At 39.1% G+C, this 72,089-nt stretch overlaps 1 protein-coding gene and 1 pseudogene across 2 annotated transcripts; one reads left to right on the top strand and one right to left on the bottom strand.

Moving 5' to 3' along the window:
- The first annotated feature begins 11,641 nt into the window (after positions 1-11,641).
- LOC147325680 (uncharacterized) lies at positions 11,642-15,101 on the top strand. The gene is made up of 10 exons (XM_086302497.1): positions 11,642-11,914; positions 12,133-12,296; positions 12,390-12,801; positions 12,910-12,975; positions 13,868-13,928; positions 14,026-14,076; positions 14,165-14,209; positions 14,294-14,358; positions 14,435-14,543; positions 14,663-15,101. The coding sequence occupies exons 6-10, from the start codon at positions 14,068-14,070 to the stop codon at positions 14,918-14,920; spliced, it is 486 nt and encodes a 161-aa protein (XP_086158623.1). The 5' UTR covers positions 11,642-11,914; positions 12,133-12,296; positions 12,390-12,801; positions 12,910-12,975; positions 13,868-13,928; positions 14,026-14,067; the 3' UTR covers positions 14,921-15,101.
- A 15,577-nt stretch (positions 15,102-30,678) lies between these two features.
- Positions 30,679-33,300, bottom strand: LOC147325681 (uncharacterized; annotated as a pseudogene). Its single transcript, XR_015130089.1, has 9 exons — positions 33,286-33,300; positions 33,036-33,108; positions 32,666-32,943; positions 32,293-32,372; positions 31,919-32,020; positions 31,612-31,815; positions 31,435-31,503; positions 31,067-31,095; positions 30,679-30,991 (listed from the first exon to the last, which is right to left on the bottom strand). The product of XR_015130089.1 is annotated as an uncharacterized LOC147325681 (transcript).
- Positions 33,301-72,089: the final 38,789 nt, after the last annotated feature.

Genomic DNA, 72,089 nt, shown 5'->3' on the forward strand with positions numbered 1-72,089 from the left:
TTGAGAAAAAAAGAAAGCACTGTTTAACTCAGCAACACAAAAGACCTTGAAAGTCTACGGAAGACAACAGTGGTGGATGATTTCAGAATCATTCCCATGGTGAAGAGAAACCCCTTCACAACAGCCAAAGGAGTGAACAACACTCTGCAGGAGGTAGGCATATTGATATGCAAGTCTACCATAAAGAGAAGACTTCATGAAAATTAATAAAGAGGGTTCACTGCAAGGTGTATGCCATTCATAACTCTCAAGAATACAACTTTTCTAAAAAACCAAAAACCAAACCAAGATCAACCTCTACCAGAATGGTTGCAAGAAAAAGAGAAGGCACGTAATAGCTCATAATCCAAAGCTTACCATATCATCAGTCAAACACAGTGGAAGCAGTGTCATGGCTTGGACGTGCATGGCTGCCAGTGGCACTGGGACACTAGTGTTTATTGATAATGTGACACAGGACAGAAGCAGTCGAATGAATTCTGAGGAGTTCAGAGAAATAATGTCTGCTAAAGTCCAGCTAAATGCAGTCAAATTAATTGGGAGGTGTTTCATAATGCAAATGGACAATGACTCAAAGCCATCAAGGAGTTTATTAAAGCAAAGAAGTGGAATATTCTTGAATGGCCAAATCAGTCCCCTGATCTTAATCCAATTGAGCGTGCATTTCACTTGTTGAAGACTAAACTTTAGACAGAAAGCATCTGGTGAAGTGTATGAGTTTAAGACATCAGACTGTCATGAAAGTTGAAAGTCTGCATTTCAACTGCATCTGAATTGTTTCATTTAAAATTCATTGTGGTATTGGAAAAAGGTTGTCTCTGTCCAAATATTTCTGATGTGTAACTCTCTTAACATTCAGGCTTGTGGCAACAGCAACAGCAATAGTAATAGCAAATAGCTAAAATCAACTAAAACAAAATAAAATAACACAAAAATGTGCTTCTAAAAGTCTCTTTAACATATGGCATATGCTCCCAGTTTCTTGTGGCATGATAGCCAAAGGCTGCTTCCAAGGCTTTTGTCCTGTACTTTGTACTTGTCTGTATAAGCAGACTGTTGCTGGAGGACCTGAGAGGCTGAAATAGTCCATACACTCCAAGCAAGTAAGGCATATTAGAGCAAAACCATGGCCTATCTAAAGTGATTTTAAAATTAATATATAGCATAACCTGAGAGAAAATGATTTTGGGGGCTTGAAAACTGGTGTGCATAGTATTGGGATTTATACTTTGGAATTGGTTGTAGTTCATTTGTAACATTTTTGAATAAACAAGACAGAAAAGAATGACCACAGTCAAGACAGCATTAGGCAACGAGGCAATGTGAAGTTGATCAAGATGCACAGATTTTCAAATTGTAACACAAACAATTTAATTCATGACACAGTTCTTCTGTGACCATTACCTACCATCTGTGTGGTAAGCAGGTGGGACACTAGATACCATTTGCAAACAACTATTTCCTTTTCAAGCAACCACACCACAGCCCAGTGCGCATACTACTGAGAGCTTAATTAGTTGCATAGTAAATACTTGTTAAATGTATACAAGATTAAAGAAAATGAAAACAATTCATAATAATTCCCAAAGGTAGTTCAGCAAGTACTATAAAACATCATTACTGTCCAGGTTAGATTATCCAATCAAACAGAGATATGCAGGACATAGATTTAAAATTTTGTAATAGTCCAGTGTGCCACATGTTTTTAGACTTTAAATATTTGAATTTAGATTTGATAACTGTTGAGGTCATTTGAGTACTGAAAGCTCATTGTCATGTTTCTTGAAACTGTTTTCAGGCAATTTCAGTTTTGCACCATAATTGTGCTGAAAGCAGCCATTAGAAGATGGGAACACTGTAGTCATAAAGGGATTCACGTGGTCAGCAACAATACTCTAGGTTGCTGCATTTAAATGACAGTTGATATTGTAGCACAAAGTGTATCAATGAAATAGCCCCAACACCATTACACCACCAGCAGACTGAATCGTTGATACACGGAAGGATGGATCAGTGCTTCTATCATGTTTGTTTGTGAAGCTATCATTCATGTCACAGCATAAAGTGAAAGTCACCAAACCAAACAACATTTTTCCAGTCTTTTGCTGTTGGTTTGCTCTTCTGCTGCTGCAGCCCATATGCTTTGAGGTTCAATATGTTGTGCTTCCATAGATGCTCTTCTGCATACAGTCTTGCAACTTTCTGGTTACAGGGAATGGTTGAGTTACTCTCTTCCAACCAAGAAATCTGGCCATTCTCCTCTGACCTCTAGCATCAAAAAGGCATTTTCAACCACAGAACTGCTGCTCACTGGATATTTTCTCTTTTTTGGACCATTGTCTGCAAACACTAGAGGTGACTGTCTGGGAAAATCTGAGGAGTTTCTGAAATACAGGCCCATCTGGGACCACCAACCATGCCACATTCAGTCATTTAAATCACATTTCCTCCCCATTCTGATCCTCTGTTTAGCTGTCAATGGATAATGAACACTTGAACAGGTAAATGTAATAAAGTGACCAATCTATTCACAAAACTGTGTGACATCTGTTTTTTTATTTTAATTTTTAGTATCAATTTTTCAGTCTCAGTAGTGAAGCTTTTTGGTTCTTTTACATCCTAAACTGTCAAAAATTCATTGTCAGATTTATGTTGCATAACCATGTTTGATCGCTGTGAGAGAAAAATTAATTAATGAATAAACAAGATATATATCATGCAATGTTCAACAGTCAACTTATTTACTCAGTTGTTGAGCAGCAGAAACTGGAGGAAATTCACTGAATTTCCCCAAGACACTTGGGCTTGCATCAAGGCATTACATTTTACCAATGGCATCTCTAATTACTTTTGCACTCTTCTCCTAAAGTGCTTTTGCCATATCTCATCTCTCATAAACTCCCAGATGCACAATAAAAAATAAAAACTGTCAAAAATAATTCTCCAAAGCAATGTCATGTTGGAAGAGGCATCCCAAGAGAAAGTCTGCCAAACTGACAAATGTTTAGCACACAGTGACAGCAAGAATTGTTATGGGCACACTCTGATGTAGACAATCTCTTACAAACAAACCAGTTCAGTCTTCATTTCCATTAAGTGGCACCAGATCATCAACCTTCTGTCATTTTCTCCTCTCACAGCCCACATGCAGATTTCAGTTTCACCAAGAGCATTCACGTTTCATGATTTTTATAGACAAAATAAATCACCTTCGTTTTAGGTTGTTTCTGTGATTCAGTATATAAACCAAAGTTATCTGATTTTTACGTTCTGGAGGGCGATAAATTCTTTCATGTGGAAAATAATGTAATGTGACAGGCTGAGTTTCTGCATACAGCCAAGTGGCTCCAAACTAGGTTGATAGAAACTCCCTATTTCCTCTCAATGATTTGTTGATAACTGAACAACGAATAATTACATACTGTGAGAAAGCTACGGCTGTCTAAAATCAAAATTGTGGTTGCCAAACAGACAAATGTTCACATTCTTTTTTTTGACATAGCCAGAGATGTCAGAAGCAGAAGATAACTATGGAGATTTATTAAAGATTTGTAGCAAACCAACTGTGCTCTCATTTGCATCAAGTGGCACAGCGACTAATCTGCCAGCTCATCATCTTGCAGCCAAATTTCAGTTTGTCAGTCATAGAATTTAGCCACAGTAGCAACATTTGTATGATAGTTTAGTAAATGTTTATTAAATTAAAAAAAATCCTTTAAATTCAATTCAAAGTAAAATATTTAAAAAAACAACTGCGCAATAGTTTGGTTGCTTCGTAAAAAAAAAAAAATACAACCAGAATATAATGATTGGCAAATGTCAAACTCATATTTTATTCACAATGGAACAAAGAAAGCATGTGCACACATCATGCAATTAATTTGCACAAATATCTATAATATGCAGCTCACCCATGGTGGTGACTCTCAAAGCAGAGCCAATGAGAACTGATAAGAGAAATGATAAGAAATCAAATCGATAAATTGTATTGATAATGCAGTCAGAATCACTGAATTCTTTTCATTTCCCATCCCTGCTGATAAAATGAGGATGCATCACTACCTTTGGAGGCAACTAGAAATCTGTAAAGGCACAATCAATGCTGAAAGGCAAACAAGTTGTCAGGGAAGTTCCTGCATATTTCAGCAAAACAAAGCTAAAACTTACATACTGCATCTACTAAAACAGATTAGCTTTAGTTGATAGTGATGTGCAATACCACTGATTTGCTTTCTGATCTGATACCAAGTAAAATTCAGGGTGGTATCAACGATACTGATCCGATACTCTGTACAAAAAATTAATGTTTCATTGTATTTCATAATACAATATATAATTGCATTATGTAATTGTAATAATAATATAGCTTCATAATGATTACAGGACATCAGACTACTTGTTCTTACTGCTTAACGATGCAGAATTATCATATAGAAATAAAAAACCTGAAGTTGTGCGTTATTTGAGCATGTTGCTGCCTGCAGCACTAAAGGACTCTGACAAACGTCTGTCTCGCCCTAGCAGCACCTGTCCCTCTCCTCCTCTTCAGTTCGCCTCAACATAAGCTCGTCATATTCTGTGATATGATTTACTCTGAGGTGTTTGACGAGGCTAGTGGTGTTGCCACAACACTGTCTTGCCACATGTATCACAAACCATGTCTTGGCTGTTTGTGAAGGTAAAATACGTCCACACATTACTCCGTTTACGCTCAGCCATTGTTGTGAGTGCGCACGCCAGGGGCTGCGACACATTTATACAGCCGTGTTTCGCATATGACTATGAAAGGCGTAAGAGGAAGTAGTTCCTTCCAATTTAGACAATCCGAATGATGTAGTTTCTTTCCACTGTGTTCCTGTTAATGAAAAACTACAAATTTACCCCAAAGTACTAAAATATCGATATTTTAATATGAGAGTCGATTCTAGAACATAAATTACTGGTATCGGAAGAATTGATATTTCAATATCGATCCGCACATCCCTATCAGTTGAAGACTCAATGTGCTGAATGTCATGTGCAGGCTGTGTGCAGGCAGGAGTGGTGGTATGAAAGACCCAAAGTGCAGACACTCGGAGACAAAAGGTGAACTTAAATACAGCTTTAATGCTGAACTCAAACAAGTTACAAAAGTGCGAATCCAAAATAAACAGACAGACAGACAGACAGACAGACCACACAGCAAGATGAGGGTAGATCGCAACACAGACACAGAGAAACACAGGGCTTAAATACACAGAGGGAGCATCAGGGAATGAGTAACAGGAGGGAAACACAGCTGGGGCAACTCAGGCCTAACGAGACAAAGGAAGCAAAACCAGACACATTAACATGAGACACGGACTTCCAAAGTAAAACAGGAAACATAACACAGAGACACAGACTTGAATGGGGATACAGGAGACAGGGGAGACAGCAACTATGGATCACAGACAGAAAACCACAACACTAAAACTCTACCAAACCCACACCAAAAACCTAAACTAAGAATAAACCTATAACCCATAAGGCAAAGCTAGAATATAATGAAATAAACAAAATCAAAGAACCAAAAACACAAAACACTGGGTCGACGACCCAGGCACCCTAACAGTGAATTGGCCTGCCTTTTGTCCATACTTTTCAATAATTAAAAGCATTTAGTACATTGTCAAATGAAAAACACAATGAAGAAGAGTCAGGACTGTGGAGCAGCTAGAATCCTACATCAGGCCAAAATGGGACAACATTCCTCTCCCAAAGGTTGAACAACAGGTTTCCTCAGTTCCTGCTTATTGATGGACTGTTGTAAAAAGGAAAAACAGTTGTTTAACTGTTTATTCATCATTATACTCACAATTTCTGGTTTAGGTTACAACGACAGCATAGTAACTTAACTGATCTTGACATGAGCCAAAGTGATGAACATCTGTGATTCACCAGTACCATATAATACATAACATATAACATAATGAGTTCCAGGTCAGCAAACATGCTTCTTCTGTTGGAATGGATCATGTGTAAAAGACTGCAAGGCAAAAATTACCATTTTTGCAGGATGTAAAAATTTATTTTCCTTCTTATTTGTCCCCACCATTTTATGAGAAGCTCATCTGGGGCCAGAGCTAACAATAAGACCATCCAGCAAAAGAACATTCCCTTGGTATGCTTCTACTTTCAAATTATTATTAAAAAACATTTGGCTTTTACTGTCCACAGCCAGAGAAAAATAGAGCAATTCATTTAACTGTCAGTCTGCCTTTATCATTATTATTTGTCTCCTACCATCCCTGGCTCCATTCATCCTTCCCTAAACCCCAACATTCACTACACCCATTCACTCATCCATCAATCAACAGACTTATCAGCCATTACATCTTTTTTTTTAATCACTAGGACTTTTTTTCCTACCAATTCTTCTCAGTCATGTAAGCCCACATTTGCATGTTTGCTCATCCCTTTTTTCATTCCCCAAACCTTGAATCTGTTAAATTTGTCTCCATATTCTCTATCTATTCATCGATTCTTTGTCCGATCTATTCATGTCCTTCTACTCTAAGGACCCTCCAGGCCGTCAGGATCCATTGCTATTTTCAAAAAAGAGAGCTGATTTCTTCTTTCCCGCTGCTTTGAGATTGACTGTGCAGTGAGTGAATGCTGCACAATCAAAGTGCATCATCTGGGCCACTTGTTCAGCAATCGAAAAGCTACACTTTCCATCATCAGCCTGATTCATAGGCAGGAAATGTCTTGTGGTTGCTTGCTCAGTGACTGTTTTTTTTTCTTCAAATGTGCATGTAAATGTGCATCTTTGCACATCTGTGTACATAGGAAAGTCTTGTTTTAGTCTCCTTTTACACATACTCTTTCCCTACTGTGACTAGTTATCACACGGCTTCATATGTGTTCACATACACACACTCAGACACAGACAGACACACTTAAAGGATATTACCCACAGGTGCAGAATCCCTTGCAGAGAGAAGCCATCATAAATCAGACATGATTGAGATGTAAAACCGATGTTCTCCTTCTTTTACAACCCCTAGTCATTCCAGCGCAATGTGGCCAAGTTTGTATGTTTTTCTAGGAGACTCGGGAGCTGTTAAAAAAGCCCTATGTGGAAAAAATCAGTAAAACTTTTTTTTTTTATGTACTCAAAGATTTGCATGATTGTCAGTGTACTATGGAAGTTTTATGTCAGTTAAATGATTCACAGCTCATAAGAGGCATTGTAGCAGTTATTTAATTTTACACAGAAACCTAATGTAAAAATATGCTGGCTGTGAAATCATCATCTTGCAAAAGCTAGTCATGCTGTAGGCTTTTATGTATTATCTCAGGTGTCGAGAATTTAGCTTTTTATATGTTTTTTTTTTTTAACTATTTTAATGGAAAATGTAGCTTAATATTAGCAGAATTTCATACTGGTCAAGTCATTCAGTGATCCGGTGTGGCTGGGGGCATTGTGGTCACTTAAACCAGGACAGAAAAGTTTCATCATGGAATGAAACTTGTACTAAGAACATGTTTGTATTGATTTGCTGTTATTCTCCTTTCTATGTTTAGTTATACCTATGAAATGCGAAAAGGGGCATAAATCAAGGTTAAAATCTTAAAGAAATAATGGTTTGTTTCTACTTTAACATGACATTACTGAAGCAAATGAAGTTCCAAAGATATGTCTAACTCATTTTACAATTGCACAAAATCATTTGTGAATTATTTTGCAACAATTATTTTGAAAAACCAAAACCACCAGTATATACTGAAAGATACTGACACTCTCAAATGTACTTATCTGTGAAGAAAGTCAGTATCTCAGAAAAGCAATCTGTGGAAGTAAAACTGTTACTATAGGAAAAATTTAAAAAATAAAAAAAAAGACAGTGCATAGACTACTGTTCTATCAAATCACATAGTCATTTTACCTTACTTGGATAATTTTACATACCTTCACTTAAAAAGTGTTTATTGGAAATAAAAAAGTAAAGAAAAGTAGAAAGTAGGGCCAGTAAGCATCTTAACAGAACAAAATGGTAGTAAGGATTATTAATGTCTAGTATAGTGTGCCCAGAGGAAGCACAGGTCACTGGGTGTGAGGGGGAGAGGAAAAAAGATGGAAAAGAAGACTAAGAAAGAAGTGAAAGAGTCATAGTTTAGTGTTGTCAAGGGAGAGACAAGTCTTTGTAGGTTTTTCTGTAGGACAGGAAAACTATTAATCTGTCAGGGCAGATGAAGGGTGTGGGGGAGTGCCCGGAAAGATGGAAGGAGCAGAAAGAATGTAGGGACAAAAAGAAAAAGAGATGGTCCCCACATAGAGAAGAGAGAAGGTAGGACAAGCTGCTGGATTGCAGGGCTGTGGGGAAGGGAAGGGGGTGGAGGAAAATTGATAAAATAGGTTCAGAGTGGGAATTATAGTAAGGAGAGAGAAAGAGAGGGAGAAATTAGAAAATATGTGTGATGAAGCAAGACCTCACTGACCAGAGTCAGGCTTGAACACCATCAATCTGCCCCAAAACGTCACCCCGAGGAGCAACAGATCACACAGAAGGACAAAAGATAGAGGAAATGGAAACAGATGGAAAGAAGGGGGAGCTGAGATACAAGAGGGATATAGAGTGCAAAGGAGTGGGTGAAGGTGAGACAACAAGAGGGAAGTTAAGTTTAAAGATTTGTTTTTTTCATCAAGACTTTGCAAACTGATAAATTTGTAGTCACATAAGGTTGACTGAGAGTAGACCAAATAATGTGCCCTCCACACAGATAACAAGAGGAAATGATTACCCATGCACAACAAAATGTGAAAATGTGTAGTGCATGGGGGCAGATATATTAGGAAATTTCTTAGCAGTGCTACTAGAGAAGCCCTCCTATGTTTACACTTTCTTTTGTTGTAAGGCACACTTGTATCAAGATGCAGTGCTTTCCAATGGACAGATAGTGTACAAGATGAACTCAGTGCGAAGAAAAAAAACTGTGAAAAGTAGAAGTGGAGTTGTTAAGCACACTAATTAGATTAGAGGATGCATGGATCCTCTGCACAAAATCATCAGCGCTGTCACTTGGTGTTCATTCTCTCTGTGGTAGAGTATCACTTCCTGTCCCTGTTACAACACAGTGTTTTTGTGTAGCTTATCTGCATAGGAATTTAATTAAAAACTTTTAGATAACTTGTAATTTCACTGGGGGTAATCTTCACATGCTTCATCCGAAGCACAATCTCTGTGTATTCACTCGCTAATTTATAGTCTCAGTACTCACTCACTGGTTTCGCTAGCTTATATTAGCTAGCCGACTCGCTAGCAGCATGACCTCTTTATCTGTCCCTGCTGCACATTTTTTCTCTTTGTGTCAGATTGTCACGGTCTGCAGAGACAGGCCGTGCGGTGGTGTGTGTAATGGACCCAGGTGCGTACACAAGTGAGTAGACGGCAGTGAACTTAACAGAAAGCGAGCCTTTATTATGGCTGGAGACAAGGTGTACAAACAAAGTAGGGATAGCGTGACTAGACTATAGCTAAACTGGGAAAACTAATACTGTGACAAACTAAGAAAACTCAGAGACTAAGATGATCACTGAAAAGACTGACCGTGAAAACATGGAGGTGAGAACACAGACGACGCGACACCGCCTACATGAAACACAGAGACTAAATACACATGAGGGATGATCAGGGGAAGTGGCCACACATGGGAGCACAGCTGACACACATGAACCTAACGACAGGACAGGAGAGGTGAAACTAAATACACTGACATTGAATACAGACTTTCAAAGTAAAACAGGAAACATGGAGATTAGACATGACATGAACTAAACATAACCATGCAGACATGACTCATGACAGGTAGACGCACGAACCAGGGAGACGGAGTACAGGGGAAGCGACAGCATGAACTTGACAACACAAGACACACAGACATAAACACATGAAGGGCAAGGGAGGCTTAATACAAGGGTGATATAATTACAAATGAGCTGGAATAACTTAATGAACCTAAACAAACAATAACATCAAAATAGACTAAACACAAAGCACTGGGTCGCACGACCCAGGACCATGACACAGATGTTTAGTTACCTCTCAGCCTCCTTTAGCAGTAATGATACTTGTAGTAAATGTAGCCTATTTGCGGCTCTGGAGGCCAGATCACTGAATTGGAGACTCAGCTTTGCACCCTTGAAAAACCGGAGGTCACGTCAACCGGAGGTCACTAAAATCAATATTGAATAGGTGTGTAATAGTGTGTTGCCAAAACAATGTTGGTGTCACGGTTGTTATAGAGTGGACGCAGCCGCCCGTGTTGCAATATAAAGCCCAGGAAAGACACAGTCGGAACATGGAACTCACATTTTTCAGCCTTCACAAACAGGCGATTCTCCAATAGGCGCTGCAGTACGAGCCTCACATGCTCCACATATTCCGCCGGGCTCCGGGAAAACACAAGGATGTCGTCTAGGTAGACAAAGACACAGTGGTTAATGAGATCACCCAGCACATCATTAATCATAGCCTGGAAAACAGCAGGGGCATTGGTGAGCCCAAAAGGCATCACCAGTTATTCGAAATGCCCAAGGTCAGTATTGAACGCTGTCTTCCATACATCCCCTTCACGAATTCGCACCAGGTGGTAAGCATTGCCGAGGTCCAATTTGGAAAAAATTGTGGCGCCCTGGAGGAGCTCAAAGGTGGACGCCAGCAAGGGCAAGGGGTATTTGTTCTTAATCGTGATTTTATTCAAACCCCGGAAATCAATAAACGGCTGGAGCGTCTTGTCTTTCTTTGCCACAAAGAAAAACCCGCGCCCAAAGGTGAAGTGGAGGGTCGAATGATGCTGGCTGGCAAGGAGTCATTAATGTTCCATCGACTCCCGCTCGGGCTTGGAGATGTTATAAAGCCGACTGGTGGGCAAGGGAGCGCCGGGAATCAAATCAAAGCCACAGTCATACGGGCGATGGGTCGGAAGCGAGGAGGCTTTGTCTTTGCTAAAAACCTGGGCCAGGTCATGATACTCAGGCGGAACACCAGACAAATGAGGAGGTGCAACAGGCCTGAGACCGTCGCACCCAGAGTAGCGGAGCGTAAGCACAAAGCGTGACACTGACTGCTCCACCCTGAAATACGGCCCTTGGCCCAGTCGATCTGCGGATTACGTTGTGGCAGCCAGGGATAGCCCAACACAAGGGGAGCATCAGGAGATTTAAAAAGAAATAAACTGAGCTGCTCCGAGTGATTGCCAGAGAGGGTGAGTGTGATGGTTCGAGTGCAGTGAGTCACCGTAATCAGTGGGCTGCCGTCAAGAGCCGAAACCTGGAGAGGTTCGGGGAGAGGAACAACGGGTACGGCTAATTTGAGAAGGGTCTGGCTGCAGCCACTGTGGAGCTCCACAGTAACCGGATACACGTGACCTCCACACTAACCGGAAACACGTGACCTCCACAGTAACCGGAAACACGTGACCTCCACAGTAACCGGAAACACGTGACCTCCACAGTAGCCGTAAACACACATGGATACCGTGGAAGTCTTGCAAGTTGATCGCAAAGGTTGGGACAGAGTCTTTCTTAAATAAATTTGCCGTTAGTGATTTCATAATTCTAGGAATCGTCTAGTTTTCTTACAATGATCATGTTGCCACTTTTTTTGCGTTACAACAACATTCCTTCTTATTTTAATGTTTTTTCATCGTGCTCCATGGCAGAGAAACACACAGATCAATATCTCATTGTCGGCACTGGGTCAAGCTGTTGTAGGTAAGTACATGCATTGTCTCATGACCAGAACGCTACCATTGTTTACATGTTAGATTTGTTCCTATCTGTGTGTGTATATTCTTTTCTTTGTGTACCTAGCCCCACAGGTGTGCAATAAACCCAGAGAAATCACAGAAACGATGTTGAACCCAGCACCTTCAATGTCTGGTGACACTGGTAAAATTTCTTAATTTGAATAGTGATTGTCATATATAGGTGAAATAATAATCTTGCATTCATTATCTTGTTGTAGTTGATGGCTCATAAACGAATTTGTTACATGCTGTTTCAAATGAATTTCCTTCTATAAATAGTGCTTATTTTTCTTGCATTTGTATGCATTTAATATGCATTCTATGTAGTGTTTTGTCTGAAACCTGTTAAAATCCCTATAGAACCTCAGGAAAGAGTTGACAACAAGAAAGCCAATAGAAGGTCAACAGATGCAACTTTTCCTGACCTGTGTGGACCACCGTGCGAAGCTCTGACAAAGCCTGAGAACATTTTGGCCAGCCGTTCATCATGGTGTTTTGTACCGCACCCTGGCCAACAACAGCTTGTATGTTAAAGTTTTCAGATGTCGCAAAGTGCAACTTTTAGTGCTTATCTGATTTTGTCATCCACAGTCTATGACACCATCTGTTTTTTTTAGCTCAACTATGTTCTGGACATCAGCAGACCCAAAGATGAGCTGATTGTTGAAACGTCTTCTGGATGCCTCACACGGGCAGATTTTTGGACACTGGGTTTAAACAAACAAATGGAATTGACTGTAAGTATTTTTTTCTCCTATGAATATGAAATAATAAAGTGTACATTCATTTTTTTTCATGATTTTTTCTGTTTTAGATTGGAAATGGCTGTTTTGAGCTTATCACCAAAATTGTTCAGTCAAAGGTACTGTATGTTGTATATGATGATTGTCAAGCTTTAATTTAAAGAGTTGTTGTTTTAAATGTTTTTTTTTTTTTACATTCTAGGGGATAAGCATTTACATAGAAAATCTGTATGTCACCCGGACTTGGCTTGCACCCTATGGCTGTGATCCATTGCAGTCCTTTCCTGTAAGTGTACCGTCCTTTAAAGAAACAAGCAAGTAATCAAAATGATTTTTTTTATAACTTTGGTGAGAGTTCATATACAGGATACTTAAAAATACAATTCTGTTTCAGACTGATGCTCAGAGGATGCACATCATAGTTCTCCCTCTCTGGACACCTAGTCATTTCCAGTTGTGTGTAAGTCTTGTTTTTTGACACATACAAACTATTAGAATTTTGCTATGTGTCTGAGATGTATTCAAGCTTTTATGACGCAGTTTCAAAAGTCTTTGATTGTGATCGCTTGCAATGACATTGTTTGCAGGTTTGAAGTCATGGCTAACTGTCTTTTAGGTACTGAAGCCACCTAAAAGAGAAATCCTCTTTCTTGACCCATTATACACCAAGGCAGGATTTGGTGGCCAACAATATGTTTCACTTTTGAGGTCACATTTTTATAAGCATTTTTGGTTTGTTCCGGAGTTTTCAGGAACCTGTTCAGTGTTCCAGGTTAAGTGCATCCCAGATCATGTTCTGCTGATCTTGAGTGTTCACACATACAGTACACTCACATGGTTTTTCTATAAACTATATCAGCAAGTTTCTGTGTGGAGTTTGCATGTTCTCCCCGTGTTTGCGTGGGTTCCCTCTGGGTACTCCGGCTTCCTTCCACCGTCCAAAGACATGCAGCTTGTGGGGATAGGTTAATTGGATAATCCAAATTCCTACTAGGTGTAACTGTGTGAATGAATGTGAGTGCGAATGGTTATCTGTCCCGGTGTGTTGGCCCTGCGACAGACTGGCGACCTGTCCAGTCTGTCGCCCTATGACAGCTGGGATAGGCTCATCTTCACATTATGATCATAAAAATTAGTTTATAAAATATGCCAACCTTAACTTAAAGCTGTAAATGCTTTATTTTGACCAACTGTGAGCATGTGACTGTACTTTTTCATTTTGTTATGCTGTTTTGTTGAGGTCGTGTTCCTAAGGCCTGTAGTTACAGTTGGTGCTATTAGCAATAAACATTTCACACCCATCATGATGACATCTGTTAACTTGTGAATGTAACTGTCTTTAAAAAAAAAAGGAATCTTGCAGTGAAGATCATTCCCGGGCAGTGGTCAGAAAAAAAGAGCTTTGACTTGAAGGTATGTGCTAGTTTAAGTGTATGGTGAATAATATGAATTACACTAGTCTTCTTTTAAGGGATTTTATTAACGAGCCTTTATTTTCAATGTAATACAGGGTTTTCCAAGCCAAGACTATGGAGTTGACTGTGGGATCTTCATGCTGATGGTAATTTTTCTCTTCTCTTCTTGAGATTCATACAGAAGCTAATTTAAGCTTCTAAAAAAATGACATTTTTATTTTTTCTTCCAAATAGTCTGCTCTGTACGTGGCACTGGATGCTTCATTTGACTATACTATAGTAAGTATTCTATTTACTTTCACAGCAATGGAGTCTTGAATCTTTTGAAAGTTGTTAAATATGTTTCATATTAATATTTTACAGTCAGACATGCCCTACTTGCGTAAATGGTGGTGCTTGCTGTTGATGGAGAACTTTGATCTCAGGAGGTATTTATATTTTGACTTCTGTTCTATGTTGTGTCAAAGTTTACACACCTTAACAATATCAACATTTTCTGTTAAGCTCTGGCAAGCTATTTGCACACTGGAGAGAGGAAGCCAAAGCTGTGCTTGAAGGACAACACGTGCCCATTTTCAGACTGAAAAAGCGCAAGTTCCAGGAAGTCAGTCAGGTCAGTATTCACTTTAAACAGTAGTGTAATTACATGTTTAGTGACATTTGAATAACTGTTAAAAAACTGTTCTGCAACAGAGAAATAACTATGTTTTTATCCCCATTTGCCTGACACAGGAGCCAGCAGTTGTTGAAGATCTGCGTCCTGCTGTGCAGTGGGTTGTCCAAAATAAGGCACACGTAACAATGCCAAAATATCTGTCCTTAAATCAAGGGGACCAGCAGAGGGTCTTAAGAGACATGTCAGAGGAAGAAGACACTGGAGCAAGGGACTTGTTCCTCTTTGTTTTTCAGTTTGCAGAGGACATGGAGCTCTTTTTGAAAGCATGTGCTGATGAGCAGGGACTAAGGGTCAGTGCTATGTTTGACATGTAATGGACAAATGAAGGCACTGGCTGTTTGTTTGTTTGTTTAATATGTCGTTGTTGTTGTTTTTTGTTTTGTTTTTTGCATAGTACAAAATTCCAATTAAACTTATTTCAAAATGTTGTTCACTTGATTCTATGTCCATACTTATAATAAAGGATTACAGTGTAACAGCATTAAATGTAAATGTAACAGCATTTTTTTTTAACTTGTAATTTCAAAATAAAAAGCTTATTGTTGATATTAACAGTAAAGAATTGTAATCAATAATATTTTTATACATTTTAAACATTAACACTCTGGGCTCTATCCTGGCCATTTGTGGACACTTCACTTATTCTTTTTTTTGACTACTGCACTGCAGTGGACCAAAAGAATGACACGGGTTTGATCTTAAGGATCTAATAGTTGTGTGTGTTGTGCATGACATTGCCACACAAATATGTATTTGCAAGATCGAGTAGAATAAATTATGACGCATGAAATATTACATAGGCTGCAGTGAATTTCTGTTGATACAGACTATTGAGCTTTGAGTTTCCCAGTCAAACTTAGCTTTGAAGCACATGCTAAAAACACTTTTACTCTTGTACATTTCATAACAAGACATCATAGCCAAAATATTAACAAAATATATATTATTAAAAAATTCAAAGCTGCAGCACATACAGCAACAAACACCGTTAGTAAATGTGTCCTGGAGTTTAGTGCTGCTGCTGTAAGTAAGCCTAACAGCTTCCAGATCACTTATTTTTCTGGAAAGATGGTAGGAAGGGCATCACTGCTCATTTCTACAGTCTCCCAGATCTTGAAATACAATCGCTTTGTACCATGAAACCACTTCGCAGTACTAGGAGTCCACTAAAACATATAAAGAGAGTGATCCTGGAAGAAATGAGGCACACACTAGTGACCTCAACAATTGCAAGACACCCTTTTCCCCGATGCTCAGATGGGGAAAAAAAAGGAAGTTTCATGAAAACATTAGAATCAGAATCAGAAATCATTCTGATTCTGATTCTAAGAAATATACATTTTATAGCATTTTGTGAACATACACAAAAAGTGGCCATTTTTGGCAACAAACAAGCTGAGAGAGAGTTTTATATTTTTTGCTCTCCTTGAACAAAAATAATAGTGCATAATAATCAATGTTGATGTTAATCAATTAGATGTCCCACTACTATTAATAATACAGCAGTCGCTCGTTTATCGCTGGTGTTACGTTCTAAAAATAACCCGCGGTAGGTGAAATCCATGAAGTAGCCAACTTAATTTTTTTTACAATTATTATAGTAGATGCTAAGACTGTAAAACCCCTCACTACATGCTTTATACACTTTTCTCAGACAGGCATGAACATTTTCACACTTTTCTCTTTTGTTTAAACACTCGAGTTCAAACCTTCGTAGAAAACGTAAGTCCAGTATTATGGAATGAAACCAAAAGGTGCATTTGAGGGTGCAAAACGTTTCGTCGGCATTGTTGTGTTTGTTTGGGAGAAAACTTACAAACATACAGTACAGCACTTCAGAATTACACTGCTAGCGATCGAAGATTTATGTAAATTCGACAAGCTAAACGCATTCTGTACTGTACAGCAGGAGTCCCCAACCTTTTTTGCACCACAGACCACTTTAATGTCAGACAATATTTTCAGGGAATGACCTTTAAGGTGTCGCGGATAAATACAACAAAAGAATAAAAAAAAGAAACTGTGGTATTTTGTAAATATAATAATAAACGTGACTTGAGCTGTGCGCCAACAACAATGACAGCGACATCCTCCTCTCTGCTTCTTAATGCTCTCTGGTCGCTATGGTAACGCGTAAATAGTTCTTTCAAAATAAGACACACAACTACAACCATACATTTCACACCGGAGGATCAACTGTCGCGGAACGGTACCAAAGGACTCACGGACCGGTACCGGTCCGTGGGCCTATTAGGGACCACTCCTGTACAGGAGACACTGGACTAGATTGATTGACAATGGTCTACAGCAATCAGAACGCACAACACAATGTACTGTAAAAAAAAAAAAAAATCAGCGAAACAGCAAGTGTCGCGGAAGGTGCGCCGCGCCGCGAGGGACCACTGTACACTTTTGGCCACGAACAATTTAGGGGATGGTGAATTTTTTTGAACAAACCCAGAGTGTTAAAAACCCCCACTTAAAACCATTTTTATTTCTCAGCAGCATCAATAGTAACAAAAAAACAATTTAGTTTTCGATTTAACTGAAGTTACGTGTTTCCGGTTACTGTGGAGGTCACGTGTTTCCGGTTAGTGTGGAGCTCCACAGTGGCTGCAGCCAGGTGCTCTTGGCTAATTTATGAGCTAGCGATTCATCCAACAAACTCTGCTCAGCTCCAGAATCAATTAGCGCGCTACACGGGTGAGTTAGGGAATGAAAAATCAGCTTGGCCGGACAACTGAGATGGGGAACAGAGTTAGCTGTAGTACCCGCCAGTATTCCCACAGCTACTGGCGGGCGGATTCTTTTACTCGCTTCGCTATCGGCCCAGTGTCCCCTTCTTCCACACACGAAGCACTCTGTCTTCTCCTCCGATGGGAAGCACCGAACCGAGCCCGGCCCAGCTGCATCGGCTGTTCCTCATCCTCCGCTGGGTCTTCTTCTTCCTCTCTCCATTGAGAAGGAAGCAATCTGGTAGGCATATTGGCACCACCTGCCGGTCGTCGTCCTTCTCCTGCCTGTCTCCCAAACTCTTTCATATGATTATCTAGTTGAATGCACATATTAATTAAAGCGCTAAGAGACTTAGGTAGCTCTTTTGTAGCTAACTTACGCTTGATTTCTTCGTTTAGGCAGTTCAGGAAGGCTCCCCGGAGTGCGTTTTCTACCCAGCCCGTCTCCTCAGCCAGGATCCAAAAGTCAATGAAGAAATCCGCGACACTCTTACATCCCTGCTTCAGGGTAAACAAACGATTAGCTGCGCCATTAGCTGCGCCATCTGCATCTGTTCCTTTATCAAACACATCGGAACTTGGTCAGAAAATCTTGGTAGGAGATATTCGGTTGAACATTTAAAACAGCTTGTGCCCATTGCAGCACTCGGCCAGTCATTAATTCCACCATAAGCGTTATCTTCGCGCAATCTGAGCCGTAAGCCTGTGTCTGTTGTCTGAAAATTAATGAACACTGCATCAGAAAGCCTCGACTCTTTGTTATATCTCCATCAAACATCTCCGGAACCGGTAATGTATGTTCTCGCCTAGGTGGAGGTGGTGGAGGTGAAGGAGGTAGTGGGCAAGCTGCAGCCACACTTACTGACGGAGTGGGTTGTGGATTCTTAGCTGAGGTGCCAGGAGCAGTGAGTAACATACCTTGAATGTTTGCAAGCACCTGTCGCATCGCCGTTTGTTCCGTCATAATGTGTTTCATCATGCTCTCATGGTGGTCCAAAACTTTGCCCTGAACAGAGAGCTCTCGCTGAACTGGGTTTGAGTCCGCTGAGTCCATGGCTGGCTGGAGTATTCTGTCATGGTTGTTAAAGAGTGGACTCAGCCGCGGAGCTCAGAAATGAAGACAGTGCGTTTATTTACAGTGCAGCAAGGTGACAACAGTTCAAATGTGCAACAATGGTGATAGTGCGTCCTTCCTTCTGTGTAAGCCCGTGCGTGGTAGTGAATGCCCGTCTCTCCTCCAAGTGCTTCCTTTGTGTCTGTGAATCCTCCGTCAATCCCTGGGTGAACACACACACAACAAGATGAGTACGTAGATCAGACAATACTTCAATAACGCTAGCGGTTCGAAAACACTACCAGGCTTAGTGCAATACTCCAGCGCTGTCTGTCGCTCAGCCACACCATTAAGTAGCCCTGCCGAAGATGGTAGTTGATTGGCAGCAGCTGGTGGATTGATTGCAGGTGCGGTAGCTCCGGGTGACAGCACTTCCGGGTCGGAGATAGCCTGTTGCTAAGTTACCTCCTAACACATGACAGCGGAGCCGGAAGGGAAGACAGGGCGATAGGAGAGACACACATACACACGCACACAAATATACACACTGGCAGGTCGACCGGTCAGGGCGCCTTCAAATCCTGACAGTTGGACTCTGTCGTTTTCTCTGGTCTCCTTCCCAATTGGACCATTAGTGACATTTTGAGCCGCATGTTCTCTTTAAATTACTGGCTGTCCGAGTCGTGTCCAAAAAAACAATGTGGGCTTTATAGATAATTGGGAAAGTTTCTGGAGGAAACTTGGTCTTGTTAGGAGAGATGGCATCCATCCCACTTTGGATGGAGCAGCTCTCATTTCTAGAAATCTGTCCAAATTCATCAAATCCCCCAAAATGTGACTATCCAGAGTCTGGGTTGGGAGGGTTTGTGGCTCGGTTCTGTGTGTTTAGTGGACTTTTGCGCAAATACGTAACTGCTCTTATAATCGTTGCTTGTTTTTGCTGTGTTCTAAACTTTGGCCAAAGAGAGTATACTTTCACTGATAACTGTTGCTTTCACACTATATTAAAATAAAAAATAAACTAGAGAATGGGATTCAGCTGTGTGTGCACTCTCCTTGACCACTACTGGTAACAAGTTAGGTAAAATTTACCAGAGACTGAGTATTTATGTATATGATCCTTCTAACTGGATTGCTTGGAATGTCTAAATACAATGAGTGTTGTCAGTCATGTAAGTCACATGGACTGGAAAAAATGGATTGCACTGATTACTACATTAAAATGTTATCGGAGCAAGGACTGGCTAAAGAAGGTAGCCATCCATATCTCCTGTGCTTTGGTGCTACAATGATTAATGGCCAGATAAACACACCTGCAGATAAGGAAACACATGCTTGTCACACGCACACAGACATTTTAGAATGCAACCATGTTGTCTCCACTGACTCTCAGCACACAGACTCACCCATCCAAATCATTGCATTCAGGTGTTCCAGTCATTTTCATGGTCACATAAAATCAAAACCTAGGCATGCAGACTGATTCTACAAACATTTGTGAAATAATGGATTGCCCTCAGAAGTTCATTGAATTCCAACGTGATAGTATACCACCTGTCAACAAGTCCAGTCATGAAATATAAACATTCTCTAAATATTGTACCTGTTAGTGATCGTATAACAAAGAGGAAGTGATTAGGGACAACAGCAACTCACCCACAAAGTGGTAAGCCACGTAAAATCACTGAGTGAAGAATAGTAGATAGGAGTCACCAACTTTCTGCAGAGTCAATCTCTACATACCTCAAACATGCCCACATACTTCATGTGACCTTCAAATTATCTCAAGAACAGTACATAGAGAGCTTCATGGAATGGGTTTCCATGACTGAACACCTGTATTCAACCTTACAAGTGCAAGGCAAAGCAGTGGTGTAAAGCACACCACCACTGGACTCTAGACCAGTTCAGACATGCTCTCTGCAGTGACAAGTCATGCTTCTCTATCTGGCAATCAGATAGATGAGTCTGTGTTTGGTGGTTGCCAGTAGAACGGTACTTGTCTGATTGCAATGTTCAAAGTGTAAAGTTTGTTTGAAAGGGAATTATGGTATTGCCTGATCTTGAGGAGCTGGACTAAGCCCTTAGTTTCAGTGAAAGGAACTCTTAATGCTTCACCATACCAAGATATTATGTACAATTTCATGCTCCCAAATTTGTGGGAACAGTTTGGCTCACCAGTGCAGAAAGTCCATAACAAAATGGATTGGTGAGTTTGGTGTGAAAGAACTTGACTGGCCTACATAGAGTCCTGACCTCAACCTAAAAGTACATTATTGGGGTCAGTTAGAGTGGAGACTGTGAGCCAGGCCTTTTCATCTAACAATGTCTGACCTCACAAATGCATTTCTGGAAGAATGGCCAATACGTTATAGTATCATATTAAACCCTGTGTAACAAAAGCTCAACACTGCGCCCAGCACCCTGGAGCACTTCTGTTGTGTTTTGTATGTGTTTTGAGTTTTTATGTGCTTCTGAGTTTTTACGTGTTTTGAAGTTTGTACGTGCTTTGTCTCTAGGGGCCACCGTAAATATACTTTTATTTATTCACTCCACATAAAATGTAATAAATAAATCATATAATACAAAAACCAACTATTCACATTTCAACTTTTAACTATTTAAATTTTCAGCTTTTCCCTTTTACAAATATAAAGTGAAACAACACAAAACACTGCAAACCACAACACAATTAAATATAAATTGAAATATGAAAAAAAAGATGCATATTCTCTGTCCTATGGGCCTGCATGAATAAACTTTCTGAATCCTTTATCATCTGCAACTGAATATAGTTGTGAATGATTACTATACCTTTCCTGATGTCCCTAATGTAACTACCGCCCCTCCCCCCTCATCCCAGCGTGAAGCACAAGGCTCGCATGTATGGAATCAGAATTTATTTTGTATGGATCTGTTTGAGGAAAGAGGGTTGTGGCAGTAGAATCTTCCTTACCTCGATGTCTTATAGTGACGTGTCGGTCGCAAACGAAATGGCTCTTAGGGCCGGATCTTTGACGTGAACGACGCGAGCCAGCTCCTTATTGCGAGCCGTGTTTTTTTTTTGTCTTTTTTTTTTAAACCTTTCTCTTGCACTTTTTTCCGCTTCACTCCGCATGCTATGGAATCAGCCACCTTGAAACGAAACCAAAAAAAATATTGAAACCGAAAAAAATACGACAGTGAAAAACAATTAATTGAAACTGTAATTATTTTGTTTTCGCTTACTTTTTTTTTTTTTTTTTCAGTTTCAATCCATGTTTCGGTTTCAATCCAGTTTTCGGTTTCAGTCCATGTTTCGGTTTCAATCCAGTTTTCGGTTTCAATCCATTTTACGGTTTCAAACCATTTTTCAGTTTCAATCTGCTGGCACTGTTTTGGCGTCCGGAGGCGCGCTTGAGGGGGCGGGGATTCCGACCCGCATGAATTTGCATACATTATAGAGTCCTTGCTCGTGCTGACCAAGCTGCCATTTTTCTCTTTTTGCCTCTTTCAATAATGGCTGCATCAAGTTCAAGTGGACCCTCTAAACTGCAGGTAAGTAATCATTTTCCATCGTCTTTCTTTGCTATTTCACTCGACTGGACATAGGTGTAGTTTTTATTAGCTAAATCTGGTGAAGTTGTGGTAAAATGCCAACATTAGCCTATTCGTTGTAGCAAGCTAGCTGGCAGCTAAAATTTGCTAAATTCAGTGATGCCCCTGTCTCTTTTGTGAATAAACAAACACTTTAACTTTGAAATGGAGGTTTTTGAGGTTCAAACTGCAAAAGTATCTACAAGGATGCCAGAGCCTTACTCCTGATGGCCAGTGGTGATGATAACATATTAAGCAATGGCAGATTCCAGGCACATAACAGTGAGACAAGTGTAGGGTTGGAAGTAATGTCTTGCAGGTCACCTGTTTTTTTTTATACATCTTTGTATGCCGTACTCTTTAACCCTTTAAGACCTACCATAGAACCAAGTCCGCCAGAGCTTATATTACATTTTTACATGTTGTAGTGCCATTTTTGGGAGCATTTCAAGTTGCTATACATCAATATAACCATTACAGCCTAAATTGTAATAATATGTATGCATGAAGTGCATAGTACTTACATAAATTGCAAAAAAGTGCAATAAATTACAAAAAAATTGAAAATTGTTTTTGTTTTTTTAACATATATTTCTAGTTAGAGAAATTTAACCCTTTAAGACCTACCATAGAACCAAGTCCACCAGAGCTTATATTATATTTTTACCTGCTGTGGAGCCATTTTTGGGAGCATTTCAAGTTGCTATACATCAATACAACCATTATAGCCCAGATTTTAATAATATGTATTCATTAAGTGCATAGTAATTACATAAATTGCAAAAAAGTGCAATAAACTACAAAAAAATTGAAAATCGTTTTTGCTTTTTTAACATATACTTGTAGTTAGAGAAATTTAAGAGGCTTATCCCTCAAAACTGTAAATACAAAAAAGTTGCACAAAATAGTTTCCCACCACAGGAAATTTATTTTGAGTGTCTTCATAGTTTTATTTTTGAAATACACCAACGGGACCGGATGCTGCAGAACCTCCTTCCTGATGGAAGCAGTCTGAACAGTTTATGGCTGGGGTGACTGGAGTCCTTGATGATCCTCCCCGCTTTCCTCAGGCACCGCTCCAGCAGTGCAATATGAGTCCTAAGCATCCCAGAAATGACACAGAAAGTCATAAAGTCAAAGATAACGTTTAAAAAGACGAGTATAGGCCCTGAGGCCCTGATAGTAAAAAAAGACTACATTTCCGCGAAAATGACGTCACTTCCGGTTCCGGGCAGGTAATGGCGGAAATGCAAAAGTTCGCGCTGACGTCTGTTCCAACGTAGGAAGTGTTATGAACAGCTGATCGAATCGGTAAAGCGTGTTTCTGGAATATTATGTTTTTGTTCCATCAAGCGCTTTTTATGCAGTTTTTGCAAAGCTTTATGTGGAAGGAAACCGTGACCTAGGGCAAGCTAATGGCATAAGATGTAAGTACAACTTCTCCAGTTTCATATGCAAAAAAAATTATTGCGCTAGCTTACGTGGTTGCAGTGCTACTGGGATTTTAAAATAGTTACGCAAAACAGAGCGTGCCCGCTCCGATCGGCTGTAAAGGGTTAAGAGGCTTATCCCTCAAAACTGTAAATACAAAAAAGTTGCACAAAATAGTTTCCCACCACAGGGAATTTATTTTGAGTGCCTTCATAGTTTTATTTTTGAAATACACCAATTTTTATACACTGCAGGAAAAACGAAAATAAGTATTATAATGCAAATTTGCAAAAAAGCAGCATATGCATCAAAATGAACTATTTCCAGCAGTGCAATATGAGTCCTAAGCATCCCAGAAATGACACAGAAAGTCATAAAGTCAAACTTAACTTTTAAAAACACCAGTATAGGCTCATGAGGCCCGGATGGTAAAAAACTACATTTCCGCGAAAATGACATCACTTCCGGTTTCGGGCAGGTCAAGGCGGACATGCAATAGTTCGTGCTGACGTCTAATCCAACGTAGGAAGTGTTACGAACAGCTGATCGGATCGGCAAAGCGTGTTTCTGGGATATTATGTTTTTGTTGCTGCAAGTGCTTTTTATGCAGTTTTTGCAAAGCTATATGTGGAAGAAAACTGTGACCTAGGACAAGCTGATGGCATAAGATGTAAGTACAACTCCTCAGGTTTCATATGCAAAAAAAATTATTGCGCTAGCTCACCTGGTTGCAGTGCTACCGGGATTTAAAAGTGTTTGCGCAAAACGGAGCGTGCCCGCTCTGTCCGGTTTTAAAGGGTTAAAACAAAATAGTTGCCTGTCTGTCAGTGGAAAAAGGGTGCTTTGCCAAGCCATTTGTAACTAAATTAATTTTAAATATGAATATTCTGCTCCAATCTGGACAAAAAGTTTTCACATATTTTGCATTTTTAAGTATTTTTAAATCATAAATGTATTTCAAACTAAAATTCATTAAAAGTCTTATGAAATGGACGTACTTGTTTATGTAAATGATTTAATTTGTTTATCTTCCTGTTGTGTTCATGTACATATGCATAGATTAATATGTCATTAGTGCACATTTAGCAAATGTATCAATTTCTGTTCCAGGTACATTAATAAGGAAGCAGTTCTATGAAAGATTGCTAACAAAGCTTCATGGAGCTCTACAACGCAGACCTGTAGATATGGACTATTTGCATTATGTCATCAGTCATGAATTGAGACTTATACGGTCATTTGGTAAATTTAGCAGTACCACAAGATATTCTTAATGCCTTATCCAATCTTTTGAGACTGATAAATTTTCAAGACGGAGAGAGACACCCACATTCTTCTCTTGTTGATGTTGTATACACAGCGAGAGGACAATGTAAACTTAGCATATCAGAAGAATGTTTGCAAAGCCTCATCAAAATGAAAATTTCCATTCCCAGTATAGATCGGCTTCTGGGTGTCACAGATGATGAGCTGGACAGCCTTGTTAGATCAGTTAAAATGAGACTGCCACACATCGGCTATCGAATGATGATGGGGGAACTGCAGGCCATGGGATACCGTGTCAAATGGGAGCAAGTATCTGTATCGATGCATAGGGTAGATGCTGCAGGAATCCTAGAAAGGATGGCATCTGTCGGCTGTGTTGCAAGAAGAGTGTACTCTGTAAAAGGTCCCCTCTCATTGGCCCATGTAGATACAAACCACAAACTCATCAGGTTTGTATACAGTACGTGTTTGTATGTTCAGTACTCTGGATACACTGTAACTATTTTCATTTCTGATTTGAGCATAAGGCATTTTACGTTAACAGTTAGAGGATCCAGGTAAATTTCTATTTCTACAAAGTAAAAAAAAAATCCTGTTTAGTAAGCAAAGAAACAAACAAGTTGATAAATTATGATTTGTGGACAAATGTTATACTTGGACGTGTGTTTCATATTTTGCTTTTGTTTTTGTTTTTTTGGCATAGTTATATTTGCTGGGATTGATCACTATTCGCGAAAGGTAAACAATATTCCATTGCAATCACAATTTTTTTTCTCAAAATTAATTAACTACCCCATAGAGAGAAAGTGGCGTATTCTTCTTCCACTCCTTTGACAAGAAATTTACGTTCATTAGTGTTGAGTTGTCTTTATTTTACTTTAACAAAGTATATAACTGTCAGGTGTTCTTAGTTTGTTAGATATTGTGTTTGTTTCTTCAAAACAAAATCATTTATTCATAAATTATTTTCCAGATAATTTACCTTGGTGCTGGAAATAATAACAAGGCATCAACTGCATTAGGCTTCTTTGTGAGCTCTGTTGAACAGTTTGGCTTTCCTTTAAGGTAATGTACAACCTTGATACATGCTATATTATTAGTCAACCTTCTGAAAACTTGTTTGTATTCTATTTCGTCATGCAGAGTTAGAGGAGACCAGGGTGTCGAAAATGTTTGCATTGCTCATTGCATGTTTATGTTAGGTAAACTGACACAGATGGATTATGTGGCAGAAACACACACGGACACCAAATAGTTTGTGATGCAAGTTTATATACACGAGTAGGGAATATTTACAAGGGAAGGGGCTATATACAGTGATAGATAAAAATGTGCCAGGAGATTAACACCGAGGAGATGAGACGGAGCCGAGGTATGCAGGTAGGCAGGTGACGCACCGGAGCTACCTGACAACAAGGAACAAAACAGAGTTTACGGCGTACCGTTGATAGCCGAGCGTTAAACACAAGTGGACGGAGAGAGTTGGAGAGCTTACTTGACACACAAACCACAGCTGCTGCAGTGACCGCAGCCTGATGGAACGTAGCACTCCGTCACGGATCCACAATAGCCAACACAAAATCCTAGGTAGGCAGGCAGGCAATGGAACAGGCTAAGACAAAAGAGAAGCAGTCAAAACGTGGATCCCTAAAACATACAGCTCCACAGCGTAGAATCAACAGATTCAGCCTGTGCTACCTCGTTACCACTTGTGACAGCGAAAATACTCCGACACCAGACGTCTGTGACTCTGCTCCCTAAAAGCGCTCACTGATGACGTCCGATGCGTCGCAGGTGTGTCGGAATGCCATCAAGCCCCGCCTCGCCTACCTATAACGAAAAGGAAAACAAAACCCAAACAACAACAATACACCTACCCACCACCTCCTAACAGTTTACTGTTCGTGGTTGTGGCAGAGCAAGCTACATTTCAGGAAAAAGTGTTCACAATCAAAGGTAAGTTATATATAGGACTTAGCATATATATATATATACATATATATATATATATATATATATATTAGGGGTGCAACGATATTCGTATCGATATTGAACCGTTCGATACACTGCTTTCGGTTCGGTACGCATATGTATCGAACAATACAACATTTGTAATTTATTTTATCAACTTTCCTTCTGACGATGCTGTCTGTGTTGAGCGCTCAGTGAATCTGTGTTTGACTACTCCGCCTAGGCTGCACTGTCGAGCGCAGATCCACTGAGCGCTCAACACAGACAGCATCGTCAGAAGGAAGAGCGCAGGGCAAGCTAGCAAGACAGAAGTTAAGCTCTCCTTGCAACATGGACCTCCCCCACCCTCATTCAGATCTGGCGTTTGGAATTATTTTGGTTTTCATGTGACGTATGACCCTGAAGGTAAGTGAGTCATGGACTAAAGTAAAACAGTATGTTGGATGTGCCATGCAATGCTCAATTACATGGGTGGGAGCTAGTGTGTTAGCGCAGTTAGCTCGTTAACGTGTTGGCCGTCTAGCCCCATGCACGGGGCGATCGGCGGTAGCTCGTTAACGGAGATTTGCCGTGTTGTGGCGTTAAGGTCATTTCAACGAGATTAACCTGAAAGCACTAGTGGGTGTAGAAAAAGGAGGGGATGTTTTTCTCATTATCATTTAATATTTTAATATGGCATTATTAGTTCATTAGAAGTATATAACCAGCTTTGCATTAAGCATGAATTGAAGTTTTTGATCTTACATTATTCTTTGCATTACAGTGATGGTGATAACTTTAGTTTGATCTTTTCTTACAGGTACCAGAATAATAACATGATTTTCCATTGCAGATGTAACCCTGATCATTCCATACACATTGCAGTTTGTTGCTCATTCTAGAGTTGTGCTCAAGGTAATTAAAGGTTAAAAGCTACAGCCAGCGCGAGTCTGGCTGATCTATGGAGGGCAAAGGCTTTGAGCTTGGAAGGCCGCACGCGCTTACACAGCACTTATAAGATGTTATTCTTGGTGATTTTGTGCTTAGTCATGTTTTAATATGTTTTAAGTAGAAGTAGCTGATCCAGCAATATTCATTTAATATTATAGACTTGATTTAGAGCAATACACACTGATGGTCTTAACAAATGAAAGAGTCCTTGTAGTTGCCATGTTGTGTCTTAGCAGGGTACAGACGGTTCCAGGAGACGGGGGCAGTCAGCGTCTGCCCTCGGGAAGGAGACAATGTTATTCTTTGTGTTAAATAAAATTGTCAACATTGATTGTATTACACCTGTCACTACGCATGAGGGGGCGTTCTAATACCCTGATTTCATAAAACTATGGTGATGTGTTTTTGGAGGTGAGATCTGAGACTGTCTGCATACAGTGTCCATCTCCCACGTGTGTGTGATCATTAAATCATCGTTTGACTCAACCCGACCGGACCAGTGTTGTTATTGTGGGTTTTTCCTCTGTTGTCCATCCCCAATATTTTTTGAACCTTAACATGGGAACACAACGAATATGACTGCACATTTACGCCGACATCATCCTAGTGCAAAGACAAAAACAACAAGCATGCTACTAACTTTAGCCGAGTCATTTAGACAGCTGTTAGCACATGATTCTCCTTATGCTGCTGAGAATATAGCCCAGAAGAAGCGGATAGTATAGCTTTTATTTTGGAAAGAGACATTTCTCTGTAATAAACTCTCTTTTCCAAAGATGAGTGATTCCTCAATCAGATACAGGGCTCGCAATATCGCTAGCCCGACGTCCCGGGGCTAGCGATTTTTTTCAGTCGGGCTACCAAAATCAATCTCTTCCCTGCCCGTCGGGCTATTGTAGGAAGGAAAAATATATGTCAATGCTTTTGCATTCTTTCAGAAATGTAGCTGGGTAATTATGTCATTGGCATCGGTGAGCCACTGTCAATATGTGACATATTGAAATCGCGTTTGAATTTGCGCTTGTTTTTTTGCTTTCACTTTGCAATCGCGTGAACTGTGTATAGAGAGCGACAGTACTGATTGGTGAGTGATGATAATTTGTGCACCAATTCCTCTGACATCGTCTTATTAATCGTTACATTACTATGCAAACATGACAAGTGAAATCTCCCGCAGCAAGCTTAAACATGTGAGAGGTTGATCGCGCAGAGAATCGCTGAGCTTATGTGAGTGCGTGTGTAAAAGCAGCACGATATATATTTTAGTTCTGCTGAGCCAAATAAGACAGGTCAGGGTGAAGAAGTGACAGCCAAAGAAAAGCTTACCACAAAACGGAGAAGTTATAACAAATCAGACTATAAGGCAAAAAGAAAGTGCAGCTTTATGGTTTCAAGGACAAAAGAATTTCTGTGGCTGCAATATGACGAGCTAAATAACCAGGGCTGCACATAAGTGGTCCGCAGGTGCGCATTTGCTGTCAAAATAAAAAACACGCACAAGGGTTAGGGTTAAATTTAAAAACTGTACTTTTGAGTTAAAATATATATTTATAATTTTAATAAATGACAAATTAAAAAGGCATGAACATTTTTTTTGTATCGAAAAAATATCGAACCGTGACACCAAAGTATCGAACCGAACCGTGAATTTTGTGTATCGTTGCACCCCTAATATATATATATCTTGTAAACCCAAATCAATCATCACAAATTCAATATGTATTTATTTATTTATTTTTAAATACATGGGTCAAAATCCTGTGGCTGCACCAGAAAACACTGAGGTACGACTATAAAATGTGCTATTACAGATGTTTTATAACGCTTATGTTTTTGTACCTTGAAATTCATGACATGCATATATTTAACATGTGCACCTGTCTTTGTTTTTAAAGACTTTAACATAACTTTGTAATTGCTGCAAACTATAGTTATACTGTTCATAACAAAAGCAAGTGAATTTTCAGGACATTCAAGAACATTTCTCTTTGGACCTTGACTATTCGAGACCAGAGAGTGGTGGTGTAGTTCTTCCACCAATACAGTGTCCTTTGGGGCCTGAGGAGATGGCAGGACTGAGGGCAGCCATTCATCCTCTTAGTCCCTCCTTTGACAACGGAAGAGACCTTTATGAGAGAGTGCTGAACTACATCATAGTTCATTCAGTAACACAACAGAACCCACTCAGTTAGCCTTTCTCATAGGATTTGACCACATTATTTGTATTGTAATGATAGAATAGCAAATCAATCAATCTTAGGATGTATTTTCAGATTATTTGATGAATGTATCTTTTTTAATTGCATCAAATACTGTTTTTACCTTTTATAACTTAATGTTTAAAGTAGCCACATTCAGTTAAGCATCTCATGTCTGATGATTTTGTGTCATCAACAATTTTAACGTTTTACGTTACGTTACTGAATGAGAGTAACGTATTCTGAATACTTTGGATTAGTTAATATATTATCATTTTTACAACTACACGAATGTACTATTACTATTACTGAAGGTCTGCGGCTCCGAACCATAGTAAAGGGACCTCTGGCTAATATGTCGGGTTCGTGTCGGGCTCGTAGCCAAAAACTAGCTTTACTTTGTTGTCTGGGTCAAATTTGCTAGTGAGAGACAGAGAGAGGCGTTGAAAGGCTGCTGCAAAAGAACTTATTGTTTCGGAGGAAAACACGAACACAGTGTACAGTCGTGTCTTAATGGCTTACTTACAACTGGGCTTGTTAGGCTCTCTTTTTGGCTGCAGTGGTTATTATTATATTTACATGCTTCCAGCTCCCATTTCTGCTTGATGATAACTCGTACTTTTCCACTCTCCTTTTTTCTCCCTCCTCACTCTCACAGACACATAACGAGTATGGTAGTCCATTCTCCCTGAAGCACAGACTACACTGCCCATGAGGCTACATTCTTCAGGGCTATGACTGTAACACTCTGCCTATTAGCTTAGCACAACAACAACAACAAAAAGGCGCTCTCTCACCCAGGAAACACAGTCGCAGAGAGAGCACGCGTCACCCTGTAACCATAGCAACCGTAACGCTGCCGCTGTGTAATTCATATATTTCAACAAAGTAACTGTATTCTAAATACCACCTTTTTAAATGGTAACTGTAACGGAATACAGTTACTCATATTTTGTATTTTAAATACGCAACGCCGGTACATATCTTACGTTACTCCCCAACACTGTATACACACACAAACAATCAGCATTTTTTCACTAGTCTGTACAAACACAGCTCACCTTTTCGATTAGAGACCTATATTCAGTGTCATCCACATCATCTTTGGTCAGCTGAAGAACATCGAAGTTTCCTGTTGCAAGAAACTGATAACACCAGCTTCTCAGGAAGCAGGGTGGTGGACCTCCCTGGGCAAGGCTCACTGAAAACACTTCTCCTGCACTTCTGCAAGATACAAAGAAATATTTAACATGCTTCATATGCTACATAATCCTCGGAAATGTATAAAAACAGACAAACCTGTAGAAACTATTTTCTAAATCACTGATGATGACATCATGAGATCATCATGAGATCATCAAAAGTACTGGTAACTTATTTAAATCGAGTTCTAATAACAAATTGATAAAAAATTGAGTTCAGCCTATTTAATATTTTTAATTAAACACAATATTACATTTCAAAATGTAATATTGTGTTTAATTAAAAATATTAAATATTAGATTATTGTCATTGCTGTGGATCTTTACCTGATACACTGACTTGGTGAGTAAATGTTTACTCTTATTCAAACTGATTTTGTGGCTTCTCTTAGTTTAGCACCAGGTTTATAATCTTGCTAGCTAGTTAGTGTTAGCCTAGCTTTGCTGCTGCCGCTGGGCTCGTGACATCATGACAGGGCTCTTTCCCTTCTTGCCACTGTCTTCAGTCGAGTCTCAATACCATGCATCATTTCTACATAGAGATACAGAAAGACAAAATAATTTAAAGGGTATACTGTATCTTAATTTGATTTGGCCATATTCAATATCTGAACTGTAAGTACAATGTACATAGCTATATCAGTCAAAAATTCTTTGCTTAATGCACCAGTATCAATTCCTGCTTCTCCGATAAAAATCACGTGGCGTTTGTTGACAGGGGAAGCCTTCTTCTGTCGTTGCCACTGAATGAAGCCTCTTTGAACAAGATCATTGCGAGTGATGCAAATCCTAAAGTCTTTGCTGGTATCCACCTGACTTGAAAGCCACTGTAGCACATCTGCTTCACTGAGAAAAAAATATATAAAATGATTATCGTTTCTTAAAATGAAAGCAAATGTATTATAAACAAAACCAGATAATCTGAAAGGGCAAAGAATATAAATCATACCTGACTAAATCAGTCAAAGGATCTGTTCTGTTGCTTGGCACACTGCACTCAGAGTCAGTACTGGCATAAACGTCTGTCATGTGAGTGGAAGTGTCCTCAGGTCTAAAAATTATGAACAATAGCAAAAATATATGTGATGTAACTTATGATGTCTTTTAACTGATTTTACTGGCATTTAAATTGCGTCCTGAGCTTAATAGGTACGGTGATTACATTGTGTGTTTCAATTATACTGTAAGCATTAAAATGTGGACCAAGTAAGTATTTACTGTAACTACATACTGAGCTCAAAACTGTAATGGCTTAAAAATTTTAAAAAGGAATCCGATGTAAACATAGGAAAATGTGTTTAATATGTATAAATTTGAACGAACCTTTCACCACACAGGCTTGCATGCTGGGCAATCTCATTCACTGGAAAGCAGCAAAGACAAATTGGGCATTCTTTCATGTCCTAGAGAAAAAAAATATTGTTAAAACATAAAAGAAACAATGATTTGTAAATATGTGGATTGAACATTATCACCTGCTTCATGTCAAGAGGCTCTCTACAAAAACTTCGTGAATTCATGACAGACAGAAGCTGGACATTAGTCTATGAAGTACAATTGTAATTACTACAATGTATTGTACATTAACAAAAACAGAATAGAACACAAAAAAACCTTCTATAATTACGTGCACAAATATCCCAAATATTTATAGACTGTTGATAAGGCAATATTCCACAATATAACATAAATTCACCTCATCTTCCTCTTCTGTTGACTGAGACTTCACACAATTGTTGACATGGAGTGCTAGGATATGCAGAGGCATACTTTCCTTGCACACCTGGCAAGAAGCCTTTGGCATGGTTTGAAATCCAGCTGCATCTGATGGAAGAGGAGTAAGATCAAGGTCCTGCTGCAGCGGAACAACATACAAGAGGGTCTTTCCTGCACTGGAAACATTGCGGATCAGTCTTCCTGTGTAGCCATTTACATCAGGAGGAATTGCTACAAGTTTCCTCCTACCTTGACCACCTAAATACACAGATTGATAGAAAAAACATTGTACAATTTTCAACTTTCACTAGCATCTAAAAAGAATAATTTCAAAGAGGAAAATTATGCACCTGATGACTTGTGCAACAATCATCCTTGCACGCCATCCATTTTGGGATATTCTTCAGTGATCATTTTATTAATCTAAAACAGTACATAAGGGGACACAATTGGTAAAACTACACAATTAAGAAATATTTTTATCAGTGCTAATATATGACCCAAACCAACTATCATTTGAATGTCTATCATTATGATTTGATATAGAACATGTTTTTTTTATGTAAATGCATTTCTCTTATATAAGTTTAACTACATTACCATTGTATGGCTCATATCGTCAGTCAAGATGAGGGATCTCTTTCCCAGCCCTGCTTGGCTCAGCTGCAGCTCCTCAGTAGCAGAAGGAGTGTTGGTGCAGCCTTTATTCACTAGATATATATATATATACACTGAATGGCTTGCTGGATTTAGGCCTCAGCGTGCTACTTTGGAGTGGGGAAAAGCGATTTCCCCCCCCCCCCCCTTTTTCTTTTAAAAAATCCTGGAAATGACCTATATGTGAGAAGCAGAAATAATTTTCAACATGCAGGGATTTTATTTTATTTTTTTACTAATCCAAATGATTAAAAGTATAATGGTTCAATACAATTTCTAACCTTGCCATCTCCGCCTGCACTGTATCTTTTGGGGTCTGGGCTTGTCCACCTGAGTGCTCGTGAGAGTGCTCAGCATTTGGTAGACATGTGGTATTAGGTTGCTGAAGAATTTGAGCTAACCTGTTGATTATATCTTGTGCCGCCGTTATAACACGGGCCTCTAACTCCTAAAAGAGACAGGGGCATCACTGAATTTAGCAAATTTTAGCTGCCAGCTAGCTTGCTACAACGAATAGGCTAATGTTGGCATTTTACCACAACTTCACCAGATTTAGCTAATAAAAACTACACATATGTCCAGTTGAGTGAAATAGCAAAGAAAGACGAAGGAAAATGATTACTTACCTGCGGTTTAGAGGGTCCACTTGAACTTGATGCAGCCATTATTGAAATCTTGCTACAGTTATTGTCTGCACAGTTGCTACTCTGGGTTTCTGTGTTTATTAAACATGAGCTGTACAAACAGCCCAGTGGTAAAACTTTCACAAGCTGTTGCCAGTCTTTGAAAAATTCAGAGTGCCTACACAGAGGAACTTGTAGTGAAGATCTATAGTGAGTAGCAAAGTCTGAAATATCTCAAGAGATCTGACCTCAGATCATGTTTTGATGCACATACTGCTGCACATAGTATCGCAAGATATGTGAGTGAAAATTCCTTTTTATTTGTGTTTGTATCGCTTGTGTTCAAATCAATCCATTTTCCTTGACTTTGCAGCAAAATGCCCGTTAAGTCTAAGGCTGCATTTACACTGCAGGTCTTAATGCTCAATTCAGATTTTTTGATCAAATCAGATTTTTTTTGTCTGCTTGTTCCCACTACAAATAAAATGTGACAGCAAACACTTTAGTGCGAACCCTCAAAGCAGCCCGCATGCGCAAAAGAAGACGTCACAAACAACGCGCTCTGTTTAGACCCAGAGCAAACAGTATTGTTTGACTGATGGCCCTTAATATAAAGACTTGTTTTGGACTTTACGTTTCCAAATTTTGCTTTAAGTTATAAAGTTATTTTGTTATTTACATATGGCCTAATAATTATCCTTATTGCTGTTTTAGAGAGGAGCGGTGCTTCAAAGGATAGTTGCAGATTTCTGTCAGAATCTGGAGATTATACAGTACAAATAAAACGTTCACGTTTCTCCAACGCTGTCTTCCCAACAGTTTCACTAACATCTACATGGGATGGCCAGGAAGCGTTCGCGATGTCTTATTGGGCGCTTCTCCAGCTCTGATAATTGGCGTCTGTCTTGTGTCAGTGACGTAAAAGACGGATTTAATGCGACATAACCATTCAAACAGCAGTTGCTTTTTAAAACATCAGGTACGTATCGGATTCAGTACCACATACAAAAGTGACCCAGATCGGATTTGAAAATATATGCGATATGGGTTGCATAGGGTCAAAAAAGTCTGATTTGATGCGTTTTCGCCTGCAAGTGTCTGCAAGTGTGAGTGTGCACACTTGGCTTGTATGTCCCTCCCCAACCTTTCTCTATTTGAATACTCATCTCCTCATAAACTCTTTTAAAACACATTTTAAAATGATTTCGTCCCTATACATAACTTTTTAATGCCCAACAACCTAAGCATTTATAGGGCTAGAGGGCAAGGCAAATAACAGTCTGAGAAAAGTGGAAAGGGTGATGTGGCTAAATTTTATATTTAAAAAAAGAGACAAAAACAACAATGGGTAAAGTCAAAATACAAGGAGCTAGTGGAATAATTGGTCTACTATTTAGCTTTAGTTAACAATTACATCACCCTACTATAGTCACTGTCCTTTCTCCAACTGTCTCCAAACTCTGGTACAAGATAAAGTACTAATCCTATGAAGAACAGAGAGGACATAACCATAGACCACACAAATGATGGAGGGAAGAGGACATTGAGACTAATACCACATGTTGACAAGATAAAGAAAAATAGGGAGGGACTGATGGAGGAAGTAAGAGAGGCAGGGTGAGGAAGCTTGTGACTGGGTCAAGTCTGTCCCCACAGGCTTATGTGACTTACCAGCAGTGCAAGTTCAGCACAGTTCAAGGTTGGACTGACTTTTATTTGAGGAAGAAAAGTGAAACTTTGCTTATTCAGAGACATGGTGCTCTTAGAAAATGCATTTTCAATTTTACTTTTACATTTTATGTCTATATTATAAAGATATAATCTCCTAAATACCAAAGTTAGACTTCTTTATACCACTGATCCCTAATGCAAAAAAGAGAGTATTTTATTTTTAAATATTTACGTATCTCTTTTGTGTTAATGGTTATAAATGTTCTGTAAATGTAATCAATGAACTGGAAATCATTTAGGGCAAACATGTAAAAGGACAGCATTCATACTGTCTGCCCTCTGCACGGAGAATGTGAAATTAGCGCATTATTTACTTTGATGCTTAAGGGGTAAACTACTACATTATTTATTCAGATGCACTGAGAGAGTTTCACTCACAGCAAATATTTGTATATGTAACTGTGTGTGTGTGTGTATGTAATAGCTTATATTCACCTGTGGAAATGAATGGAGACATTTAATATTAATAAATGCCGTAGGCTATTGCTGTTCCTTGTTCTTTTGTGTGCTTATATTCTGTACCCTGTGTGTGGATACATGGGTGTGCAAAGTAATGAATAATAAAGTAGATGTTTGTAATCATTACTAAAAGAAATGGCTTAATGCATATCAACAATTTTGTGAATGTGGCTGCTAAAATATGATAAAACTGGGACTTTGTGCCTCAGAATAAAAACAGACTAATTACATAGAAATCATGTCACCCGTAAAATCAGTGTGGATTGTGTTTGTGTGTGAACAGCTGTGAACTGGTCATCACAGTGACAGAAGATTCCAGAATCCAAAACAAGAGAAAATTATTTTGGCATAAATTTGTAATCAGATTAACATTTTAATAATTATCAGGCCGCCTGTGACAACAAAGATAAACAATAGATGTTAATATATTTGGCAGGCAGATGAATAGGAGTAGCCTGATTGCATTCAAGCCAGTGGTCACTGTGAAAGTAAGACAACGGTTTGTTTCAGCCCAAGATGAAGACTGCTGCTCAAGGCTCCGCGAGATACATTTCCCGCTTCGACAAAAACAGAATGAAAGTCTGAAATTGGTGTTTCTCTCTTTTTGTCATTCCATCCTCCTCAGTGTTGGGAAGGTTACTTTTAAAATGTATTCCATTACAGAATACAGAATACATGCCCCAAAATGTATTCTGTAACGTATTCCGTTACGTTACTCAATGACAGTATTCTGAATACTTTGGATTACTTAATATATTATCATGCTTTTTACAACAACGTGAATGTACTATTGCTGTGTGATTTATTACTATTACTGAAGGTCCGCGACTCCGAACTGTAGTAAAGGGACCTCTGACTAATACGGCGGGGTCCCTGTCGGCTCGTAGCCGAAAAATAGCTTTACCTTGTTGTGTGGGTCAACTTTTCTTGACAGAGAGATGCGTTGAAAGGCTGCTCCAACGGAACTTATTGTTTTCGGAGGAAAACACGAACACAGTGTACAGTCGAGTCTTAATAGCTAACTTACAACTGGGCTCGTCAGGCACTCTTCTTGGCTGCAGTGGTTATTATTATATTTACATGCTTCCAGCTCCCGTTTTTGCTCGATGACAACTCGTACCTTTCCACTCCCTTTTTTCTCCCTCCTCGCGCTCACAGACCCATAACGTGTAAGGCAGTCCATTCTCCCTGCAGCACGGACTACACTGCCCATGATGCTACACTCTTTAGAGCTATGCTTGTAGCATTCAGCCTGTTAGCTTAGCACAACAACAACGAAAAGGCGCTCTCTCACCCAGGAAACACACAGTCGCAGAGAGAGAGCGTCGCCCTGTAACCATGGCAACCGTAACGCTGCCGCCTGGAACAACAGAACGTAGCTGTCAAACAAAACCCAAACAGTCCTGACCCGCCGCAATATCAAACAGGAAAGTACCGCAGTGTAATCCATTTATTTCAACAAAGTAACTGTATTCTGAATACCACCTTTTTAAACGGTAACTGTAACGGAATACAGTTGCTCATATTTTGTATTTTAAATATGTAACGGCGGTACATGTATTCCGTTACTCCCCAACACTGATCCTCCTCCTTAATTCTAATTTATCACCAAGGATTACATGTAAATGCACAGGCAGCAGATCGTCGTGGAAATTAAACAACTGCTCTGTGTAACTCTCCACAAGCAACTTACGGAATTTCCACAGCTTCTACGACAGGATTAACAGAGGAAAAAAAAAAAAAAGGATTAACAGAGGAAATTATAGCCAGTAAATTACTATTAAAAAAAGTTTCAAAAGCATGCTAAATATCTCAGACGCTGTATAGAAACCTCTTAGGATAAAAGACAGGCTTATGGCGGTAACAATCAAGCATTTTTAATAACTGAGATATTTTGGATGTTGGCTTTGAGTAAGAAATTTAATGGCACTATGGCGGTTGATAACAGCATCACCATACTACCACACCATACACCATATTAGACTGTTTACAATGATTTATACATATTAGATAGTATACAAAATTAGAAAGAAAAACTAAAAATGTTAGCTTTTATCACCAGAGTTTATAACTTTTAAATTATTTGACAAGGTTATTGTACTATGGTCAACTAATGTACCTAAAGAAAATAGTTTTACACCACAAAGCCCGATGGTTGTAAACTTATGTAGATAGGGCAAGTTGGATATATGTTTCAGACTGTAGTTTATCAGTGAAACAAATTTTATGGAGTCCTGAATCTTCCATATTTATCAACTGTTGCATTAAGAGTACCAAGAAATATGAGCTCTATGTCAAAAATGTTTTCATCTGTGTTTTATAAGTTTTCCTCCCAGGCTTCAGTCAATATAACCTTAGTAGCAAATTAAGGCGGATTGTAGCTTGAAAGCCAGGCTGCACCCAAGAGTCAGCAAAACACGTTGCTGTGCAACCTTCTACTGACTATTTTCTCTGAGCACACTGTAATAACTTAAAGCAACTCTAATAGGTGTGTACACATGTTGAGCAGCTCCTCTCATCTCTCATCCAGATATTGGCAGCTTGACAGGGAAAGGAGACCATTTGGTGGGAGGAAAAAGTCAAACTGAATAACCTGGAATGAATGAAGAAAAAAAGGAAAAGGAAAGCATGCTCTTATAATTTCTGGTCTTCAAACTAGCCAATTGATAATCAAAAGTTCATTGTTTTATAGGAAGTCCTCTTCATCTCTTAGATGAATAAATTCAGAATATGAACACTTTGCTGGCTGGAGGTAAATTCTATCCTAAATAATAACTACTTTGTTTACCTGTGTAAAGTAATGGCAGGAAGTGTGTCAGAGACCCTGTGGAACACTGTGAAGGTGCTCATTTTTACATTTAGTGGAGATTTATTGTTGGGTATCGAGTCATGAAACAACCTTAGCAACACAGCTGCTGTACCCATCTGCTTCACTTGCTCAACACACACACAAACACACACACACACACACACACACACACACACACACACAGAAATCCAATAAATGTACAGTACATGAATCCATGTTGTTGCTCTAAATGTCATAGACACTTAGAACATTTACTCAGAGCAAATTAGTCTTAGATATTAGGTATCGTCCAGGTTTTTTCTCGCAAACACATAGAAAAGAAAAAGTGTGACATGGAAATGGAACAGTCTGTATATGTGACAGTTCCAAGGATATAATAAAATGTCCATTTTTATGTAAAGACTTCAGCTTGTGCATTTGAGAACGTAAGGAGTGCAAAGAATTGGCAAACCACATTAAAGATTGATAACGCAAAATGATGCACAAGAATATTCATGCATCTAAATTTTTGTCACACATAAAAACTCAAATGTCTAAACTTTCACACTCATAATTAAGCAAAACTAAATGTCAGCCTCAAGGCAACAACAGGGCCACAAGGCACACACGTGAACGTGCAATGTAGAACATCTGCAAGGATGCATATTTTACACCTTGAATAAAACAAAAACATAGTGAGTTTATACTAACTAACCTTCTTCTTGCTTCTGTCTTAATACTCTTTTACACTCGTTCTCTCTCCTTCTGTCTGGACTTTACCTTATGTTTCTCTCACCAGACATATTGATCCAACATTCAGCCCCTTTCCTTTAACTCTGCCTTTCCCTTGATGTAATCTCAGTACTGCCAGCATGATGATAGCCTTGGTTGGAGGGCAGTGAGGAGGGGGTTGTATTTCACTGGTATTTTTTGTGTTGTTTTGTTTTGCTTTATTCATTCATTCTATTCTATCTTCCTTTGTCCTCTCTTTTGTTTCTTGCTTCTCTATTTGTGTATGTATGTCTTTATTTCTCCATTGAGAGACTCACTCCAGAGAGTGCTTTGTCTTCCCCCTTAGCCTTTATTTCATTGCACTGTATTTGGCACAAGTAACAATACTTCATTGCCAAGGAATAATAGTGAATGCCTCTTGCTATTGCTCTCTGTATCTCGCTCTCTCTGAACAACTCAATTTCAAATTTAATTTTCAGTTGTGCTTTAAATGGACTGCTAGTAGCACTGCCAAAGCAATTAGATGATAATAACAAAAATAAAAACATTATTTTTTTAACCTTTAAAAAAGGGCAGTCTTATTGCATCATTAGTCTGACCAGGAAAAGCAGATGGCGAGAACAGAAGATAAAAATGGAGATGGGAGTTACACTGCAATTTTGAGGTTAATTTAAAACTTTCCACTTATTTTTTAAGTAATGAATTTATTTTTTATTCACTCACTTATTTATTTTTTGTTCATTTGGCACTAACCAGAAATTTTAACTGTGACTTAAAGCAAATTGGAATGTAGTTAAGTGAACAAAGACAGTTTTAAAAAAAACTATTATGAAGTAAGCCAGCACATACCAATGCTACACTCGCTACACATAGATACAGCAAAAGTATCTAGTGTTGAGTATATTTAATATTTGCTAAATTAGACGATGCTGTGATATGAAATGAAATGAGATGATGAAATGGTTTTATAAGGTGTTATAGGTGTTATAAGGCACCTAAATGCTAAAAAAAAAAAAAAGTTTTTAGCAAAATTTAAAACAAACTTAATTTTAGGTAGTGGTTGCTAGGCAGTTTTGTTCATTGTTTTAAATCTATCATTTAACTGTCGTTAAATGAAAATGATACAATGGATTTCTGTCTTTATTTTTTTAACTTTCTTTTGAAACTAGTTATATAAAATGTTAGTTTCTCCTTGAAAAGCATTTTAAATGTCAGGCAAAGTATAGAAAAAAAAACCCCAAAATCTATAGATATAAGTGCCATCTTATACCTTATAGCCAGTGTTGGGAAGGTTACTTTTAAAATGTATTCCACTACAGATTACAGAATACAAGTCTCAAAATGTATTTTGTAGCATGTTACGTTACTCAATGAGAGTAACGTATTCTGAATACTTTGGATTACTTAATATATTATCATGCTTTTATACAACTACATGAATGTATTATTGCTGTGTGAATTATTACTATTACTGAAGGTTACTCGCCATACCAATAGCAACTAGATGTTTAAATCTTAATATAAAATGAGTAACAGTAGGATGGACATTAGGCAAGGCTGCACTTTTTGCAGCGATCTCGTATAGAAGACTATTCCGCGCCTATATAAAACAGGTCCGCGGCTCCGACCCGTAGTAAAGGGACCTCTGGCTAATACGGGTTCGTAGCCGATTGTCTGGGTCAAGTTTGCTTGCGAGAGACAGAGAGAGGCGTTGAAAGGCTGCTTCAACAGAACTTATTGTTTCGGAGGAAAACACGAAAACAGTGTACAGTCAAGTCTTAATAGCTTACTTACAACTGGGCTCGTCAGGCACTCTTTTTGTCTGCAGTGGTTATTATTATATTTACATGCTTCCAGCTCCCGTTTCATGTCGGTGACATCTCGTACTTTTCCACTCCCCTTTTCTCCCTCCTCGCGCTCACAGACACATAACGGGTATAGCAGTCCATTCTCCCTGCAGCACGGACTACACTGCTGCAGGGAGTGTAGTCCAACACTGCTTATAGCCATCTCCGTAGGGTTTTGGCATTCTTAGTAATTAGTGAAATTTGAAGAATTGCAATTAAAATTGTACATAAAACTGAAAGTAAATTTTTTTTAAAAAGTCCTTTAAAACAGCTTGTTTGAAATGGGTGTGAATCATAATGGTTGGATCGATGGTTCTACCACTACTTCTGCCTCCTGCTGCCATTTTAACCTGAAAACTCTGAATACCCTTACTTCACTTCAGCAGGGTGGAATATCCAGCCATTTTTTTTTTTAAATTTTCCAATTCAGGGTCACAGGAGCACTTGAGCCAATCCCACTGGGAGAGGTGTGCGGTACACCCTGGACATGTTGCCAGTTTATCACAGGCCTAACTAAGACAGACAACCAATTATTCCTCACCTATTGGACTGTTGTAGGAAGAAAGAATGGATACCCAGAATGCAGGACTATACGAACTTCTTCATTAAGTCCCTACTAGTAGGGCCGTTAAACTGTAGCATTTAAAATGGAGTTGATAAAATAATAAATGTCACAGTGAAATATGACAGCCTACTATAGTAAGTCATATGAGATGTGATGGAATATGGTAAATAAGTTCAGAATTTACTTGTTTTTCTCTAACACTTAAAACACCCCCTCCCTCAGACATACAAGTCCATACTGAAGCATAAATTGATCATACTCCTTGATATACTGTATGCGCACAGAATAAAATGTAATGATCATGTCTGTGTAGGTTCTCAGTCATTAAGGTCAGGGTAGTCTTGAGTATTTGAAAAGATAGCAACTCGAATTCTTTAGTTTTATGAAGATGTTACACCTTTCTTCTAACATGCTTCTTCAGTTCGAAAAACAACTGATAAAGATTTCTGATATTTAACCATTCAAGGTGTGAAATATAGATGTGGGTCATTACCAGGACAGAGCGTGAAACTTCTCTAATGCATATTTTATGATACAGTAATTGTGTCTGTTTGTGCATATATTTCCCCATGGACAGCATATGGAGAGGGGTTTTTAGCTACAGGTTGATTTTTACAACAAACCTGCCACATAAAGGACAACAATGTTGCTCTGTCCATCTGTTTTTTTCCATGGTTGGTGTCTGAGGTTCTTGTGCATCTTTGGCAATTTTCTGACAGTCCAGTTAGAATGACCACTCTTTAAGTGCTTTAAATGTCTCTGTATTCCTTATCTAAAGTATGTATGGTGTCTGGGACTATTCAATCCAGGTCTCCCACATATTTTAAAACTGTTCACACTTTAGTTGCAAACCAAAGTCAGTTAGTTGCACATTAGCAGTGATGATACTTGCAACTTAACCTGGATATTGAGTCAGACTGTTCTACTGTGCAATTCGCTGCCTCAGGTTGTCTTTCTCATGTGTCATACTCAGTGACAGTGGCTGCCTTAGCCTTCTGAAGCTTTTGGACCCTTATCAGACAGGCCTGCCAGTGGGTGTTATAATCAACAGTTGTGTCTTCAGATGTAATTTTGCATTTTCTATCCTTCAGCTAAACTTTGAAATGTTTTTTTCTGCACTTAAGCTGACCGCTGACATTATTTTAATACAGAGACAGGATCCATAAAGACAGCCAATCCTGAGGCATGCTGATAGCAGGCCCAAGTCAGCTGCTACGTGACTGTCCCTTAAAGTATACTGCAGTATAAACTATACTGCAATCACTTTGTGCAAATATGGACCTCTGCTTTTAGAATGTTTTATTTGTTTTTATCATGAAAAAATATTCGCAAAGATTACTCTTAGAACAAAATGCAGGGAATCATAGAATTCTTCTGGATAGAGTTATGAAAATGAATAGTAAGAGTCCTAGTTTCCCTAGTAAACCTTATTTATATTACAGCGTGTTTGCAGATACTTTACATTTCTTTTTCCCTGCAATGAATTACAATTATAGAAAAAGTAATAAGGAGAATGTGTCATGGTCCTCAGTCTTTTGTGTTTCTTTATGCTTTTTGTTTATTCTGAGTATGTATTCTATATGTATGATTTGCCATTTGTTAGGTTTCTGTTCTGTGCCTGCCCTGGTCCCACTTCTGTGTTCTGTCTGTCTATGGTGTCACACTGTCTGTTTGTGAACCTGTCTGCTTAGTTCAGTGCCTTGTCTGGTGCTCTGTGTCTGAGTTTCCTGTTTTATTCTGAAGGTCCCCATCTCATGTGAGTGTGTTCAGTTTACGTTTCCCCTGTCCCGTCGGCTCTGACTTCTCCCAGGTGTGTTGCCCGCCTGTCTCTCATCCCCTGATTACTGCTGTGTGTATTTAAGCCCTGTGTGTTCTCCTGCCTGTTGCTGGTTTGTCATCTGCATTGTTCACCCTGTTTGGTATCTCAGGTTTGTTATTTAGTTTTCCCAGTTTAGGTTGCTTTAGTTTTGCCACTACACCACTTTATAAACAAACATCACTAGCATTATCATCTACTGCCTGCATTTTGTGTCCTTTCTCCCTCCACCACCACACGCTCGTCTCGGCAGCCGTGACAGAATGAGCCTTTCTAATTAGAGCCTCTGTCAATTATAGATATGCACAAGCCTGTATGTTTATGATAAAATGATATTTGAGGAAAAATTATAAAAATCTTAGTTTTTCTTAAGTCAGAGAAGGGAAATAAAAGGCATAGCAATAAACAAATTAAGAGCTGATTGAAGTCTTCTCTTAAACAGGCCAATTATCAAGCATCTGACAAAGATTTTACATCACCTGATGATAAAGATGGGAAAGGTCATCTATCACATTCAAGATCCACCCTGTTTATGTGTTCTTGAACAAAACATCACTTCTTTATGACTACTATAGGTGCTTTTCCTATCACTGCTATAAACTCCAAATTCTATCTGAAGTTCTCTGCAGTGTTGCTGCCATTCTCAGTGTCCTTGGTAAGTGCTTTGATTCAGTCCATTGTAAAACATACACAACAGGACATATGTCTCCTGCTCCTGTTTTTGTGACCCAACGTATCTGTCTGCCCTTCACTTCTGCATTTCATCTCCTGATCAGCTCTTGTGACCTGCTGCCTGCCTCTGCAGCTGGATCCTATAACCTAATTAGTTTCTGTGGACACTGCTTTTTCTAAACTGATACTGTGTATATGTGGCTCCCATTGCCAGTTTAGCTTCATATGCCTTTGTCATTGTCTGCATAATATCTCTTTGGCTTTGATTAACTGGCAGTGTGCCTGTGCACTGCAAGCATATTCATGTTCAACCTTAGGGTCTGCATTTGCATCAGACACAGCTTGTATTACTTTTAGGTCATTGTTCATTTGCTCTTGAAAGTGAACTGGAAACACTTGTCTTGTTGGGCTTTCTTCTTTCCTTTTCACATGTGGTGGCCCAACAAGCATCAGGTTGATGTCCAAAACCAACAGTCTAACCCTATATGTGTTTAGTACTACAATTCGTAAGATGGCCAGGCCACAGAGGCTCTTGTTTGGCAGTATTTATTTTTAAAAATCAGTTTGAACATGTTTGTGGTTTGCATGAAGTGCATGCTGTAAAACAAAATCACTTCCACATACAAAATGCAGTACAACATTTGTGTCGTGATACTATGAACAATAGGCATGGGAATATTAAACAATGACACACTGTACTTGTTCTCAAAAGAAGAAAGGTTCATTTTTTTTACATTGCATTTTGTACAAGTAATGTCCCTTTTGGCTTGAATATAGCATATCATCTTCTAATAGTTTTCCAACACTTGTCCACCCAAAACCATAATGGATGATATTTATAATCCTGAGAAACCAGACAAATTTTCTTTACAGAAACTGCACCCTTACTACTTGCTTCCTCTTAATTTGTAGCTCCTCTGGAACTGTGTCCTTTCTATTCCTCCCCATTTCTCACCCTCTCACTTTACCCCAAGTGTTTCATTCTTTCCACCCTGCTGTTTTTGTTTGTTGTTCATATTTCCGCCAGTTTCAGCCTGACACCTCAAGGCTCTCTTGCTGTTATATCTTGTAAGTGTTTAAACAAAGAATGATAAAACAATGAGCATGCTTTCTCTTTTTTTCTTTTGAAATAAGTCCCACAGATGGCTTACAGGCTTTCTTCAAAGCAAGAGAATTTATTATTGTGAAAGCCTTATGTGGCACTTAAAATGATGAAGAGATTAATTGAGAACTTGGGACTTTTATTGTGTAAAAATGTATTTGTATAAAACTACATGAGCCCTTTCATTTAGATGTATCACCTTTTTAATCATCCACCCCACCACTGTTCTATCTTTCTTCCATCAAAATCCCTTTGAAGCTCTTTCATTTATCTACTCACCTTTTCAGTCATCTATTCCCATTTTTCCTAATGATCACTGGCCACATCTGTCTTTAATGTGATCCATCCTTGAGTTTATAAGAGTAAAATATGGACTGAATTAGCAAAACACAACTGGTTTTCAGCTGTTAGCATTTTTTTTAATGCATGTATGCTTTTCTCTCTGTTTGTTTATACGCTTGTTAGTGTAGTGTGTTGTCTGTTGCTGCTGATTTCATCTGCTCTGATCTTATGTTTTATTGCAGCATACAGAGTACAAAATGTTCATGTTGCTGCTTCTGCATCCCAATGTGCACATGTTTTGGCCTGTCTGTGCTTCCAACCATGTTTTTGAAATGACTTTTAAAAAGTGGGTGTAGTAAAAATTCTGAGCTTGATGATGGGAATTCTGGGTTTGTCATCAAAGAAACTCCATGTCAGTTAATATATGATAACTGACTGTGTGAACCTAACCTCCTCCTTGTCACTTGTATATTACATAAACATACTTTACTAATTATGCAGGTACTGTGCTAGTTAGTCTGATTCATCTTTGGTTAATTCCGTAAACCACAAGCAGTGTTGGGGAGTAACGGAATACATGTATCGCCATTACGTATTTAAAATACAAAATATGAGTAACTGTATTCCGTTACAGTTACCGTTTAAAAAGGTGGTATTTAGAATACAGTTACTTTGCTGAAATAAAGGGATTACACGGCGGTGTTTTCCTGTTTCATATGTTCGGCTATGCCCTCTCTATTTTTCGTTTCCACGCCCCAAACAAAACACGCATTAAGAAGCTCTAATGCCTGTGTCTCAATCTCGTGGCCCATGTCACCTCTACTTGTGGCCCGCATAATGACGTGAAGAAATATTTTTTAAAATTATTCACAAAAATTATTTAATATGAAGGCAATAGGCAGAGTGTTACAGTCATAGCCCTAAAGAATGTAGCCTCATGGGCAGTGTAGTCTGTGCTGCAGGGAGAATGGACTGCCATACCTGTTATGTGTTTGTGAGCGAGGGAGGGAGAAAAAAGAGAGTGGAAAAGTGCAAGTTGTCACCGACCAGAAGCGAGAGATGGAAGCATGTAAATATAATAATAATTATATAATAATTTATATACGCATGAAACAGTTTTCTGTACCTAATGTCCACCCAACTGTTACTCATTTTATATTAAGATTTAAACATCTAGTTGCTATTGGTATGGTGGGTATCCTTCAGTAAAAGTAATAATTCACACAGCAATAGGACATTCATGTAGTTGTAAAAAGCATGATAATATAATAGGTAATCCAATGTATTCAGAATACGTTACTCTCATTGAGTAGCATAACAGAATACATTACAAAATACATTTTGGGGCATGTATTCTGTAATCTGTAGTGGAATACATTTTAAAAGTAACCTTCCCAACACTGACCACAAACCAAATTCAATATAGGTGAATTCAGTTATTCTGATAACTTTGGTAGGGAAGCTAGCATGGCCCTAAAATGATAATTATTGTTGTTATCCGTGAATTTTACAAAGAAAAAGGAGGAAAACATAGTAAAGCACATTACTATTTTTTTGGTTAAGATGGAAGGGATGGAAGTCCCACAGGATCTTAGCTCGGTCATTCTTGACAACCCTAGGGGGCATATCCCATTTCCAGGCCATACCCGGCACAGATGTTCCTATATGTTGTCATCTTGCACCCTTATTATTATTATTATTATTAGTGGTAGTAGTAGTAGTAATATTAGTTCTAGTAGTATCATAACTGCTGTAACAAAAGAATTTCCAAAATATATAACAAAGAAAGTATTTTAAATCTTGTAAAGTATCTGTCCAGTCCACTGCACTGTGACAATATGGAGATCCTACTGAGCTATTGGTATGTATCTGTTTGTTGCACTACTGAACTGTTGCTAATATTCAGCTATGACTTTTTAAGTTAAGGGTGCACTCAGTCCACCAAAATGTGTATCTTGTCCTTAAAATATCAGGATTTTCATTGGACGTGACCAGGAGAGACAGCATCATAATGAGCATATTAGAAAAACAGGTCAGGCTGAGTGGTTTGTAGACAAGAGTGGTAAGGCTGAGATGTTTTGGTTGGGTAATGGATATACTGGAAAAAGCTAACAAGCAGGAAGAAAAGGGAAAGACCACAGAGAATGTTCATGGATGTAATGAAAGAGGACATACAGAAGGTTGGTGTGACAGAAGAGGATGCAAAGAGGAAAGAATGAGATGGAGACAGGTGGTTGTGGTGACCCATAACGAGAACAGCTGAATGAATAAGGAGAAGATCTGAGTACTGTACTGTACTGCATTGTATAATTCTATGTTCTAACAGGATTTTATGATAAAACCTTGTCATATTTTGAAATACATTACACATTATTGAGTGAGATTTAGTTTTTATTCTTTCAGCTACCAAAACCTAACCCCACTAATTGCATGTCTTTAGACTGCAGGAAGTTTGAGTACCCAGAAGGAACCCACACAGACACAAGGGGAACATGCACACTCCACAGAGGGAGGCCCCAGCCAAATGGTAGAATTAAACTCAGGACCTATTTGCTGTGAGGCAATGGTGCTAACCACCACACCACCATTCTGACCCAACAATGTTTCATACATTTTCTAAAAGTTTCTAAATCCCCAAAATTATTACAAGACATTCCAGTCAATGCAACACACATTAACTTGAGCAACTTCTGTGGGATTGTTTGAGCAGTGTTTAGCCCTAAACATGGAAAACAGACAAGAATAAGATGTGTCGCAATTATCAGTTGCATATTACTTGATTCTCCCATTTTTCCTTCCATCACTTGTCACTCATTTATTCTTGTTTGTTTTTTCCTTCGCTGAACTCCATTCTTAACTAATGGTCTGTTACTTTCGTCACTCTTGTCTCCTCGGTCCAACTCCCCATTTATTCTTTCCAAACTCTTCTTATCGCTGATGTTTTTAAATGTTTTTTTTTACATCTCTCTTTTACCCTCTGCTAATTTTGTATCAATGTTATATTAACTTCCACACATTCTCATTTTTCTCTGCTCTTGTGTACTTCCTCATTTTCTCATCTCATCATTATTTCTCACTTGTTATCCTTCAGTCCCTCTGGCCTTCTTCCTCACCCCTGAATTGTCACCATTTCCTTCTCTGCCGCTTCCATGAGTTGCATTACTTTTATTCCCTACTTTTCCTCTCCATACCTGTCACTGATACTGTATCCTTGTCTGCCACTTTGATGCATTTTACCTTCTTGGCATGCAGCTCTTTCCCTAATTCCTTCTTCTTCTGTCGTTTCCGCAGGGCAGGGAAATCAATCTTGTCACAACCACCAACAGGACACTGTCGTCCAATTTATTTCTTTTATAAATGTATATGCTTGAATTTCTGTTTGATTTATTTAAGAATTTGCACTATTTTCTTTCAGAGTTTCATGCAGTTCGCAAAATTTTAAGACTTATGACTTCTGATTATGTAATTGACAAGTTCTTAGATGCTGAGATTTTCCACTCAATTCAGAATCTATATAGTGTAGACACAATGTGAATTTCCCTATTTAGCCATACTGGTTCCTAGCTTAATATTTTAGTTAGGGATGCAGAGTAATGTGCTTGACTTTTACCACTTGTTTTGTCAATCAAGATTGTGATTCTGTGTATGAAATAAAGTTCATTACTAAATTATAACCACATTTCACTGAAGACTCTTTGCTGGACACCTGGATGTGTTCTCCTCAAAGATCCTGTACAACATTATTACTGCTGATGCCATTACGTCAGCTAATTGCTAGCCTACAGTGATAGTTCCATTAAATAAAACAATATTATGGCAGCAAAAAATAAATGAAAGATTAGGATGGATTAGAGTAATTCAGTACAATTTACAGAATATTGTTACAAAGCACATTTTCAAACAAAAGGCTACCTCTTTCACATGAAATAGTGTGGTATTAAAAAAGTAAAAGGCAATAAATTTTAACGCATGAGGGGGAGGGTTTAAGTGAAAATTACTACACAAAATGTGGGCAGAAAATGAGAGTGATCTGGTTGAAAGGAGAAAGTGAAAAAGATATAAAGATAAATGGTTATAAAAGAGGTGAGAAAGTCACAAAAGAGATGAACTCATGCATATATAGACAAGTGGAGATTTTATTCGCCTCCAGTTTATTACTGCCTGCATTCTCCTTAACATAAATCAGGTTGGTTTATATTGCCAACAATGCACTTACTGCTTTTTTCATAAACAATGCTTTTATGGCTTCTCACCAGATCGGCTTACTTAGCTGGAGAACCTGACTGAGTGAGATCCATACTTGTAATGTTCAGCAAGGGATCAGTTTCAACAAGAGTAGAATATTGAGATTATAGAAGAATGGAGGTGGAAGAGAGGGATGAAGAAACAAGACGAGGAAGGAGCAAGAGGCAAAATATCTGAAATTCATCATCTTAAGAATAAACAGATTCAGTAAAGGACTAGATGTTACAATCCCGGACAATGCATTGCTTTTAATGGAGAAAATCTTGAGGGATGGCTGTTATGAGGAAAGCAGCCCATAAACTTTACCAGCAGCACACATCATTGTGTGCCTCAACTTTCGTTCTTTTACCCAAGCTAACCTGCCATTTTCCCTGGTTAGGTTGAGGGATTAGAGATCCAATCTAAATTGTTAAAATTTGGGACACATTGTCAGTAGTGGACCTTGGATTCATCGGGTGTTTCAGCCATTATCACTAGACACCCTCATCCAAGGAGGCCCTGCCAGGCTTGATCAGGCCACGGAGTGTGTCAGTGGTTTATGTTAAAATAGTTTTTCTCTTCTTCTTTCTCTTGTTTAATTTTCTACAGTTCTATCTATTCACTGCAACTGAGAAATACTTACCTCTTTAGCATTTATGGAGCCTCATTTCTTCAAAGGGACAGAAAAGGTGACAGAGAGGAGTAAGACAAGTAAGATAAGATAGGAGAGAGCAGAGAGGAGAGCCAGAAGGGGGGCGCCCGATCTGGCTTCCCACACCTCCCTGCCGGATCGGGCTGTACGCTCTACCTCCCCACTGCCTCCCAGGAAAGGGAAGAAGAGCACAGGGGAGAAGAGCAGAACATTTTTCATTACTCTTTTTAGTTTTACTACCATGAGGTTAACTGTACAGTCTCAGGAGGCCCTGAGACTTCTAATGTTAAGTTTTACCCTTTCGACGCCCCCTGTTGAGGCAGGCCCACCACGAGTCGATCAATCCTTGGCATGTGTATCGTGGTTAGCTGACTGCCTTAGCTGTCCAAGTTATGCCAGCCCTTTTTAGCCATAGCCAGTGACTGCTCCTCTCAGCAGTGTTTGCTAATTCTCTTATAGTCTCTAAACAGTTTTGCTGTTGTACTGGCAACAAAGCCCCTACACCCCACTTCCACCGGGCGCACCTTGATCTTCCAGCCTCTGTCCTCTGCCTCAGCTGCATACCGCAGCTTCTTACCCTCAAATGCCTCCTCAATTGCTTCCTCCCATGGTACTGTCAGCTCAATGACATACGCAAGTTTTTGGGAGTTAGACCGAAGGACAAGGTCTGGTCGCAGAGTAGTTGTTACGATCTCTGTGGGAAAAATTAGCCTCTGATCCAAGTCAGCTTGCGTTTGCAATCCCTGGCAACCTTCAGCATGTTCAAGTCCGGAGTTGAGGGTCTCGTCCTCGGCTTGTCTCCCTTCCCGGACAAATGCTGATGAAAACTGACGGTCCTCTTGCTTTGTGAAGGGTTGAGCGTTGATGGATTTCCTTTTGCGCTCAACTTACTCAGCCAGACACCTGAGGACCTGGTTGTGTCTCCATGTGTATCTACCCTGAGTAAGGCTAGTCCTACAACCAACCAAGATATGCTTGAGTGTGGCTGGGACTTTACACAAGGGGAGGCTGGGTCCTTTCCAAACCACATCTGCAGATTTATTGGGGAAGGCAGCACATCGTATGTCGCTCAGATGATGAAATTTAGTCTATTAGACTCCATTCCCCAGATTTCACTCCATGAGAGTTTCCTCTTTTCAACACTCTCCCAATTCATCCAGCGACCCTGCTTGGCCAGCGCTACGGCTCTAGCATGTCTGGCTGTGTCCTCCTGTTGTCGCACCCCCTCCACTACCATTTTTCGACATTCGGTTACTGAGGCCTGTTGCCACCAAGGTGTTACTGCCCCAAGACCAAGTCCTCCTCTGCCCTCTTGGATGTGACCCACCACATCACGATGTCAAAGAGCAGATTTGGCCTATAGCACAGATGTGGCCGGGGTCCACTTCCTCCCCGTCGCTAGGGTGGGAGCTGTGGGAGTCTGTGAGTGACATCTCAAGCCTCACTTTTGCACATTTAAACTCCTCTACCAGGCTAGGGATAGGCAATGCCAGTATCCTGTCGCTATAGAGTGCAATGTTGCTGAGGCATTTGAAGTCCGAGCCACTCCTTAACGTAGGAGCGATTGGCATGATTGTGTGAGACCTCGTACATTGTCAACGGCCACAGTAGTCTGGGTAATAACCCAAACTGGAAGCATCAGAGCTTCAGTTTCCCTGGGAGTGGCAGCCTCGCTTCTGTCAGTCTGCCCCAGGGCAGCTGTGGCTACAACTGTATTTTGCCTTCACCAGTGTGTGAATGTGAGAGTGACTGAATAGTGGTATTGTAAAGCGCTTTGAGGGGTCCCGAAAAGTGCTATATAAATGCAATCCATTATTATTATTATTATTAAGATCAACCTCAAAAATAGCTGTGTCCAAATTTTCAGTTGCAAAACTGACATTACACCTCTTTAATGAAACCAGTAGCTTTATGTCAAAAAGGGTCCTGATTCACAGACAATGCTGAACTAACTGCACCACCAGGAACACTTACTGATAGTTTAAGAAAATACCAACTAGGCAATGTCATGGCATGCATATTTGTTGAAAACATGAAAAAGGGATGTTTGACAAGAATAACTAGTGCCGTTCATAAGTACTTCACAGCTTGTCAGACAAGCAAGAGGAGAAAAACTGCTGGAGATGAGAAAAAGTCTTAACAAGAAACAGATTTCCCATAAAATCTTGTTTTCACCTTGACCTGACAGCACCCAGCCATAGTCCTGACTCCTACAGTGAAACTGGTTCTCTATTCTGCATGCACACACTCAACTTGAAGGCTGCATAGTTGCAATGCAGAGGAATGGTGGGAAACATGTGACTTTTAACCCCTTGGTCAGGGTCACAGCCAGGCCATTGGAGACCTCAGAAAGAATGAACATCATGAAAATGATCAGACCTGACAGCTTACTTTTTACCCTGACAGGAAATCAAGTGGATAACTGCTCCAAACTTCCAATGATTGTTAGACACACATTATTACCTGCCTTTAAACACACAGTAGGAGCTGAAGTAGATTAAAGAGCTTCACAGGAACTGTTAGGGGATCAGATTCCACATTAAAACCTGCCTGGTTTTGTTTAGATGTTTAAAAATCTTGCATAAAATGCATTATACTACCATATCTTCTTTCTTTATCCACCTCTTTATTCCAGATGCAGATTGGTTTTCAAAATGGTTCCTCAGCACACAGCTTCCTGTTGCAATATATATTTAAATGTGCTTACATTTTCTTCACAAGCTACAGTAAGAAAGTCTGAAACCTCTAAGTCCATTAAGTTCTACTGTAGCAATGCCATTGAAAATGGATGTATATCTGGCTTTAGGCTAAATCGACTTTGCCAATATACTGCTATCTGCTGTAGCAGACTGTGTAGAAAGTCTGCAGTACATATTAGTGATTTACTAGGCTATTTACAATGCTCCCACAGCCACCCTCCCTCAGACTGTAACTCAACACTACATTACAGGTTCAGCCGCCTGCTTATCTGAAGTCATAATGAAAGTTTGGGTTCCCTTTATTTAGATGGCCTATCATTGCTCTCCAGGAAAAACAACTTTAGTTTACACTCAAGGATGTTTTTTAATGATGAAGTTAGATATGCAGATAGGCTGTATGATGAATTAGGCAGCCCGCTGCCCACTTGGTCAACATACAAACGTTCACATATGCAGAAGTCTTTAATCAGTGAAATCAGTGACACCAAAAATGTCTCCATTTACCAGAAAAGCAAAACTCAAATTGCACAGCACAATTTTTTTTTCATCATCAAAATCAGAGTTACTAAAAAATTTGCTCTTCACTGTATTATACAACCATTAAACTGTTCAAAAGGACAGACAGTGACAAGCAGAAATACTGTGTTGGGTTTAAAAACTAAGCAGTACCCTTTTCTGTAATTAATTCTAATAGTGCCAATACATTTATTTATTTATTTTTAATTTATTTTATTTGTGAGGATTCTGACTGACTTAATTCAACATCTAGACTAGCCACCTCAGCTACATGCATACTTTTGTGCCAAACCCATGACCTAAACCAAAATATGTTCTGTGAAATCAGTGACACCAAAAATGTCTCCATTTACCAGAAAAGCAAAACTCAAATTGCTCTTCACATACACACAAAGACACATACACAGAATGCACGTGTTTCCTACAGTCTGTTTATCACCTTGCAGACACAATTCATGCTTTAGCTTCAGGGGACTTGATTTTAGAGGAAAAACACTTTATGATACCCATATCAACCCACATACACAAAAGCATGAACACCTGCAAAACACTGCTCAGGCATACTGCAGACCACAAAAAACAAACAGACAAACAAACAAACAAACAAAAAGAAATAAACACTATGCATTCATGTGTACAGAAACACACTTATGCATATAGGAACACCAGTTATATCAGTAACAGTCAAAATAGCCTGAGGAGAAAACATCTCAAACAAACTTCCAGGTGGATGGATATGCACTACGTTGTGCAAAATGGCTTTTTTGATATGGTTTGACATTGTGGAACAATATGTGATTTACTAACAATTTAACTTTCACTAAGCTAAGCTTTAACTAAGTTAAAATTCAAACAATTCAAGCAATGCCAAGATGGATCAAAGCAGCCGTGTTGTGTCTCCTGTAAGGAACTTTTCAAATAAGACTATTTCACCAGGATTTGCAAGAATGATTAAAGTTTGTACTTTGTACTAATTTCTACTGGAAAGGTTCTTTATCTATAATTTTCATGTTTCAAGACAGTGATCAAGACAAATGATCTTTTGGTGTTACTTAGCTGCCAGTGGAGAAACAAGGGAAGTTGTTACACCTGCGGCAGATGATGGGATGGTCAATTCAGTGTAAAACATTTGCCAGGTACACACATAAACGCTTATGACCAAAAGTACCCACACATGCAATGGTCAGTGTATAAACACACACAGGTGCACGCACACACAGGCAAGTCATACCCAGCATTCATAGTGCTAAATACTCACACATGTACACACTTTCCATTGCAGATATTCATGCCAAATAGACAGCTCATTCCCTTGTGATGCCGAGAGTCCAAGGGAGTAAGTCTGAGATCTGTATCAGGGCATTTAAATCAGAAACAGGTGCAGGCAGGCTGTCTTTCGTGCTTTCTTTGTGCAAAAAAAAGCACACACACACACACACACACACACATGCATATGCATATTTGCACATGTTTTTTCACTATAACATTATCCAGAAAATCTGTTAACTCTATTTAAGGAGAATTGAATTATCTCCGAACTCTGACCTCAGTGTAGATGTCCTTGTTTGTTACACAGGAAATTGTTTCAGTACCATTAAATAGTCTCAAGTCAAACCAAGATTAACTTAGCTCACAGTGTTTTAAATTAGTCCCATTCTTTCTTAATATATATTATTTATGACAATGGCTGGAGCAACCAGATGGCTGACAGGCCAGCTGATGTTTAATGTGTCTCTCCCTCATATTCCAAGGTTGGCTTGAGTAGCACAGTAATATAGCACCCTGTCAGGGCAAGCAAGGCAAGCAGTGCTTGTGTAGTGAAATCTGGGCAGTTAAAACCTGCAATCTCCTTTCATCTCAAAGTGTTCTGTCATAAAGGTTTTCAAAAAGCCACTACAAATATAACTTCATAGATACTAGCATAGGTGGTATAAAAGATTGATATATAGCTACCGTGACATGACTCGTTGATTTCTGAAATCCTCTTTTTAGGCTTCACTATCTTGGTGGGAAAATATGGTTATGATGACGAAGGTGGGTTTGACTATGTAACTGCATACTCATTGGCTATTGTCTGGTGATTGATAAGTCATTAGTAAATTAAGTTTCATACCACAGATAATCCTCCATTTTGAACCTCTGAAAATAGTGTGACCAAGATTTTCAAAATAGATTAAATTATTTATTTAAAAGTGAGCGACTGAGCCCGTAAAGTTGCAGGGAAGTCTTTACAGAGGTCAAGACAAAGTCGTCTTCCCACAGACTTCCACAGGACTATCACCATCTGGTGGCCTTTAAATAGAATGCAGGTTTAAGACACTTTCTCAGTGACTTAAGTTAAACCCAAACATGTTTGTTTGGGTTTTTTTTTTTTTTTTTTTTCATTTCTGTGAGTGCTGCCGATTAAACAGAATATAAACTACTTGAAATGAACTCAACCTTAAACATCTGCATCAGTAATATTGACCAGTTATGGGGAACTTTGTTTTTTGTGTTAACTAGTAAAATCCTTTAGCTTTTTATCAAATTTACATTTTATAAACTGTCTTTGGCATCTTGGGACAATTACTGCTTTGTGTGGTCCATCATTCAGTGCAGTGACATTGCCATGATCCTTCCCTTGTACTCACTGGTAAACATTGACAGTTTTGTTAGAAGGGGGGTACCTGACAGTTTGTCTCTACGAGAAGGATCGATCATGATCCAGTCATGGACTCAGGAAGCCAAAGAGCTACAGCTAAATCACCTAGCATTCTCCCTTTACTTAAAGATTCTTCAACCATTTCTTTCTCTGACACTAATTGGATTTTGTGATGAAATAAGAAGAGGAGAAGTCCTTCATCTCCCCATTTGGCTTTTTCTTAGATCAAAATTTCTTTCCACTCAGCCAAACACATTTCAGCACTTCTCTTTGAATCCCACTTCTCATGCACACTGACTCTCATTTTTAAATTGCTTCTTTATACCTCTTTTACAGTTTCTCTTCTTATTTGCTCAAAAAAACAAATTCTGTCACACTTTTATTGCATTTTCTGTTGCTTTTCATATTGCTGCTCAAATCTCTCTGTGCTCACCTGCTACCATCCATCTCTTCACCACTTGAAAATCTTTCCGCTTCATACCCCAAACCTCATACCAGTTCAAATCTAAATGCTAATGACAGTTAAAGTCCTTGACCCTTCCCTTCAGCGATCTTCCTTACTGTTGAATTTTGTATGATGGAAGAAAAAGGAAGTAAGAGAGGAGAACCAAGTTTATTGTGGAGGGGTTAAAGGCTACCAACTCATTATTAAGATCTGACAGACATAGAAATGGAGAAGGCGACAGACTGACAGATTTTTAAAAAAGTCTTTTATTAGATTAAAAATGTGTATATAGTTATACATAAATGTGAATTTGAATGCTTAGATAAGAGTTTAGGGTTGTGGGGTTCAATATACGCCCACTCTTTTGCTTGTGGACCCTACATAATATTTAAAGTTCTTGGCACAGTGGGTTATTGGGCAGTAGGTTAGATAACCCATAGTCAAATTATTTCTGAAGACATTAAAATTATATTAAGGTCTAAAGATAGAAAAATAAAACAAAAAAGGAAGAAAAAAGTCAGGAAGGTTACTGACTGCAGACATTGAAGTGTGTTCGTGTCTGTGTGTTCAGTTCCAAGTGTTGTTGTGTATGCATAGGTGTGTGAATATTTATGTATTCAGCTTTGTGTCATGTATTGAGCAGACTATTCTTTAAGCAAATGACCTTCAAAGGCAGTTAAATGACGGGTAGAATCACAGCCCTTTGCTTTAATAATGAACCAACTGACATTTGAAGATCAGATCAGGAGCTGCATTACTATTAGGACTGAAATTTAAGCAACTGCATTAATGTCTTGTCTAATGAAGAAATGTGAAGCTCTTAATGAACTACTCTAAAGTAAGTTCTGTTGTAAATTTCTTCTTGGGCTTTGAATCATTGTTATATTGCATGACTTAATTTCAGCCAAGCTTGCACTACTAGAATACTTTGGTATACAGAGGAGTTAATGGTTGAATTGGTGACTCGAAGGCCTTCACAGCTGTTTTTGAGAATTGGTATGAGATTTTTGTGTTCATATGCTGTTTGTTTGTTTGTTGTTCCAAAATTAGTGCTGTGCATTGTGGCAAAACATCTTCACTTTAGACTAAAAATCATGCAGTTTCCTCAGAAGCAACTTTGGAAAACAAAGCTGTGCTGCTATGTTCTTTTTAGAGAGAAGACCCTTTCTTCCTCCAACCCTTCCTAAATGCTACAGACTAGCAAACTTCCAAAATCTCTGCTTTTATAGAGGTGGTCGCACTTGATGATCAGTGAGCTGTGCAATTGATTATCAACATTTACATTTGGCTGTTACTTATCCTCTTAATCCCTATGGAAATAGTAATGATGTGCTATATGACTGTTGTTAAACAAATAATGACACAGTGTAATATGTCATGTTTTATAGTTCGTTTTGTAGAGATTTACCAAAGATTAGGACCTGCTAAGGACAAAATCATTTTTAATATATTCTGATACATAAAATCTCAGAGGATAAAAGGAATGTACTTTATTTGCACAACTGCAATATAGGCACCATCAGCCTTACCTATAAAAGAAACAGCTCACGGATAGTATGTCTTTTTCATTGTTCATTAATGCTTTAATGAACTAGACCATGAATGGTCCCTCTCTTTTTCTTTCTTTCTTTTTTTATATTTGAGAGGATTTGTCACTTTTAGAGAGAATTGAGACTCAAGTAACTAAATAATAACAATTTCTGTTAAATCTTTGTTCTATGTAGAGTTATGCAGCCCCACAAGTAGCAAGAAATATACCAGTCAAAAACACCCCAACAATGCTGAATTCAATATAATTCACAGGTACTAGTAATTCTAGACTGAATCCTCTATAGCACATAAAAATTTCTTCTATAGATCAGAGACTTGGCAGAGACTTTAGTAGTAGTCCTCCATCCTAGATGAAAGAGCTTTTTAAAAATAGCAGCATAGCTACCAAATCTATAGTACTGTGTATAAATTATGAATGTTCGTTATTTGATATTAGTCATTAGAAGTATCATTTGGTAGGCTTCAGTAAATGCACTGTTTGGCACATACAGTATCTGCCCATGTTGAAATGTATAATTAAAAGCTGTCAAAAGGCTCATTATACTGTAGCTCACTTTGTAAAGGCAAATAGCAATAAATAGCTGAAACTTACATTTCAGAGCCCCAATTCATCAGTGTTTTATATACCAGCTTCCTGTTATTGTTTTTGTTGTTATTGTTTTTAATGAACTGTGAAAATTAAATTAATGAATGTTATTACATTCATTTCTGAATCAGGCTTTTTTTTCCCTTCATTTTGTTCTACTTGAATCATTTGCTGACAAATCAAGCATTCATTGACTGTTTGGATTATCATTCATTGGAATTTTATACATTATGCTGTGTAGCCTAGACATTTGAATTCTTACCTATTTTTAACACTTTATTCTGTTATCTTCATACAAGCTGATGTATGACTTTGAAATAATATGTGATAATAATTCTAGCACAACATTTATAATCATAAACAACTACACTAAGCTGATCTCTTTTTCAGTGTTCAAAAATAAATCTTACAGATTAAAAATGCAATCAAGAGCACTCCAAGTTCTTGTCAGCAATAATTAAGAACAATTACTGTTTACAGAGCATGAAATAGTTCTATAATAACATTTGCATTTTAAAAAGATGACTTCTCCATCTTGCATTAACCGCATGCCTATGCTGTCTAAGAATAATAAAATGTTTCAAGGAAATCAACAATATCAATTTGCAGTACAATAAGTCTTTCCAATGATACCCTGCAGCAAACTGTGTAATCATACAGTGTGATTCCAACGACATCATTATTTTACATTATATGCATTTTCATTCTTATGTTCATCATGTTTAATCAATGTCATTAATTGATATCATAATTAATTAAACTAATTTCTTCTTGGCACACACCACGTTGTTGGCTGCAGCTTCATCTCTATGTTATGTAATCAAGAAAAAAAAATGCAGATTATTATGGTAATCAGAGAGCCAGATCCTTGTGATAGAACAACAGCCAAATAATTAGGTTAGCTTCTTCAATTCTTTGCTGTCAACAAACTATTTGCCAATGAATGGGCAGCACAAAAATGAATCAATAAACAATGGATATGGATGTAAATATATTTATATTTCAAAGTATGTGGGAATTTTATAGATAGATCATGTGTGCATGCTGAGCTTTCAGACATGCTTTACTGAGATGTGAATTTTGGCAGTGCCAGTGCATGTAAAGAATAAATTTCTGGAGATGAAGTACAAAAATGAGGAATATCCAGTGGTAAGAAAAAGAAAACTGCAATTAGTATTTAGACTCCCTGATAGTTTTAAGTACAATTAAATGCAGTGATATAATGACAAATTAGAACAAAGTGTCCCAAAACTGAATAATGTGATGACTGATTTTGTATATTTTATGCCCTGTCAAATGCTTCCCGTAATGGATGTCAATCATGCACTCAGTTTAACAATAAAAGACTAACGACACCTATATTGCAAGTCTTGCTTGCGCTGCCTTCCAGTGTGACATTATGTTTGTTCTCCAGCCTTTAAGGTACAGACTCATGGGCTATAATATGTGGGCCTGATCACAAGTACAGTCCACACATGTTCACAACCATAATGAAACATTTAGTCAAGTGCCACATACTTTAACTTTTAACAATCAGCAGTGATTGTTGCAATGTATGATTTACTGTGGATTTTAACACTTAGGTCTAAGCATTAAAATCCGAAGTAATGCTATGCTATTTAGTGTATTTAGGGATCTATTGCAGTTCAACCATCTGGATTTTCATTCTCATTTTTGTATGAAAGCGAAAAGTTAAGTCAGCAAAAATTTTGTTACTTTGTGTTTCCCACATTCAACCACTTTTAATAACCATCTTATGTTATTTGTGGATTTGCAAATCAACACTGCTTATAAGGTGTGAATGCAAAAAATAACAGATACTTGTTTGCAACATGATGCATGAGGGAAACTAAACCTCTAATTTATATGTGTTCCCCATACACTCAAACATTTGTATATCATAAATTCTCTATTGCTTGAGCTTAAATGGACCATTAATTTACACTGAAATCTAAAGTGGCTGCAGACGGTTTTTACTCTTTCTCTAGTAGACACTAAACATTTTCATAGAGGAAAAGAAAAAAAGACCAGTTTTTGTTTGGTTGGTTTTTTTTGGAATCATTTTCAGCTTGAGAAACTCCCTCAATGTCGTCAGACTGTGTTAGTTGTTTGTGTATCCATCTGTATTTGCAGTTGCCTGAGCATATGTGATGCTCTGTCAGGGGGGAATCCCTACTGCCAGATTAAAGGCCAGATTGGTTGAAGTAAACCAGAAATAATCTGGTATTGCACCACCGTGACATTATTGGGGTTTCAGGAGAATGAGGGAACAGTGGAAAAAACAAAACAAAACTGTAAAGGCAAGGCAAGGCAAGGCAAGTTTATTTGTATAGCACAATTCAACAACAAGGTGATTCAAAGTGCTATACAGAGACATTAGAAACAAAGACAAATAAAAAGCACGATTTAAAATTGATTAAAACAAGCAAACTAACTAACTAACTAACAACAAACAAAGTATATAAAATCAAAACAGATAAAATCAGAACAATAGATAAAATCAGTAGTTAAATGTAAGTTTTGAAATTTAAGCTTAAAAGTGTGGATTTGGTGCTTTATCCAAATGCAACTGAGAACAGGTGAGTTTTCAACCTGGATTTAAATAAACTGAGTGTTTCAGCTGATCTGAGGCTTTCTGGGTTTTTGTTCCAGATATAAGGAGCATAAAAGCTGAATGCAGCGTCTCCGTGTCTGGTTCTGACTCTGGGAACTGATAAAAGACCGGATCCAGATGACCTGAGGGATCTGGAAGGTTCATACTGGGTCAGGAGGTCACTGATGTATTTTGGTCCTAAACCATTCAGAGCTTTATAGGCCAGCATCAGAACTTTAAAGTCTATCCTCTGACGGACAGGCAGCCAGTGTAAAGACCTCAGAGCTGGACTGATGTGGTCCACTTTTTTGGTCTTAGTGAGGACTCGAGCAGCAGAGCTCTGAATGAGCTGTAGTTGTCTGACTGATTTTTTAGGTAGACCTGCAAATATGCTGTTACAGTAATCAAGCCTACTAAAGATGAATGCATGGACTAGTTTTTCCAGGTCCTGTTGAGACGTCAGATCTTTTATCCTTGAAATATTCTTGAGGTGATAGTAAGCTGACTTTGTTATTGTCTTAATGTGTTTTTCTAAGTTTAGGTCTGCATCCATCACTACACCCAAATTTCTCGCCTGGTTTGTGGTTTTTAGGTGTATAGATTGAAGTTCTCTGGTGACCTGTAATCGTTTTTCTTTGGCGCCAAAGACTGTTACCTCAGTTTTGTTTTTGTTTAGCTGGAGAAAATTGTGGCACAGCCAGTCATTAATTTCCTCAATGCATTTACCAAGAGCCTGTACAGGGCCTCGGTCTCCTGGTGACATTGTGATATATATTTGTGTGTCATCTGCATAGCTGTGGTAGTTTATTTTGTTGTTCTTTATAATCTGTGCCAGTGGGAGCATGTAAATGTTAAACAGAGGGGGTCCCAAGATGGAACCTTGGGGAACTCCACATGTGATACTTGTCTGCTCAGATGTGAAGTTACCTATTGATACAAAGTATTTCCTGTTTTCTAAGTATGTTTTGAACCAGTTTAGTACAGTTCCTGAAAGACCTGTCCAGTTCTCCAGTCGTTTGAGTAATATGTTGTGGTCAACTGTATCAAATGCTGCACTGAGATCCAGTAAAACTAAGACTGACATTTTTCCACTGTCTGTATTCAGACATATGTCATTGAACACTTTGGTCAGAGCAGTTTCAGTGCTGTGGTTCTGTCTAAAACTTGACTGGAAGGCATCATAGCAGTTATTCTGTTTTAAGAAGTAACTGAGCTGTTGAGAAACTGCTTTTTCAATGATCTTACTTAAAAATGTGTGTTTACTGGGCAGCTTAGATAATGTCACTTCAGAAAAGAATATAGCCCATATGATGGTCACATCTTGCAGGAGCTTTCCTCTCTTCAGGAACGCTCTCTGCAGGAGGGGGAGATACAGGAGAGGTGGAGGAAGATCTCAGCCTGGGCGTTTACTGTCTTATGTAGTCTGGAAGATGAGTGGATGGTGGGGTGGGTGCAGTTTTCTCTGTGGTGGGGTTGGGTGGACTGTCCCGGGCTCTGTGGGGCCGGGAGGCGCTGCTGCACTGGGCCCCGGTCTGGATGGGCCTGGGCCCCCTTTCCCTGGCGGGTCGTGGAGTGTGGGAGTGCCTACTGGGGTCAGCGGGGGAGCTGGCCCCAGGGAGGGGTTACCTGCCCCTCCCTTCCTTCCCTCCCCATCTCCAGCTGCCTCCCTCTTCCCGCTCCACCACAACCACCCACACATGCAGGGCCTTGGAGTAGGGGTATGTCACCAGGGTGCAGAGGAGGCTACCCCCCCCTCTGTCCCCTTCTGGCTGCCTCTGCCTCAATTTTATCCCACAACTTAGACATTCACATTATTCACACTCTCATTACACATACATATAGGATCTTGGGGGTGGGCACAATCACGGAGTCCAAATTACCATCAGGGTGTACACCTCACCCCTGGCGTCGTTGCCCACCTCTCAATTTTAAATACACTTAGACATTGAGGGCTATCAGGAGGGACTATGCGCTTACCTGCTGCTCCTTGGCAGGTAGCTCCATGCCCTCCTGGGTTTTAATTGCACCTTAGAACACACATGCATCAACACTACAATGAGCGGGTGGAGGGAGGTTTGGAGTCTTCTCCCACCCCCATTCTCAGCGGCCTGCTGGAGCGGGGGGGCTAGGTGGAGTTGGCCGTCCGACTGCGGTCTGGAGTGTGGGGCCTCCCTGCTGCTACGGAGTCGGGGTGGTCTGCCTCTCCCCACCGCAGGGAAAAGGGTAACACCACCTGGGTCTGGGTGCAATTCCCCCCTCCAGGGGCAAGGGTACCTAGACCCGGTTTGTAGAGTACGCTTGGGGAGTGTGATTGTGTGTACAGCGTCTCTTTATGTCTGTCTCCAAGTTGGTTGAGTGTGGAGTAAGTGCATATGAGAGCATGAGGGTGGGAATGGATGTTTGTGTCTGTGTGTGCCTGTATGTCTGTGTCTATATGTCAGGTTGGGTATCAGACGCCACCTCTCTGGGGACACCTCAGGCCCTCCAAGGTTTGGAAGCCTATCTCCACCCACCACCACTTCCCCTGCCGGTGGCGGACTCCCTCAGGTGTCGGTGTGTTGGTGGTTCTTTGTGTCTGGGGGTGGGCGTCCGGGTGCACACCGGCTCACTCCTTGGCGGCCGCTTGTCGGGGCCTGGGGCCTGGGGCTCGCTCGGGCCCCTTTGGAGGTGGGGTGCCCCCGGCCTCTCGGCCTAGGGCTCGGTCACTCAGGCGCAGCTGGGGGCCGGCGGAGCTCACGGGCGCGTCACTGCAACTCCCCCTGACTTCTGCTCCGCGGCTGCTGGGCGAGCCCTCATCTGGGACTCTCCTCAGCTCTTACTGGGACAGTGGCGCGGCTGCCCCTCTGTTGGTCTTCCATGGTCTCTTGTGTTCTGGGGGCCTCTGGATGTCTGGAGTTTTGATCTCCTCCATACCCGCTTCACACCCTGGAGGACGGGGCTGTGGCCCCCCCACACTCCCTAGCAGATCATTACATGGAGAAACCTTTGGAATGCAAGCATGCTGATCCACACAGGTATGCACACATGGGTATTCACAGACGCGGACTAAAGCTTTCTTGGCTGCTACCTCAAAGCACACTGTGCGCTGTCTATCTTGCGTGCTGCACAATATCGTTTATTACTTAGTAAATACTGATATCTATGACTAGCTAGTTTATTGTGATGGTGCTTTGTTTTCTCTATTATTATGTTGCTCTTTGTTGTTTGCTGTCTCCTCTGTTTGTTTTTGTTTGTTTGTTTTTTTTTTTCTCCATACAGGTGACCCAGGAGTTTTTTTTTTCTCTCTCTTCCCCCCCCCCTTCTCACCGTCTCTTCTCCCCTTTGGTTTTCTTTCTTTCTCTCCCCCTCTCTCTCTCATTCATTCCCCCTGTCCTATTTATTAAAAAAAAAAAAAAAAAATGACAAAGGATGAACTGAAGCTCTGCCATCACGTAATGTCGCATACTGCTGTTTCTGATGTCATTTAGAAAAAAAAGAAAAAAAGAAAAAAAAAAAAATGGGAGATTTGAGATCGGCCTGTAGTTGTTCATTTGTGTCTTGTCAAGATTGTCCTTTTTCAGTATAGGTTTTATTACAGCAGTTTTTAGTGATTCTGGAAACACACCTGATAATAAAGAAAGTTGACGATCTGTAACAGGTCTGACTCCAAAGTCTTTGAGACCTCTTTGAAAAAACTTGATGGCAGGACATCTAAACAGCAGGAGGAGGAGTTCAGTTGACCTAAGATGTCCTCCAGGTCTTTGCTGTTAATAGGGTGAAACTGTTTCATGGTGTTTTTCGGTGGACACAGTACATATTCTGGATCTGCTGTTGATGTACCAATTGCTTGTCTAATCTTTTGGATTTTGTCTGTGAAGAATTTGGCAAAGTCATTGCAGGCCATGGTCGAATGAAGTTCAGCTGCCACTGACACAGGAGGGTTTGTTAGCCTGTCAACTGTAGAAAATAAGACCCGAGCATTATGGCTGTTTTTAGTGATGACGTCAGAGAAGTAGGACCTCCTTGCACTCCTCAGTTGTAAATTATAATTGTGAAGTTTCTCTTTATAGATGTCATAATGAACCTGGAGGTTTGTTTTTCTCCATCTGCGCTCAGCTTTCCTACACTCTCCTTTTTCATTTTTCACTAGTGTGGAGTTTCTCCATGGAGACTTTTTCCTTCCAGAGATAACCTTCACCTTAATGGGAGCAATAGTGTCCATTACATTTAACATTTTTGCATTGAAGCTATTGACGAGCTCATTGACTGAACCTCTGGGCAGGTCAGGTGTTAATGGGAAGACCTAGTTAAAAATTGCACTACTGTGTTCAGTTATACACCGTTTTGTGATCACTGTTGTTGATATATTTATGTGGGCTGAGATTTTACTTTCAAAGAAAACACAGTAATGATCAGACACGCCCACATCAGACACAGTAACCTTTGAAATGCTCAGGCCCTTGGAGATTAGTAGGTCAAGAGTGTGTCCTCTATTATGTGTGGCTTCTGTTACATGCTGAGTCAGCCCAAAGTTGCCCAAAGTGTTACTCAGGTCTTTAGTCCCTTTGTCCTGAGGGTTGTCCACATGGATGTTAAAATCCCCAACAATAATTACACAGTCGAAAGCAGAGGGAATTAAAAAATGGACATCCACACTAAAGTAATTTTCATCACCTTGCTATTGTACTATTTTATACCCATTTCTCCTTAAAAACAAATAAATAAAACGTTTAAAATTATCAACAAACTGTGAAGAAAATATGGTTTTGCCATCATTTCTGGGACCTCTATATGTTTTGCTGAAGAGATCTACTGCAGCACACTACAACTACTACTTTCTACTGAAGTTAATAGACTTAATAATATACTTACCATCTGGCAGTGGCTCATGGCGACTTTTGATGACTTTCTTAGGATGTAAATGACAAAGAAAAAGGTACTTATATCACTTTTTACTTCAAGCAACACTTTCAAACAGCTTTGAAACAGCTTCTAGCTGGCATGCACACACATCCACTCCAGCAGATGCCTCTTACCCAGCTACACTTTAATATACTGGTTAGGGTTTGAACCACCAACCTTTTAAGTAGCAAGCAACTCATCCCACCGCTTGATCCACAGGTGCCTACTGTGTCTGTGGTTCAGTATAGATTGTTTCCCACTGCCTTCCAGTCAGAGTGACTATACTAATGGGCATTTCATATGGACAATGGAGCACCTGGTGTTTTTTCATTTACATTGGGAAGAGATATACAGCATATAAATCAAAAACTAGCTTGCGTGAGCATCTGCTTGAAATATTTAATCAGTCTCAGCTTACTACTGGGATAAGTCCCCCCCTATTTTGTGTAATGCTAGAAGTTTTAATATTGCAGCTGTAACTCACATCCCCTAACACTACTGCTTATAAATGACTAAAATTCCACATATTTCTCAATTTCCATGATATGAATGAACAACTTTGATAAGACTGGAAGTTATTCATTTAATTCTTTAATCTATGAATGTTTAAAGTTGACTGTGCAATTTCTTTTACTTGTTTTAGAGTGATTTTTACCGTCACCAGAACGTGTGGTACGTCCATGTGTTTTATTGGTATTTGACTCATTAAACTAGGTTTGTGGCTGCATCCAGCTGTAATATATTCCATTTGCAATCCCAGAAGAGTGGCATGATGAATGAGCATTAGACAGAGTGAGATGTATTCCAAAAAAACATTTAGGCTGCCACGAGACAGTGGCCAGACACGGGGAAAAAAACAAAACAAAACAAATAGGAAATTGTGAATGACAAAAGCAAACACATTTACATTTTCCAATAAATACTTATAGTCACTGTTTTGGAAATAATATAGAATTAATGGGCTTGCTCCACCACCCCGCCTTGACATTTTGAAGCTAACTTTTTTTTGCAACACTATCTTGCATGTTTACAACATTGTGCTGTTGCAGTAGTTGTTCCTACAGTAGGTGTCTCAAATTTTGCCATTGTTGAAACATAAGTATGTGCATGCATGCACACAACCACTCACATACACACAACATTTCTCCCACTGAAAACGCTACGTCCAGATGAACAGAATCAATCTTTTGGAACTCACGCACACACATACAGAGAAAGATAGAAACAATCTCAGCCACATTATAGATGCTAGCAATAAGACATGAAAAAAAAAACTAAAGACAGTGGGAGTCCTAATATTAAACTATAGAAGAAGGAGAAGAGAAAGAATAAGATGCTCCAGGGGGTCAAACTAAACAATGTTTAGAGTCTTTCATTTTTCCTCATCAAATACTAATTTGCATTTTCATATTTCCTTTTTTTCTCTTTTTTTCCCCCTCTGGGCAACAGAAACACATGAAACACGTGATTCATATCATTATCAAGTGGTCATATGAATCCACTTATTGCTGTCTCCCTCGCTTGTTTGTTATCCCCATTGTCTCATTTTCTCTTATTCTATTCACTTGCAACAGTGGGAAATATACTTTCTCCAAAATACAAAATCTCTGTAATTGACATGTTTATTTCTTTTCTCTGGTTCCTTTCTTTTAAGTCCTTTAGGCAGCCAATGCAATAACTATTTTAGATTGGGTTACAAATATTCCCTGTTGGATGATATTAATATCCACACACACAGTGTATGTGGGTGTAACATGCATCCTGAAATGCATAAAGAAAGTAATATGTCACTTACTTCTTTTCATGCATCCATAAAGGCAAATGGGCTCACTGGATAGCTCAATACAATATATAGTGTCTACAAAGATGTTAAAATGGCGAACTTTATTGGAGAAAAAGAAATGTTTACAGCCTGTTTTTTTTTTTACCCCTCTACTCTATTGAGGGGTAAAAAGTGTGTGATTTTCTTTTGATTTCTTTCTCTCTTTTTTTTTTTAGCTTCCCCATGTAAACTTTATAAAGGGCACAGCTGCCTTAACTGACAGATGGAAACTCACAGAGGTGACAAATGCCAGCAGCCATTTGCTAAGCTTCAGCTCAGCATATTCAAGTGACAGTATAAAATCTTTTAGAGCATTAATGCAATTATCTGATTTCTGTGTGGTTAGCTGTACTAACAAGAGGAGTTCTCCAGTTTAGATGAGTGAAACTGTAAGCTACTTAGCACTAATTAGGAGCTCTCTTTGTATGTGTGATGTGCTAATGCAGTCTAAGGATGCACATGGTTAAGCTAGTTTTCAGTTTCATTAACTGAAATCTTAGAGTTCCACCCTGTAATCGAAATATTGTCACCTCTGCCTCCAAAAGCACAACATAGCGGGATGGCAAATGTTGCACCCTCAGAGAGACATGACTCTCCTTTTGGCAACACAAACACCAACACTGAATGTTCAAAAAGGCAGTTAACAAACAAGTAAATAACATAATGATGGCTATATCTGTGTTTTCATGCTGGCCTTAAAAGATCTGAACAAAAATCTGTGAGATCTTAGACTTGAAATTGAAATTCATCCTCTCGGGATCATAAATGTCTATACAGATGTAATAGCAAGCCACCGTCTGTACCCAAATAATGGACAGGAAAATAAAAACCTTCAGCTTGAGTGTAAACATGTCTGTCACCCCTTTTCATGCTTCGTGTTTGACACTGTCATCCATCGAACCAAAGCAATCTTGGTAAAGATAGGACACAGTAGCAATGGAGTGAGTGAAATATGATAATGGGCTGATGCTAGACAACCAGGCAGACTATTACACGTGATCTCTCTCTGACACACACGCACATACACACAAGCATACAGACTTGCAAGGGAGTGCTGTGAATGGAACCTAGTTGGAAAAAGGAAAAAAATGGGTTTGGGGAATAAACTGACCCACTAAATGACATTTTGGCTCTGAATAATCCTCAACGTTAAACACAATGGATGCCACTCACCAGTCATTTTCTCTGAACATAGCGGCAGTGAAAGCTCAATGCAAAGTAGAAAAGTTACAGAATAAACAAAAAAGTTCTCGATTCACTCCACATTCCTTTAGCATTGGATAACTATTTCTTTTTTTCTTTGGATACTGGCTGCTTTTTGAGACATTTTTAGTCCAGTCCCTGTAACAGAACATTAACTGAATTTTTATTCAACAGTTATTATTTTGTTAGGCCACTTAAAACTTACCTATGAATCATTCAAGCACAAAAAGGCACATGACTCATGAGTGCAACTTTTCAATAAACCAATTTTAAATGGTGTCTTTAGGCACTTTCTTACTAGCAGCTTGTCACATAGACACATTGTTTGGCCCCATTGGGGCGATCGTGGCTCAAGAGTTAGGAGTTCGCCTTGTAATCGGAAGGTTGCCGGTTCGAGCCCCGGCTCGGACAGTCTCGGTCGTTGTGTCTTTGGGCAAGACACTTCACCCGTTGCCTACTGGTGGTGGTCAGAGGGCCCGGTGGCGCCAGTGTCCGGCAGCCTCGCCTCTGTCAGTGCGCCCCAGGGTGGCTGTGGCTACAATGTAGCTTGCCATCACCAGTGTGTGAATGGGTGGATGACTGGATATGTAAAGCGCTTTGGGGTCCTTAGGGACTAGTAAAAGCGCTATATAAATACAGGCCATTTACCATTTCTTTAACTGAGTCATTGAAAAAAGAACGCACAGTTTCACAGCATTAACAATTAATTTTTACACATTGCAGTAAGCCATTAGAAGAAAACTTGCTGGACAGTTGGGGTCAGAAGTTTACATACACTCATTATGGGTTCAGTGATTTTTTTGATCTGTTCTTTTTCCAGAGTGGATTGATTTAATGGCTTGAATGTTCTTTAATTAATACAGGATCAAAAGTATGGCTATACACTCAAATAAATACATATAACCCTACTAATATTTGATTAACTGTTACATAACAAGTTTCAGCTTGACCACACACTTTTGGAAGTCATAAACAAGGTTCTGGCAAAATTCTGACTGGATGGAGTACATGCAGAAACTGCTCCATTCAAAAATCGTATCTGTGTGTTTTGCAGAACAAGAGGGTATATTTTATTATTTCACACGTCCAACAATATATATCCAATAATATTGGACTTTTATTTCACATTACCATTATTATTACACAGAAGTCAAATTAAAGAAGAATTTAAAAGCTTAAGACTCCTCAAAGAAAAGTAATGTATGATAACATACTACAGATATTGAGTAGATTACAATAAGGAACTACATCTTATGCAACTTCAGATTCAAAATAGTTTTGAAAATTCTTTTTTCCCCTATATCTGGTATTTCAATTTCGATAAGGTCTCATAAGGATACTAAAATACCATTTTATTCATTGATGTGAGATGACTAGAATGACCTTAAAACTGATAAAAATCCAGTGGCGATTCTGTTTTTCAAATGCATGCTTTAGTTTTCATGAAGTGGCTTCACTTTTTAGACTGGGTGGAAGAGACTATGCATCTAGGTGATGCTTTTTATTCTGCAGGTTTAAGGTATAAGGCCACATGTATTAATGTAAATGCACTAGTGTTTAGACAGCTTACGTTTTCCATGAATCAAAAATATTTTGGTAAGTCTTTTTGGTTACTTTGATATCAATGTTTTAAAAAGAGCTGCTGTGATGTAGTCTGTGAGCAAGAGACAGAATATATATTTTTTCTGTTTTACAATCTGCAGCAGTACAGAGAGACAGACATTTGTCAGAGATATTTACCTGTCAGACTGTAGACACCCAAACAATCTCTGGTTTTGTAAATGGAGTGAACAGAACCACTCATCAAGATTCTTTGGGCACTTTTGACAGAAGGTTAAGGGAAACAAGGTACGGGAAGTGTAAGGCACTCTTTTCAAAAGCATAAGTTGTACGGGTCCAGACTTTGCCCCCCCCCCCCATTTTTTTACAGGATGGTCAGCCCGTACATGGATTCATCCCTCTCAACAAAATTCTACTGATTTATTGACAATATGTACTTAATTGTGGGAAACACTGTGTAATTTCAGGGGCGTTGTTATGATTAGCTAGATTCTCAGTAATGTTGGCTAGAGTCTTATGAAAAAAAATATATCTAGTCACATAATGATTTGATTATGTCAAAAAAAAGAAAGCTATACAGTATGAACCCTTCTTCCTTTCAGTTTTTGTGTGTTTTCTTCTGAAGCTGTGCCACAGCAAATGACTAGCTGTTGGTAATTTTTGATAGATGTTTTCCTCCAATGCATGGGCCAAACCAGATTTCAAAACAACCAAGTAAGGCAAAACAATAACACAAAATTTAAAAAGGAAATGCGTG

The sequence above is a fragment of the Aulonocara sp. 'chitande type north' Nkhata Bay genome, linkage group LG7 (genome assembly GCF_057382095.1).
Source record: "Aulonocara sp. 'chitande type north' Nkhata Bay isolate Kocher_YH1m ecotype deep benthic linkage group LG7, A_spYH_male_GT1.1, whole genome shotgun sequence".
Taxonomy (NCBI): domain Eukaryota; kingdom Metazoa; phylum Chordata; class Actinopteri; order Cichliformes; family Cichlidae; genus Aulonocara; species Aulonocara sp. 'chitande type north' Nkhata Bay.

Bases quoted from the DNA above. Each gene is read 5' to 3' on its own strand.
- LOC147325680 (XM_086302497.1), top strand. The intron at 14,210-14,293 runs GTAAGTATTCTA...AATATTTTACAG, and splicing joins CTTCATTTGACTATACTATA to TCAGACATGCCCTACTTGCG. The intron at 14,544-14,662 runs GTCAGTATTCAC...TGCCTGACACAG, and splicing joins AGTTCCAGGAAGTCAGTCAG to GAGCCAGCAGTTGTTGAAGA.